This window comes from Eucalyptus grandis, chromosome 7 (genome assembly GCF_016545825.1).
Source record: "Eucalyptus grandis isolate ANBG69807.140 chromosome 7, ASM1654582v1, whole genome shotgun sequence".
Classification (NCBI taxonomy): domain Eukaryota; kingdom Viridiplantae; phylum Streptophyta; class Magnoliopsida; order Myrtales; family Myrtaceae; genus Eucalyptus; species Eucalyptus grandis.
Genome location: NC_052618.1, coordinates 24,141,447 through 24,213,535, shown reverse-complemented (window position 1 = coordinate 24,213,535; position 72,089 = coordinate 24,141,447). Strand labels below are relative to the sequence as shown.

Below are 72,089 nucleotides of genomic sequence, written 5' to 3'. Positions count from 1 at the left end.
ATGCGGCACCGACAGTTCTTGCTGGAGTACTTTCTTGAGTTCCTCGATATCTTTGCCAGAATTTAGAATGGAGAAACAGATCCAAGCATCTGCATCCAACAAGCAAACGCCATTACTACTCCCCTGTCGAAAATCACGTCAAATGAGCAATGCTAGAGATATCGAGATTTGTCTAGTAAGAAATGTGAAAATCTGTCAAAACCTGTATAAGATTATATGACGGGCATAACTAAAAATTTAGCATGTATGTCCATTTGAGCAATTAACTAGAAAAATTATCACATGATTTAGCCAAGCAAATTTACTATGGTTCTCGGGTGCGCTTGGGAGAGATTTTGGAGAAATGTAAAGAATGTTAGGTTAAAGGTTTTTTCAAGTAGTGTTTGGGCAATTGTAATTGAAAAGCATATTAGGAAACAAATTTGGTCAAAGTATTATTTGGAAAAAAAAAAAAACTACAATTGTAAAGGACTTTAGTTATTTGAAAAGAAAAGAAAAAGTGAAGCTCAAAAATCGATGACGTTCGGAGCAAAGGTTTTAGGTGGTGGCCAGATACTAGTGAACCATATCTAGCATTGGCGATCTTACTTGAGGTCACACATGACCTCGGTGAGGGCCGCCTAAGTTCACACGACCCTAGGCAAAAGGTCAAGTGATATTATCAATGGTGGCCTGGGTGCGCCACCCTGGTGACCTCGAGTCAATGTTGCACAACCTTAGCTAGCCCTCACGAGGGCTACTAGAGCAAAATCAAGCTCACTAGTGGTCAGATCGACCTCGTTGTCATCTTGCATGGGTGAGGGTAAAACTAGAATTTTTAAAGTTTAGTGGGGCTAAAGTTGGAAGAAAATAATTCATTACCATTCTTGAAATACTCAAAGCCATTGCTGGGTAGAACATACATTAGGCTAAGGGACTTTGGAAATGCTAGCTTTTACTCAAAGGTCTTTAAAATTTTGTTGCCAAAGGCCTTAACTTTGGCCTAAAGGCCTTTAAAGGTCCAAAACCGGTCTTTATACTTTTTCAAAAATAATAATTTAAATTTTCCAAGTCTAAATTTGAATAAAAATGTAAATTTTGGTGGGTTTGCTTTTATTTAAATTCAAACAAACAGGCCTTTACATTTTTTTCAAAAATTGACTTCCGAGAACAAGTATCTCTGTAATTTGATTACTTTTTTGTCAAATTAGAACTGAATTTTGATTTGTTTTTTCATCGGCCGAAGTCAGACTCCATACCGGGGCAATTAGCCTGCATTGAGTGTATGTAATTGACCATTTGATGTTTGTGTATGAATAAGACTTTGTTTATTTTGCAGGATATAAATAATATAGAAAATATTTTTCTAAAAAAGTTACTTGTATTGCTTGAAATAATTAATTAATGGAAAATGTTTTCATCACCAATAATTATATATGTCTAAATATTTTTGTGAAGGATGTAAATGTTTTTTGTTTCATACATTTTTGTGAGCAATACACACAAATATTTTTAGGAATATGTTTTTTGAATCATTTATCTTTCGCAAAACTAAAAAGGCCTAACAGACATGCCTCTATATATTTTTCAAAGTATTCATTTTAAATCTCTTCTTGCTCCAGGTTAAGTGAATAAATGAATTTTAATTTTGAACAATCTATGATGCTGAACATACTTCTCTTAGATTAAAAGTTGTTTGATAATATATGAATATTATGATGTTCTTACCATACATGGAATTGTGATCGTAATTCATATATTGTAGCGATATAAATGATCAGATTCTACTTGCCATCAATAATTTTTTTCGACAAAATGAATTAATTGGTAACCCTTCCTTACTTAACCCCACGAAGTGATCTTATTACTTAATTGAATCTTTTAAATCATTGTCAGTAATGATTATCGAAACAATCTTATTAAGTTCTGGTGTTTCAACTTTCAACACTTAATTACGTCATCGACAGGCCCTTAGTGCCATAATATAAAATAAAAATCATCTATTGAATAATACATTTGATTTAAATTAAAGGTCTAAGGTATACCGATGGTATATTCCAGATCCTTTCTTCATATTGAGCCTTCGTTTTTTGACAATTCAGTCTTCTTAGACTACATTTATTTCGCAAAAAGTAAATAATATGAAAATTAGTTTCCTAAAAATAATCATTTGTATGACTCATAAAAAAGAACGAACAAAAAATATTTTCATCATGTTCAGACATAAATTGTTACTGATAATAAAAACATTTTTTGTCAACTCGATTATTTCCACCGATACGAGCATCTTTAGGAAAATAATTTTTAGATCATTTATTTTTCACAAAATAAAGGGAGCCTTAGGGAACGAAAGAGGCAAGCCTGTGATGGTGAAAAAATCGATTACTTCTGTTGTCTAGTTAAATTTTTAAGATATAAATTCTACTCTTATTTTTTATTTAACAAATATGTTCATGTGAAACGAGCTTGTGCTTAATTTTACAAATGCTCCATCGATCCTCCTTGTATTCTGGATTTTGGCTTTGTTTTTCAATATTTATGCTCTATTTTGATTTACTTTGTCATGAAGACTATATATTTCTATATTATTTTGAGTAATGAATATTCTACTTTACAATTGATATTTAAAGACATTTTCAAATTTCAACGCTTCCCATCAGAGCTTCAGCAGCCCCAGAGGAGAGTGGGCCCCAACCGCGGGGGCCCCCGGGGGGGCGCTCTCCCTGCATGGGCTTCCTCGGCTTTAAACGGTGGGCCTATTTGTGGGCCCATTTCTTTACCACTGGACCAAGGCCTTCTCTTCATGTGGGCCTTTCTGGCCTTTGCTCTTGTATGTATCATTATTGGCCCTCTATAGCTTTGTGTGTCTATTCTGTTTTTGGGCCTTTGAATATTGTGTAGTTGACCAATTATGAATATAATCTTCTTTTTCGTAGATGACGGGGCAGGCAAGGGCAGTTAGTGTTAGCAACACCCTTCTAAGCGTTACTAGAAGGGCCTCATGTCCTCTACGGAATGTTTGGCTGGAGTCATAAATAATTTGTATAGTTTGCGACCCAAAATTTTGAGGTTGGCGAGTCTGTTTTTGTAAGTTCAACAAGGCGTTAACAATCAATTAGGAAGTCTCTCCACACGATATATGTTAGAACTAAATAACGTGGTATGATCCATTCGGTGATCCACTCAAGACATAAACTTACCACCAAATCAACCACCTAGTGGCCGATGAAATTAAACCTAGATTGTTGAAAAATGACTTAGGACATTTCATTGCAGTGATTTCAAAGCCAATCTCAGCCAACTTCTAGTCAAAACAAGGTTATATAACCGAATTTCCAAGCATTTCCTAATATCTTTCTCGAGATTAAGCTCCTGCCAGCTACTTGAATCGAAATTTCAATGCTTTTGTTTTGGAAAATGAGTAGAGGAAAACCAAAAGGAGGGACAGCGTCTGATAAACCGATTCATTACCTTTGCTTTGCATCAGACAACCCAAGCTATAAATGTCATACAACATCCTCTTTTCACGGATTGGTCTGTGACTGTACAAGAAGGGAGAAACTTTTCAATGCAAATGCTGAGAAGATTTCAATAAGTTTTGCATTTGGGAAATCTCGTCAAACTACGGAAAACGAATTCCATTCGAGGGTTCAGTCTCAGGACACGACATAATGAGAGGCTGCTATAACTCATGATTTGCGTCATGAAACCGATACATCTCCCGAACTCTTATTACCATCTATGAACAGTTTTGTTTTGCGAGTTCTGGCATGCGGCTTAAAATTTACACAAGCAGCATGCCTCGAGAATAATATCGGCCTTTCGGATCAGTCACCACTATTTCCTTTTTGATTTCTTTTCCTAATTTAATGATATGGCTATGTGGACAGAAGAAAAAAATTGATAATTACCTCCTACTCTTATTTTGAGGACTTCTTCCACCACAACCGAAGAAGTTTCCTGCCGTGTCTTGGATGATGCTGATTCCGAAAGCAGGGTTGTTGCATCATCTGTGTCGTCCTGTGGTGATTTCGACCCAACAAAATGACCAACTTGATTATCATCTGAGGGCAATCCTTCTTGTGCTTCAAATCTGACCCATTTCTTATCTCTCACATGAATCAACAAAGAGTATAATAACCCACCAAAATAACAATTCTGTTCACGGATTATGCCTTTGTAGAAGCCATGCACATGACAAGCACGAGCCGCAAGGATGGAGGCACATACCCAAGGGTTTGCAAAGGTGTGTTCGATGAATACCCAACTTTTTAATCCTTAATCTTATGAAATAGGTTTCAATTTAATAAATTTTAAGATTTGATTATGTTTTTTTATAAGTTTAAAATTCAATTACACTTCATAACAACATATCCCGTAATTTTACATATAAACGGTTATGTATTTTGAAAAATATAAAAGAATTTTTTTTTTGTCAGTCCTACTCTATTCCTATTCTATACTTACTCGTACCTTTTGCCCGCGCTCTTGCGGGCGTGAAACAAACCCACTTCGAAACTTACACGTTCTTATCCCATCTCTCATGAGAATGTGGAGATTTGAACATCTCACATTCCATTCCATGTTGGATGGATGGTCACTGGGGCAAATCCTAATGGTTTAAAATATAAAATAATGTACAAATTATGGGAGTTACAAGATTTCGGAAGGAAAAAAGAAAGGAAAGTTAAAAAGTCACGTGGAGAAGGGATAGGTAAAGGGTCGTTATCGCCGACGGCAGCACACCAATCTGACAGCAGAAGGACGAAGGAGGGCCCCACGCGCGTAATCACATTCAACCCAAACCACACGAAGTCACGAAGTCGCCACGTAGAGCCCACCTTTGCCCAACTGACCAACGAAACGTGTGGTTTCGCTCCCCCGACATATAAACACGCCCTTCCACTTCCAGTCTTGGAACCCTGCAAAGACGTAGTTTTCAGGATTTCTCAGGATCTCTCAGGATCTCTCTCTCTCTCTCTCTCCGAGCGTCACTGGCAACGTGGAAGAGATGACGGATGTCCCCAGCTTGACGCATGTTAAGACTTAAGAATAAATTTACATATACATCACCTGCCATGGTGGCTCAGTTGAGTAGACGTTAAACTTCCATCGATGAGGTTTAGTGTTTGAAATGTCTGCAACGCAAGTTGCATGAATGCTGGCTTTGAGATTCTTGACGACTTATTTGGTGGCACGTGTGCGATGGCTAGCACGCATCGCTCCCAGTAGTTTATTTTCAACTGCCGGCCGTACAGAGTTCCCTAGATCACAAATATATATATATATATATATATATATATATATTTTACAAATACTATATATCCCATTTAAATTCACATATCTCTTCGAATTAAATTGTGCACATCCTTAATTAATTGTAATTACTATTATAATATTATATTACTTTTCTTTTTCCCATTATTTTCATCATGGAAGTAGAGCTGGATTTTGTTTGCCCCTCTAGTGTGTACGTCCACCCCGTTATTCAAATTTTACTTGCCGTTCCTATTTCGCCATCACTTGACAAGGGATCACATGCTCATTATATATATGTGTTCTCCCGCCAACTGCAAACGAGATTTTGTGAAACTTCTAAAAGTTTAACATGATAGATTTTAATATTAAATCACGTATTAATTTAATAGTTTAAGCTTTTGAACAATTAACCTGCACTTGAGGAAAAGTGTTGAAGTATTTAAGTATCAAATAATGTTTTTATTTAGCTGCTTAAAATTTTAGAGTAATTAACTGTGATTTCGACTCACTCTCTCCGTGATTGTGTAAACTGCCCACGAACAGCCTAGGATCCAAGTCATAACCATTGATAGACGTTTATCTTACATTTGAAGTAAGATAAAACAATTTAATTTTATGTCTGCCCCTATTTCTTTAATTCCCCGGTTTAATTTTATGTCTTTATTTCCCCACCCTAAGATGTCTCTGAAATATAATCTCAATTTACAATCTTGCCATTTCTACATTTCGGCAAAATTACGGGTTGGAAACCCGGAGGTGATGTCAACGTGCTGCTAAAATTCTTTCGGCGCCAATTATAATTTCTGCTTAAAAGAAAAAATTAATTAATTAGACGATTCACCCATTCGGATTTAACGAAAATGTGCTTTCTGGTGGACCAAAATTTGGACCACCGTCTTCCCCTGTTTTCTTTCTCCTCGTCAGAGTCCTGTCCCAATCCTCTTATGTTTTAACTTTTAACATACGACTGTTGCATGACGCGTATGTTTTGCCACCAGCATCACCCTACATCCAGTCCCCATCCTTATGTTTTAACATACGACTGTCGCATGACGAGCGTGTTTTGCTACCAGCATCACTCGACATCCACCAGTCAAACGTGCAGTTTGTTCATTCATTTATGTGTTTTGGCCCTTTTGGGTTATAGAGCGAAATTCGTGGGAGCATCTGTTACAAGCATACCCAGAAGTATCTTTGCATATGTCGCGGTGAAATAAGGCTGGAGTTCATGGATGTTGTAATTTGAATCTAATATGAGAGAATGAAATTGTGAAAAAATCACCGAGGAATGATAGAGGATGCAGGAGATTTACGTGATTTGGTGCGGATGTTGATACTTTCTTCGCAGGGAGAGCCAGCCATAATGAATTGACTAATTATTGAGGAATGGTAGAGTTACGATTAAACGGCTCGTGAACTACTTTTGTGTGGTTACCAAACAATCAAAAGCAAAACTTACCTCTTGAATTATAAGTATGCCACGAACCCACATTGAGATCGACTTCACCAAGAAATCTTGCACATGAAGTGGAGTTCAATTTGGACTTGGAAATGCCGCAAAGTCCAAGCGTCCTAGAAATCCTGTACTTTCCTATTTGGAATTTCACATGCTTAAATTCAGATCGGATCTTGTAGATCCGGTTACAACCTCGAGATAAATATTAACAGATACTTTGCTTATAAAACTTAAAGCTTTATTTGGGAGAAAGGAGAGGGATATAAATAAAATGGGGCTAGAACTATCACCTAGAGTGGGGTGAATAGATGATTGATTGGAATTTGCAAATTAACGACATTTGAAGATAAATTGTGCAGTGATAAGATCTTACTGTGTGCAATAAACTATCAAATGAAATAAATGAGAGACTAAGGGATAGAGAAAATTGCATGTAACAATTATAGTGGTTCTGCTTATGATAAACTTACGTCCATTCTCCCACTCTGACAACCTATTGATAGCCAGATTCTATTTGCCCCTCTTGCATGTACATCCACCCCATTAGTCAAATTTCACTTGCCATATCTAATTCGCCATCGCTTGACAATAGATTCATATGATCATTATATACATGCGGCCTCCCACCACATGCAAGTGAGAAACTTCTAAAAATTTAACATGATAGACTTTAATATTAAATCACATATTAATTTAATAGTTTAAGTTTTTTGAACAATTAACTTACATTTGAGGAGAAGTGTTAAAGTATACAAACGATGTTTTTATCCAGCAATTTAAAATTTTGGAACAGTTGACAGTGATTTCAACTCACTCTCTTTATGTTTGTGTATATCACCTACTAATAGCCTAGGATCCAAGTCATAACCATCAGGACATTTCGACATTTCGGCAAAATTACGGGACATGGCAGTTTAGAAACCCGGAGCTGACGTCAACGTGCTGCTAATTTCTTCCGGCGCCAATTATAATTTTTGCTTAAAAGAAAAATTAATTAACTAGAGGTTTGACCCGGTCGGATTCAACGAAGGTGTGTTTCTGGTGGACCAAAATTTGGACCGCCTTGTTCCCTTGTTTCTTTCTCCTCATCAGAGTATTGTCCCAATCATCATTGTTTTACCGTACTGACTGTCGCATGACGCCTATATTTTGCCACCAGCGTCACCCGGCATCCAGTCCCAATCCTTATGTTTTTTTTTTTTTAGCGTATCCCTAGAACTTTTACTTACTTTGTGTAAAATCATCTTGCTAATACTAAGGAAAAAAGACATTCGTTGATACCATATAAAACTGAAAGTCTCTTTTTTATTATTGATCTAATAGCAACTTGTCTATTCTTTGTCATTCGTATCTCAAAAGGTCATTCTCTTGCTGAATTTTCTATTAATTTCATCAGTCTACAATATATATCAGGTCTCTTTATTTACTATATCAAAGAATTTATCATTTTCCTTATTAGATTGACAAGATACTTTTATACAAAGTAAGATGTTAGAGAAATATATAGGAATTCAGTAAAGCATTATGCACAACGAGGTGTCTTTATGCAATGTTTTGATTCAATTATATTTGATCCACTTAACAATTTATCTATAAGTATGATCGACAATGTGAAAAGAACTAGATAGTTAGAAATTTCTCTTTTCAACAAAACGATTTTTTTGGAAATAATTGCAACAATAAAAAAAAACGCGCCTTTAATATACATAGAAAGTTTAAAATAAACAAAAACTAAACATATGAAATTTTTTATTATGGTAATTTTATCCTACATAAAAATAGAAAAAAGGAAAGTAAATAAATTTGAGACCACAAATCTATATTGCAATTGAATGATGAAGGGCAATTATGTCTTTTTGATGAAATTTGGGTAGATTTAGCCATATAGGGGGTGAAAACAATGCCACCCCAATTAAATCACAACTTATTCCCTAACAAAGTATTGTACATTTACTAAAATGAATTAGCACTATCCTGATAGGATAAATGTAGGATCCCCATGAGACCGATCATTTTTACTATTCTAGATTCAATTTATCATTTATACAATAATCATGTAATAGTTTCTACAAAATCTCCCCCTCCCTCCATACACGAAATTCCATTAATTCTCATTTGAAACTTAAAATTCAGGTATCATGTTCAACTCAGCATGGATCTTGGTATCCTTTTTGAAAACATAAGCATAATTATCCCATCAGTTACAACAAGTATAACCATCATAATAGATGCTTGTATTACAATTTTAGGGGAAATGATGGATGTCACAGCTTGGAGCATGTTAAAAATATACTTAGAAATTCTGTATGTCTTCCGTGATTCCCATATCTCTTAGAATTAAATTGTGCATATCCTTAATTAATTCTAATTGATTGTAATTGCTGTTGGAATACTCTATTACTTTAAATTGTTATCTCATAAAATATATAAATAGGCTCATGTATTCTTTATTATTGTATATAAAAAAATCACACAATTCTCTCTTCCCCATTATTTTCATCATGGAAGCAAAGCTAGATTTTGTTTGCCCCTCTCACGTGTATGTCCATCCTGTTAGTCAAATTCACTTGCCATTTCTAATCCACCATCACTCGACAAAGGATTTATATGCTTATTATATACATGTAATCTCTCACCATTGAGATTTTGTGAAACTTCTAAAAATTTAAGTTGATAAATTTTATTATTGAATCATGCATTAAATTAACAGTTTAAACTTTTTAAACAATTAGCAATGATCTCAGAAAATCCCATTAAGACAATAAATCGTGAGTTCAAATCTTTATAGGCCTCTATTTGCCTGTCTATTACATATTTCCATGGCTTAGGTAAACAGTCCAAGCTACACTTGAGGATAAGTGTTAAAGCATTTAAGTATCAAATAATATTTTTATGTAATAGCTTAAACTTTTGAAATAATTGACAGTGGTTTCAATTCATTTTCTCTGTGTTTGTGTAAACCGCATACTAATAGCCTGGGATCCAAGTCATAACCATCATGACAGACGTTTATCTTACAGTTTGAAGTAAGATAAGAACAATTTAATTTTATGTCTACCCCTATTTCTTTAATATCCCAATTTAATTTTGTCTTTATTTCCCTACCCTAAGATGTCTCTGAAAAGTAATTTACGATCTTGACATTTCGACGTTTCGGCAAAATTACGGGACACGGCAGTTTGGAAACCCGGAGCTGACGTGGACGTGCCGCTAACATTCTTTCGGCACCAATTACAATTTCGCTTAAAAGAAAAATTAATTAATTAATTCGAGGGAAATTTTTAAAGAAAACTTCATCGCGTGGCGAACGTGCTTATGGCGACAAGCGAGGGGGTTATTAATGACTGGTCCCAATCGCCTTATTTTTGGTCCTCTTGTCTCAGCAAATCTTTATAAAAGTGCACCTGGTAATCACTGAACTTGCTTTTAAATATGTCTTAAGTCAGTCATTAACTTAAAGAGTAGGGAAGTAATTTTCCTGGACGGTTCACTTGCAAAATGAAAATCGCATGCTATAATTGATACGGTCCATGTGAACTCAGATACAACAACATTTTCGTCCTATATTGATTATTAGAACAGAAATTTCTAGCAATTCAGGAAATGCGATATTCCTACATCGTGAGGATGTTTAATGTGATTTTGACAGATTCTGACATAGGGCGGAAATTGTATGCTATAATTGATACAGTCAATATAGACCCAAGTTTAGTTTAAAAAAAAAAAAATATAGACCCAAGTTGCAATAGCATTTTTGTCTTATAGCGATTATTAGAATAGAAATTTCTAGCGATTTAGGAAGTGCGATATTCCCGCACCATTGAGTCATTAAATGCAGATTTTGACAGATGGAGACTGTACGCTATAATTGATACGGTCCATGTGGACTCTAGTGTAATGATATATTCGCCGTTTAGCGATTATTAAAATAGAAATTTCTAGTGATTTAGGATTCTTGCATCGCGGAGTATTGAATGCGCAATTGGACGGATTGCAAGACGGAGTATGTTGGAGGGAAAGGGCCTCTTCTGGTCTCTTTTTCCATACATGACCCACGCACCTTTTAGAACTTTAGACCATCAGCTGTAGATTGACTTTTAGTTGAAGGCAGCGAAGGCAGCAAATGGGCTTCGGTTTATTCCGAGCTCTCTTTCTTTCTGAATGGAAAGTTGCACTCAAATTCATAAAACTTATCCAAAAAAATTATAATTGACTTCTAAAATTTAAAAAAAATATGATTAAATCTTAAAATTTATCAAGAAAGTTTATTTGAGTCATAAAATATAATCAAGTCTGAAAATCTATCAAGTTGATATGATCAAATCTTTTCATTATTTGTGTCCAATTCAAAAGGTGTGTTATCTTGGAACAATTGGCCTGGGCAAAAAGTAAAGGATGGGGCTCCGAAAATGTTGCCGGTGAGCAAATTGTCACAAGAGTGGGATAAATTTATGAAGCTTATTACTGTCTGGATGCTCTAAAATAGTCTTCTCGTAAAATTTTCTTGGAAAGAACCAAAAAAAGAGAGAGGAAAAACTCACTTGTGCAGAATAGTCTATTTCCCTGCACACATGAAATCGACCAGTCCGAGAAACCGGACGGTCTATTTCCCTGCGTGCGTCCTTGCGCGGTATCCATTATAAAATAGGTCAAGGGTGCTTGCATTGGGAATGAACTCAGTATAGCTCTTTCTTTATTTAGATTCTTGGGGGTGCTTGAATGGCTAATTCTAGTAAGATGATGATTCGACTTGGCCAACTCAAGAGCAAGCTTTTCCCTCCATTTTCTCCCCCTACATTGTATCGAAGCCTCCTTAACAAGAAAGCACCACACTTCCTACTGCAATCCCCTCCCATCTATTTGCCCTCTTTGTTTCTGTTCCGCTTCTCTTCTCTCAAACATAGCCTCACAGCCAGACCACAACTCTCCTTGCTCCCTTCCTCAATCCCTCGGTGCACTTATGATGCCTTCATCAGTTATAAACAAGCTGACACGCGCAACTTCGTGAGCCATCTTTGCGTCGCTCTCGAGCAGAACAAGATAATGGCCTTTGTTGACCTCAGTCTGGAAAGAGGACTAGAGATTGGACCAGCAATCAATGAAGCAATCGAGCAGTCGAGGAGTGCCATTGTTGTCATCTCTCAGACCTACGCCTCCTCGCCGTGGTGCCTGGAGGAGCTGGTTAAGATCCTCGAGTGCATGGAAAAGAAAGGCCATCTGGTGTTCCTCATATTTGTGGATGTCAACCCCAGAGAGATGCGTGAGCAATCTGGACCATTCAAGCGGATAGGCCAAAGTGAGAAGGGTTTCGGGCAGGAAAATGCCAATAAGGTCTGGAGGTGGAGAGACGCTCTCCGAAAAGCCGGCAATCTCACCGGTTGGTCTCTCGGGAACAGGTACTGACTCTCTCTTTTCTTCAGTGTTTGCTTGAAAGAATTCCTAAAGGAAGTTGCTTATTTTGTCCCGGAAACAGCCGGACTTGCTTTAAAGCCCCAAAGTTTGGTCTTGGGGCAGTAAAAATAATTGGAAATGTTTTAACCTTTTTATTGGGAATTGAACTTTCCTTAAACGGGACTCCGACTTCATTGGTTGGCTTATCTAAGAGATTTAACATTGACATTCCAGTATTTTTCAGATACATTTTCGATATAACAGCTTGCAAGAAAAAAGAAATGCCGCTTTGTGATTGTTAAAGTGGCACTCCTTGACACCAGTGTATTATATTCTATAAAGAAACCTTTTCTTTTAGCGTTTATCATATTTTACCCTCGAAGCATATGATTCAGCATATGCAGGTTTCCTTCAGAGCAAATTAGAAGTGTTCAACTGAATAAAACGATAGATAACCTTCTGTGAAACGTTAAAGGAGAAGAGAGAAAAAACAAATGATGGATGTCTCTTTTTCCTTGTTTTAACCCTCGTTTCATATTGTATATTTTATAACTAAATAAGCAAGTTTACTCTCCTCACTTCTTGCCTCAAGCTTAAAGAAATCTCTAGCGAACAACGATTTTTGCCATTGACAATTTCCTTCATGCATCATATCCCTCACTTATTCTTTTTCTATAGGGGTTATCAGAAGTCCCATGCTTGCTTTTCGTTAAAATTAAGGAAAATGAAAATGGGCAAGTCCAGCCGCACGGCCAACGCAGGGTAAACCCTAGTAGTGATGCAACCCTTCCTTTCACCACCTAAATTTTCCAATATGGAATGATATATCTGTCAAACGAAAAACGAAAAGAAAAAGAACTTCTTGACAATCTTTGTATTGTTTGGACTGTGGTACCCAGCTAGGGTTTGAAAGAAAGTTCAGCCTCCACTCTCTCTCTCTCTCTCTCTCTCTCTCTCCCCCTCCCTCAACTTTCTATATCATTTCCTTTTTGGTCAAGAAACTTTCTACAGTTCTTTTTCGATAAGCATAAAGAATGCTTTTCATGGACTTATTTCTATCCCTATATTTTTAATCTGTTGCGTAAACAATTAGCCAAAATATTTTCTCTTGTTTGTTACATATACATAACATTTTGTACAAACATGCATAACCAAAAATTGCTGACTTTGGAATGTTGACCTCAAATTTAGCACAGTTTTTTTCAAGGGCAATACATGCAAATTTTTCCCTTGTATATCGATATGATTATGCGCTGTGAAGATTTAACTTATCAAAAACTTTATTCCTTTTCCAAAACTAATCCGGACATAATGAATAAAAAAATAAAATGCGTTTCATGAAACTTTTCATAATCATGTCAATTGCTAGTGCTTCGTCCATCACTACTTGTTTTTTTTTTTTTGGTAAGGTCTATCACTACTTGTTCAAACCGCACAAAAAGTAGAAATTCTGCTGCTTCCATTTTCAGATCATTCTGCTGATTATAATACGAGAGTAGAAGCCTAATCCATCCATCATATGCACGGAGAAAAGGCTCATGATGTAGATTAATGGAAATAACTGGGAGTATAGTTGATTGTTACATATTACATATTCACCTATACAGAATTTAGTTAAGCATAAAGATGAAATTCGCATTGGTGTATGGTTCTCAGATGTCCAGCCATTGCATTTTTTTTCCACAGTGGCTATACTAAATCTCACGAAAAGTGGTTATCATTTAGTGTTTCATATATTGACATATTTTAGAATTATGAAGTAGTCATTGGAGAGTTTCCTCATGAAGAGTTACAATTAATGGAAAAACATTGGATTTGCGTAACTTTCAAATAGTTATAGGATGATCTTCAATATATAAAATAATTCAACAGATAAAATCTTGACACTTAAGTCGAATTTTAACTGACGTTAACATAACATTGAACTAAAACTTTTCATCAACCACGTGGGTCGTGATTAAAGCTCTTAATTTCGAATGGCATATTTTTATTGTCGACCCTTGTAAAAATGGCTGTCTGATTAATATGCTTTATTCTAAAAGTCGAGGGAGGAATGTTTAAATATTTTAGTCTCATAATTAACATGAATTTTTCTCGAAGTGTATAGCAAAAATTTTGAAAAAAAAGCGTGACACTTGCAAACTAGAGATATGTATAATTTCCAATCAACTGAAAAGTAGCAGAAAAGGGTTTTCTTTCACCCGAAAATAACAAGAAGAAAGAAAAAAAGGAAATCAAAACATGAAAGAGACGGAGAAGTGCCACTATTTGGAGAGCACATGTCAACCTCTCACATGCCACTATTTTCTGTTATGCCAGATTGGATACTGGATAGTAATTAGATTAGATGGACGATACACTAGTTCGACAATATAATCTTATTGATATCTTCATTTTTTACGAGCATAAATAACCAGTCACACCTTTAGTTGTTAACAATTTGCAGACTTGAAGCTGACTTCATCCAATTCATTGTGAAGCAAATCTCAATAAGACTAAGCTGCTCACACAAAGACCTACTTGCTTTCCATCCAGTTGGGTTAGATTCTCAAGTACAAGCCTTGTGCTCCTTACTCCAATTAACAGTTGAGGAGGTCCGAATCGTGGGGATTTCCGGCGCTAGGGGAATAGGAAGGACTACACTTGTGAGAGCTCTATACTACCGAATTGCAAATCAATTTGATCGAAGTTGCTTTCTCGCAAATGTGAAGGATATATCGAGCCAAGAGGGCCTCCTCAAAATGCAGGAGACTCTTTTTGGTGACCTTCTCAGCAATGGAGATTCGGAGATTGGCAACGATATATATGAAGTAATGAACTTGATGAGGAGTAAACTTCACAACAAGAGGCTTCTATTGGTATTTGATGATGTTGAAGGGTTGTTAGAGCCACTGAGACACCTGATCGAGTCAATGAACTTTGCCTTGGGGAGTAGAGTCATTTTGATCCCTCGACATGAAGAAACCTTAATTGGTCTATGCAGAGATATCTATGAGGTAAGAGCGCTGAATGATGATCAAGCTCTTGAGCTTTTTAGTTGGAATGCATTCCAAGAAATGTATCCGAAAATTGACTATAGGATGCTCTCAAATTGCTTCGCGAGTTTTTCTAAAGGCCTTCCTTTGGTGCTAACTGTGATGGGTTCTTTCTTTAGTGGCAAAAGCATCACAGAATGGCAAAGAGCTTTTGATCGATTGAAAGAAATCCCTCATGGAAAGGTTCATGACATACTGAGGATTGTTATCGATGGCTTAGAGGCTAATGAGAGAACGATTTTTCTTGACGTCGCATGTTTTCTAAATGGATATGACAAAGAAGTGATCATCAAGTCTCTAGACCAATGCAATGTCTATGCCACTAGTGGGATTGATATTCTAGCTCAAAATTCACTCATATACATTGATGAAAATAACAAGATATGGATGCATGATTTGCTTCAAGAAATGGGCAGACGAATCGTGATTCAAGAGTGCCCTGAAAACCCCAGCAAGCGAAGCCGAATTTGGCATCATGAGGATGCTCTACGAGTGGTTAGTCAAAATTCGGTAAGAGTTTATGCATGTTTCGAAAACAAAAGTTGATTTGAGCACCCACATGTATCTTCTTCTTGTGGACTCAATTTACATGTGGTGTAAAAAACTTTAGATTGCATAATTAGGTGAGACAAAAATGCAATTTTTATTTTTTCCTATTAGGACTCTCGTTACTCCGTGCTTTGCTAATTTTCTTCTTAAACTAACGGTGTTTATTATTGAACTGATTATTGAATAACCTAACATAAAACCCTCTCATTAATTATTTCATCATGAGAGGAATGTATCTTCATTTAGAAACCGCTAGCGTTATAATGGTTTTTGACTAGCACGATTTTAAAACAAATTCATACATTATGCTTAAAGTTAAGACTTGTTATTTCCTGGAAGGGTTTAGATTTCTGCTTATTTTCAAGTGCTTCCAATGCATGACACTTATTATCTTGCTCAAACAGGGAACAAATGCCATTGAATGTATTAAACTAGACAAGGTTGATGTAGAAGACTTGATCTCGAATGCAGACTCATTCAAAAAGATGAAGAAACTCAGGCTATTCATGATGGCTGATCTTACTCCTCATTGTGGACCGGCCGGACATCTATCGGAAAAATTGTGGAAGTGTTTCGCACGGAACAACAATAATATGTCGGCGTGGTGGGAGGCTCTGGGGAAGCAAGTTTCAAAGTTTTGGTTTCGCGGAGCCTGAAGAGCAAGATCAACGGATGCGCGAGGGGCAAGGTAGGACTAACCTCTAAGCAAAACAGACTCTCCCCCAACGGATCTTTGTTGGACTATCTCGCTAAAAGTTTTGCACATCTACTTTATTAATAATACCCCTCCCCCCTCCCCCCCCTCTCTCTCTCTCTCTCTCTCTCTCTCTCTCTCTCTCTCTCATATTATACTTTTCAACTTTATAATTTCATTACTGTTGGACATGAAATCCGACATGAAATCCGCCCAAATCCAGTATTGAAAGATAGTCGAAGCATGACATAAATTACATATTGTTGTGAACCTCATGAGGTGAAATTCTGAGAGTTTGACAGATTGCTAAGCGGATACAAACAATTCCCCTTGCGTAGCATGTGTCCTACCAAGTTCTACTAATTGCAACTTGATTTTTCTTATTTAATCATTCCTAATATTGAACTTAAGAGTCGCCACTAATCTATTATAGGTTGATTAAGAGATAAGAGAACATAATTATAAGGTGTGATTTTCTATATGTAGAGATGAACACAATCGAAATGCAAATATGAATAATAAAAATGTAAAATTATAAGGTGGGATTTCCTATATGCAGAATCCCTAATTAATTTAAACATCTGATTTACTAACCATGTGTTGACGCCTTAATTTTAATTAAGTTTATTTTATTAATTAATTTTTTATTTATTTTGTCTTTTTCGAAATAATAAACAAATAACAAAAAAGAACAAAAAAAAAGAGAAGCAGCCCTCGAATGGGCCCTTACGGCCCATTTCCCCTTTCAGCCCGGCCCCACCGGTCATCTCCTTCCTCGCGCCTGCGCAGCACACGCGCAGGGACGCGACGCCGGAGAGGCGGGCGGACGGCGACCCACGTGGGAGGGCAGGGCGGCGTCGGATAGGACGCCGGTTCGGCCGGCGAAGGTCGCTTGGCGCATGGGGACCGATGGTTGAAGCTCCATCGACCGGCTGCCCCCTTGCCTATAAATAGGCCCCCGTTTCCGTCGTCGGAGAGGCACAGGGAGAGAGAGAGAGAGAGAGAGGAGGCCAGCAAGCTTAGAGAGGTCCCTGAGAGACTTCGGGGAGCCCAAAGAGCGAGCACGGCCGAAGGATCGAAGCGGCAAACTTTGAAGAACTTCCCTCGAGAGACTTCGGGAGGTTCGAGAGCGAGCTGGCCGAGATCTGAGGGAGATCGGCCGGAGGGAGAGGGTCGATCAAGGTCCGAATCTAGGCGCGAAAGCTCACTACTGTCCCTCTGACGCCACTGCCTTGACCGAGTTCCGATGCCATCGCCTCTAAGACACATTACTATTCCCCCCCGACATCGTCACTGTAACCAAGCATCAGCCTTGACACCTTGTCGAGCCGTGCCCTAACGCCGTCCAGATCTGAATGAGTGGAGGGCAGAAGAAGAAAGGTCGAAATCTGGGCGTAGATCTGGAAATCCGTGTGAGAGTTGCCGTCGTTTGCCGTTGTTGCCACGCCAAGGCACGCCGTCGATTGTCGCTGTGCTGTCCACACCTCGATGCCATCGCCGTGACCTACCCCCAAGCCAGCAGACTTGAAGTAGTTGACGCCGTCTCGCCGACCAGCAACGCCGCCTCGACGCCGTCCAGATTTAAAGGCCGCCGTTGTCGCCACAAGCCGTGCCGCCGTACCGAGTCAACGTCGAGAACAGGTGACGATGGTCCCTGCCCACGCCATCCCCGTTTCCGCCCGAAGCTTTGATCGCCATCGCCCTATCCATTGTCGTCGCCGCTGTTGCTACCTTCACTGTCAGACGCTTCGACTTTCCCCCCCGATGCCGCGGATTCGCAAACCCTAGGGTTAGCGATTCGCCGAGTCGCGAGTTGAACCCAGATTCAGCTTGGGTTGGGTAGGGTTTGCGTTCGGGTCGGCGCCAGAGGCCGGGTCGGGATCGAGCCGGGTCGGTTAGGTTTTTGCTAAAATCGAGGTCACGGCGGAGGTCGGGTCGCGAGTTGGGTCGAAACCGGGTAGGGTTGGCCAGGGAGTCGGGTCGCCGAGCCGGTTGTCGGGTCGGGCCGGGCATATCCAAACGCCCAGCCACGGCGTCGTTTTGTAAAAAAAAGAGTCGGGCCCGCGTAGCGTTTCAAGCCGACCAGTCGGACCCAACCCGCCGATCCAACCCGGGTCGGTTTTATTTTTTAATATAAAATAATATTCTAATAAATAAAAAATAATTTATTTTCAAAAAAATAAAAAATGTTTTATTTTCAAAAAAATATTTTATTTAAAAAAATCAAGAAAAATAAAAAATAATTTATTTTCCTTGAATATTGAAAAATATTAAAAAATATTTTATTTTTCAAAAAATAAAAAAAAAAAAAATATGCCATATTGTCCAAAAAATGCCAAAAATCCAAAAAAGCCAAAAATTCATGAAAAAACCAAAAAATTCAGAAAAAAAGCCAAAAAGACTTGTATTTTTCCAAAAAATACCAAAAAATCCAAGAAATCCCTTTATGTCCAAAAAAAATTAGAAAAAGACTCAAAAAATGTTTTTCCTCCAAAAAATGCATGGAAAATCCTCAAACATCCAAAAAACCTCAAGGTTTAAACAAGATTAGGTACCGAAAGGGTATTAGTGATTAACTAGTGTAATCAAGTCCCCGATCTTAATTTCTCTAGTTGCACAGAGTGAGTATTTCTCCCAATACTTCGCTTGGATTTCTAATCAACCCACCCCAAATCGATTAGTGGCGACTCCATTTTAAAAAATGATTTACGGGTTAAAAACTTGAACCATTAAGTCGTGAATTGGTGGACTTGGGAGAGTCCGGGCTTAATAAGTTTAGCCGAGCCATTAGCCTCCTTAGGTGCTCCTACCCGATTACGGGCGCCGAAAAAAAGAGGTCACGACACCATGCAAATTACGAATGTAAATCTAGCTTGTCAATCCAAAATTTAAATTCATATGAAATTGCATGGTAACATGACATGAAATATGATAACAAATTGAAACATGAATATATGACTAACTTCAATTTCAGATGAAAATTGCAAGACATAATTACGATCATGCAAAGTGAAATCTATCCAAACTAATTTTAATCAAGACAGAATTTAAACTAACTATCCACATCGAAATAAATCGAAACAATGCAAGTTTTTACAATAGTTGCAACATCTTCGCAATAAAACATTAAACCTGTTAGATATATTGAGATTATATTCCAAAATCAATTGTAAAGGGGATGGGTTCGAAGTTAATCATATTCGAGACAAGTCGCTCTGTGTTCTCGGTTCAGGGTTATGAATGCACCCGAACAAAATCAAAGAACATTGGTAGGCTCACATAATTGGGAATAAGAACGCTTCAAGTGCCAAAAGTTGGCACAAAGGGACACTTAAGTGCCAAAAGTTACGAAAGGTACACTTAAGTGCCACATTCGAAAAAAAACGGATCACTTAAGTGCCACTCCGGCCAAAAGCCGGCCAAAAGGCTGACGTGGCATTTTTCCGACGAATTTCCGGCGAAATGAACCCAAAACGACGCCGTTTTGCATGCGACGTGGCAAATAATGCAAAACGGCGTCGTTTTTGCCGACGTGGTAAAAAAATAAAAAAAAATTAAAAAAATTAAATTTAAAATTAGATTTAGTTAAAATATTAAAAAATAAAAATTTTAAAATTAGATTTAGTTAAAATATTTAAAAAATAATAAATTTAAAATTAAATTTAGTTAAAATATTAAAAAATAATAATTTTAAAATTAAAAAAATATTAAAATAATTCAAATAATAATTAATTTAAAATTACATTTAGTTAAAATATTGAAAAAATAATAATTTTAAAATTAAATTTAGTTAAATATTAAAAAATAATAATTTTAAAATTAAAAAATTTAAATAATTAAAAAAATAATTTTCAAATGAGATTTAGTTAAAAATTTTAAAAAATTAAAATTAAATTTAGTTAAAATTTTTAAAAATAAAATTTTAAAAAATAAAATTTATAAAAATAAAAAAATAATTTTAAAATTATTTTTAGTTAAAATATTTTTAAAAAATAATTTTAAAATTAAATTTAGCTAAAATATTAAAAAATAATAATTTTAAAATTAAAAAATTTAAAAAGGGGGGGCGATGGCTAAGGCTCCTCAACCACCGGCCCCCTTTTATTAATTTTATTAATTTTATTAATTTTTGTTAATTTTTTAATTTTTAAATTATAATTTTAATATTTTGCTAAATTTAATTTAAAATTATTATTTTTTAATATTTTAACTAAATCTAATTTAAAATTATTATTTTTTATTTTAAAAAAAAAATTATTTTAAAATTTTTAATTTTTAGTATTTTAACTAAATTAAATTTTAAATTATTTTTTAAAATTTTTATCTAAATCTAATTTTAATTTTTTAAAATTTTTAAAATTTTTAATTTTAAAATTATTATTTTTTAATATTTTAACTAAATTTAATTTTAAAATTATTATTTTTTCAATATTTTAACTAAATATAATTTTAAATTAATTATTTTTGAATTATTTTTAAAATTTTTAATTTTTAAGTATTTTAAATAAATTTAATTTTAAAATTATTATTTTATAAATATTTTGACTAAATCTAATTTTAGAATTATCATTTTTTAATATTTTAACTAAATCTAATTTTAAATTTAATTTATTTAATTTATTTATTATTTTTTTATCCTATGAGTCAAAACGACGCCGTTTTTTTTGCATTATTTGGCCATGTCGATACAAAACGGCGTCGTTTTTGGCTCGATTCGCCGGAAAAGGCCACGTCGGCATTTTGGCCGGATTTTGGCCGGATTGGCACTCAAGTGATCCATTTTGCTCCGATTTTGGCACTTAAGTGTACGCTTTCAGAATCTTTTGCACTTAAGTGTCCTTTTGTGCCAACTTTTGGCACTCCAAGGTCCTTGTCCCCACATAATTGAATTGATCAAAAGATTGAAAACAAAATATGTAACTTCTACCTTGAAACCCCGTAAAATGCCGGACTCCTCCATTTGCTTTTCTAACTTTGCTAAGCTCCTTATTCGGCTTCGTATGTCTTTGAGTACCCACCACTGTTCGGGTACTCCCCTTTATTGACACTTGACCTATTTGAGTTGTCTCCAGAGTTTGGATGCTTGTAATTATTCAGGTATCCCATCATCTTTGAGTACCGACCATTGCTCGAATACTTTGTCTACTTGACACTTAACCTGTTCGAGTTGCCCTTCGAGTATAGACACCTACGGTTGCCCAGTACCTGCCACCACCCAGGTATTCCCATTCCATAATACTCGACTTGCCCGAGTTGTCCCCAAATGATATCATTGCGTACTAGTAGCTATTCAAGTATTCCACAGCCTTGTGTGCTTACGGTTACTTAGGTATGCTCTCTTGTCATCATGGTGCTTGGACCTGCTTAAGCGGTCCCAGATTGTATCAATATATACTTGTGTTTATCCAAGTATTACACTACTTTGTACACCCGTTGGCTACCTAGGTGTTCCAACCCTTTTCAATGCCAGCAGCTATCCAGGTAAGCCTTGTGCTATATTCAAGTTTATGTTACCAGGAGGTGAAAAGCCTTCACGAATATGCGAGGCGCGTCCTCGATATTCCCATTACCAGGAGGTGAGAAGCCTTCACAAATATGCGAAGCGCGTCCTTGATATTCCACATACGAGGAGGTGAGAGACCTTCACAAATATCCTAGGTACGTCATCGATATTCCCAATTACCAGAAGGTGGGAGACCTTCACGAATATGTGAGGTGCGTCCTTGATATTCCACATACCAGGAGGTGAGAGACCTTCACAAATATCCCAGGTACGTCCTTGATACTCCAAATTGCCAGAAGGTGGGAAACCTTCATGAATATGCGAGATGTATCCACGATATTCCAACTACTAGGAGGTGTGAGACCTTCACGAATATGTGAGGCGCGTCCTCGATATTCCACATATTAGGAGGTGAGAGACCTTTACGAATATCCCAGGTACGTCCTTGATATTTCCAATTACGAGGAGGTGAGAGACCTTAATGAATATTGCAGGTACGTCGTCCTCAATATTTCCAATTACCAGGAGATGAGAGACCTTAACGAATATCCTAGGTACATCCTTGATATTTTCAATCACTAGGAGGTGAAAGACATTCACAAATATGCGAGATGCGTCCTCAATATTTCAATTACCAGGAGGTGGGAGACATTCACGAATATGTGAGGCGTGTCCTCAATATTCCACATACTAGGAGGTGAAAGACCTTCACGAATATCCTAAGTACGTCCTTGATATTCCAACTGTCAGGAGGTGGGAGACCTTCACGAATATGTGAGGTACGTCATCGATATTCCATCTATTAGAAAACCTTCACAAATATCCTAGATATTCTCTAGAGTTTAGTACTTGTGATCATCTAGGTACTCCTTCAATGCCTGCGAATGTCCAGGCACTCTTTAAAGTTTGTACTTGTGATTATCCAAGTACCTCTTAGACACCTACAAGGGTCTAGATATCCTCCAATTTAGTACTTGTGAATGTCCATGTACACTTTCAATGCTTGTGAATGTTCAGGTTTCTTCCGAAAGAAATGCCCTGAGAAAGGTTGTCGCATCCCTCGAGAAAGGTTGGGTAACCATCCGGTGTTCTTGACAGAGATCAGACACCAACAAACAGATGCCTTGAGAAAGGTCGGTGCATCCCCCGAGAAAAGTCGGGTAACCATCTGGTGTCCTCGACAGAGATTAGGCACCAACAAACAGATGCCCTGAGAAAGGTTGGCGCATCCCCTGAGAAAGGTCGGGTAACCATTTAGTATCCTTGACAGAAATTAGGCACCAACAAATAGATGCCTTGAGAAAGGTCAGTGCATCCCCCGAGAAAGGTCGGGTAGCCAACCGGTGTCCTTAATAGAGATCAGGCACCAATAAACAGATACCTTGAGAAAGGTCGGTGCATCCCCCGAGAAAGGTTGGGTAACTAATCGGTATACTTGACATTATCAAACGCCCCACAAACAGATGACCTGAGAAAATTCGGCGCATCTCCTAAGAAAAGTCAGGTAACAAACTGGTGTCTTTAACAAAGGATCAGGCACCCCACAAATAGATGCCTTGAGAAAGGTCGACGCATTCCCCAAAAAAGGTTGGGTACCATCCGGTGTCCTTGATTAAAATTAGGCACCCACAAACAGATGCCCTAAGAAAGGTTGGCACATCTCCTAAGATAGGTCGGGCCACAAACAGATAACCTGAGAAAGGTCAGGTACAAACCAATATCCTTGATAAAAAATTAGGCACCCACAAACAGATGTCTCGAGAAAGGTCGATACATCCCTGAGAAAGGTCGAATAAACAACTTATTGCTCTAACAAGCGACCGAAGAATGGCTTGGTCCTGGAAAGACAATTTCCCATTAAGGTGACCGAAGATAGGTTCGGGTCTTGGAAAATCAACCTCCTCACGTCATCGAGTAAGATGATGCCTTAATACTTGCCAAACTCGGGGTTTGCACCCTATCTCACTCATTCCCGGTAAATAATTACAAGTATCTTCTTATCTGTCTTAATATGTGTAATGTTATATTGCTCTTTTTCTGCATAAGACAATAGGTCCCAAATAAGATATAGTCTACTGCATGTGCATGGAGCATAGACAAAATTTAGGTATAAGTTTATCTTTGAATGCAACCTCTGTGAGCTCACCGTAAAAAAGGGACAGTTGTTGACACCTAAATTTTGACTAGGTTTTTTTTATTAGGCCTTTATTTCTTTCTTTAATTTTTATTCTCTTTTTCGGATAATAAATAATAAATAATAAATAAAACAACAAACAAACAAAAAAAAGGAAAAGCAAAATCATAAAGGCAAGTAGCCCCTGGGTTGGGCCTTCGCGCTCGGCCCCCCTTTCTTCCCCTTCTCCTTCACACAAGCCCTAAGGCCCGAGTTTCACGACCCGGCCCAGCCCTCTTCTCCTTCTTCCTCCTTCCCCTTTCTTCTTCCTCAGCATTGCACCTCACGCGCATAGGCTAGCGACACGCACAAGGATAGCGATATCTACGTTTGGTGCAGGCAATAGGAGCATGCCTTCAATGCAAAGTGTAGCACGCAAATGGAAAGCTGAGATGACATTGGTTCAGCCGCACCAAGGGCGGTTGGAACGTTGAAAAACTGTAGGTTGAACCACCACCCCTTGCCTATAAATAGAGGGCACCACCTCCGTCGATGGTAGGAAGCAAGCTCGGAAACCTTCCTCGGAGAGACTTTAAGGGAAGATCGAAGAGTGAGCTAGGGAGGAGACAGGTCGCAAGCTCAAACAACCTCCCTGCGAGAGACATCGGGGGAAGACCTCCCCCAATATCTCTCGGAGGGAGGTCGGTGGCGAGAGAGCCCAAGAAGGAGAGATGTCGAGTGAGCCCAAATTTGATCGTTTCTTATCAGATCTGAGAGATAACATTGCTTCGCCGATGCCTGCCATTGCCATTTCGCCATCCTCGATGACTATAGCCATGTCTGGGTTCGTGCCGTGCCGAGTCAACCTCGTCGTAGCACCAGCCTTGAGCCACCGCGGGATCCCAACACTATCACTGCACCAAGCCACTACTTCCTCGTCGCCACTGCTCACCGCCTGATGAGGCCGTTTCCCACGCTGCCGCGCCGCACCTACGGACAGGTAATAGCACGGCTCACAACGTCGTTACCGTCGCTCCCCCCTCTCTAAACCCTAGCCGCTGGCACTACTTGTCTTGTCACTGCCGTCACCCCTTTCCACAAAGCCCTAATCTCAGTCTCGATTGGCCTACTAGATCCATGTTGCTACTGCCGCATCATGCCTTCTAATCCAACGAACGACTGGCCACCGCTGTCCTCTGCGTCGTCGTCGTCGTCGACACCAAGCCACTGCCCCAACCCCTCCATCGGTTCCGCGAATAGAGAGAGAGGGAGGAAGTGTTGCGCCAAATCAACCTTGGGTCGGACTCGAGTCGTCATTCGGGTAGGGCTCGGCGAACTAGAGGTAGTCAGAAACTGGGTTAGAGCCGAGTCAAGTGCATCTCGCTCAAGTAGGGTTCCAGCCTGCCTGGACCATCACGAGTGGGCTGGTTATTTGTTAGGGTTGAGTGTTTCTAGGTCCAACTATTTCGAGCCTGGTAAAAAAGGAGAAGAAAACTCTAGGCTGAGCCAACGTGGTAGGCCCATTCGGTGAGTGACTTGGGTCGGGTCCAACTTGAGATCCGACCTGGGCCGCTGGTTTTGACCAATCGGGTCGACCTAACCCGAGGATCCAACTCGGGTCGATTAATATAATAATAATAATAATAATAATAATAATAATAATAATAATAATAATAATAATAATAATAATAATAATAATAATAATTTTATTTTCCAAAAATTAGAAAAATCATAAATATCCCGTATTTTTCCAAAAAAGCCAAAAAAAAAAAGCCAAAAATGATTTATATTTTTAGAAAAAGATCAAAAAATCAACAAATGCTTTTATGTCCAAAAAAAAAAATGAGAAAAAGGACCCAAAGAAAAAAATGTGTTTCCCACAAATTGCATGGAAAACCCCTCAAAAATCCAAAAAGTCTTAGGGTTTAAACAAGATTAGGTATCGGAAGGGCATTAGTAATTAACTAGTATAATCAAGTCTCTAAACCTAGTTTCTCTAGTGGTGCGGGAGCGAGTATTTCTCCCAACACTTTGCTTGGGTTTCTAATCGACCCACTCCAAATTGATTAGTGGCGACTCCTTAACATATAGATAAAAAAAATATCAAATTATTAAGTCGTGAATTGGTGGATTTGGGAAAGCCCGGCTAAGCCTAATTGACCTAGCCGAACTATTAGCCTCCGCAGGTGCCCGTCCCTAATCGAGCACCGAAAAAAGAGGTCGCGACATGTCCAATGATCTCACCAACCTCAGGGAGCCTCATCGACCCTCGGAAACTCTTGACCTCGTCATGGCTAGATGAGGCTCGACCTCATGAGATCTAGGCGAGGTCTAGCGAGGTCCAGCTTCACCAGGAGGCCCCCCTAGGGCGACAAGTCACTAACTCCCTTGTCTAGATGGTCATTGGCCATTGCTAAGGCTCCACCATCGGCTAGAGGAGAAAGAAGAGGGGAGGAAAAAAAGAAAAAGAAAAACAAATTTCAAAAGAATTAGAGAAATCTCAAAAAAGTATCAAAAAGCTAAAATGAATTATACATATGTTGAGAGTGTTTTGGAGAAGTACGGTATCCTAGCGAAGGACCTTTTTTTAAAGTATGTGCTAGAACCGCCTTCCATCCCTAGTCATAAAAAATTCAAGGGTTGCAGTGAATACATTCTTCTTCTTTTCTCTTCCTCGAGAATAGAATTTTTGTATAGTAAACAAATGTGTTTGGATACTTAGAAACTCATCCAATGAATAGAAATAATAAAAAGAAATTATTTCAGAAATAGAAATTGTTCTTATGAACAAAAATATTACCAAACGCACTCTTAAGGACTCGATTGAATAAATTGCAAAAGTTTAGAGATTAGTAATGGCTATATTAAACAAAATTCTAATGAAAACTTGTATATTATACATTATTTCATACTTTTCCCATCTTCTCATGTTTCCAAATGATGCAGCCCGACATTGTTTCAAAATATTAAATGTTAATTCTCTTGAAGCAACCACATTTCAAAAACGAGTAGGAATTGATAGAAACTTGTCTTCATTTTTGGTTTTACATAAAGTAAAATTTGAAATTAAAAGGAAAATTATCAAAGAAGTGCTAAATTTATTTCAATTTATTTCAATTGAGTCCTAAACCTTTTAATGGTATCAATTGGATCCTAAATATTTTCACATTTTATCAATTGAATCTATTAAGCCAAATTTCACGGGAAATTGCCGATATAGATGAACCATCCTATGTGGCACAACCGCTACTAACATGGACATTTTAAAGTAATATTTAGATAATTTTGAATTTTTTTATATATTTTTTCATTTTCTTTAATTTTTTTCTTTTATTTTTGGAGTGAAGGCATTTAGCCATCATTGGTATTGCGTGAGGGCTCGTGTGCCCTTGCATTGCTTGGCGAGGGTGTTGTGACCCTTGCCCAAGCCCTCAATGGCCATATTGAAAGTGCCACAGCCCTTTGGGTGAGGGCCATGATGCCTCGATTTGGTAGTTATGGCATCTAGCAAGGGTTGCCAAGCCCTTGCTAGCCACGGGAGGGTGTTGTGGTCCTCACCTACAGCCAGTGATGGTTACCGGCCTTAGTCTAAAAAAAAAAAAAAGTAAAGAAAAGAAAAAAAAAGAAACCATAAAAATTATAAAAATTCAAAAAATCATTATGATATTATTAAAGATATCCATGTTAGCGTTAGCTTTGACATGTAGGATAATCGGCGTCTATGTCAATAATTTCCAATTAAAATTGTTCTAATAGACTGAATTGGTAAAATGTAAAAAAGTTCAAAATTTAATTACCAAAATATAAAAATGTTTATGACTGAATTGACAATAGTGCAATAGGTTTATAACTTTTTTGGCACTTTTCCTTGAAATGAAACATTTCAAAAGATAAGGTACAATGCCTCTTTATTTGCAACTTTATTCAATTGGAAGGAAGGAATACTAGCGATTGCAAATAACAAAAAGAAAAAGAAAAAGAAAAAGCAAAAGTAGAGAATAATACAATGTAAATCAACTATTGGCGCGAAGCCCAGTCCATCGACACATACAAATGCTGAGCATGGTCTTGCAATTTGGGCTCTTAATAGAACCTCAATTAATAGAGTTGAGTGTGACTGGTAAGCAAGAGACATGGCATGGCTTATGAAAACCAAAATGGGCTTGTAGAACCAACATCCCAATTTCAAAAGGACGAGCTTCAGAACCGCAACATCAAATCAAAAAGAGATAACATTAACCACACGGGTCAATTACTCTCAGAAGAATTACCTGGATTAGTGAGCTTTAATTATCTTTTAATATCTGCTGCTAACATGAGATCCTCACAAATTTGTAAAATTGGGTTATTGAGAGAGGCCACTTTACCAAAACATATTGGTCAGGCACTTAAAACCAACTTAAAAAAGATCAATCTATCGCTGAACGTTGTATGAATGATCATTTATTGAACTTTAGGATGTAGTTTAGTGGGAAAATCATAACACTTAAATTAGCAAAGAGAAAATGGGTTAGGGTTTACATGGAAAAAAAGTTGAAGGAACAAACTGTTAAATAGAATGATACTTGTACCGGCCAAGGAAAGAAAAGTTGAGGACACCTGCATGACTTTGTTGCTTGCTTTGTGCCGCAAACATGAGCAAATTAATCACTGAATTCCGTTGTGTGAGACGGAGTTATGGCATGGTGGGTACCCTTGTCCTTGTTGGAGTATTAATATGTAATTGGTATGTATTATATGTTCTTTCTATAATTACATCTCTATTTGTTCTCTGATTAACCGCTCTTTTATATACAAAGCAAGCCAACCTGTTTAGGGTTAAACCACCATAGATATTCCATCTTTATTCTCTCTCTTACTCTAAAGATTAACAGTACAGAGGTGGAAGTCTATCACAGATTATGCATGTTCTCTTTTCTTATAAGTCTAAATTGTTTTGTGTTCTGTTTGCATGTAAAGTGAAAAACTTTGTTCAACGTGACGTAGATGTTGGAAATTTAATTTTCTATTTTAAATAATTAGGTTAATGGATATTCCAATATTTGTTGAACCCTACAGTGATCTTATTGAATTGGGTATTAGCATTTATTGATAACGAGCCTAGTTGAGCAGCAAAGTGTAGGTAATTGTTTTTAACTTAAGCTCATAATGGGAAGGGCCTAGTTGACACGTTGTTAATTAGGGTTTGCTAGGTCATTTTTAGCCTATAAAAGGGTAGGTTATACCTATCAGTTGCTTTAATCGCATTGAAAGCTACTATATCGAAATAGGTCATAGAGAGAAAAATCTGGCATTCTGATAGATCTCTAATTATCATAGTGATATATTTTTCTTCAAGTGAAGTAATGACTCAAACAGATACGCTTTAATTATGTTGTGCTTATTGATCTCGGTACTTTACAGTCATATACGAATCCGTTTCTTTCTGATTGATTAGTTATTTATGTGCATAATTTTCTACATGTGGTATCAGAGCTAATCATATATGATTGTAGAACCCAAAAAAATTTCATGAACAAAATTCATAATTTTTCTCTTTGAGCTAAATATGGGTGTTATTTTTTTTTTTCATGTGGATTTTTGCTCAATTAATTTTGAAACCATAGGGTTTTTGTTTTACATGTCGAGATCTTTCCAACTATATATAATTTGTAAAATTTTGTTAAGAATTGAGTGAGAATTTGAAATTTGAAATTTTAGGGTTTATACTTGAAAAAGAAGAAGAAGAAAGTTCTAGAATTTGAAGTTACATTCTGCCTTCTCTTCCTCCCGCCTCGTGCCTCAGTGCGATTGGGTGTACGGGGTTTATGTGCATTCGCATTAGGTTCTTGCGCCTCCTTCCTTTTCCTGGATTGCCGCTTTGCCTCTTTACTTGGTGGACCGAGATTATGCATCAACTGATCCACGTACACAATGGGAGACGCTTATGGGGCGCTTTTCAAGGTTTTTGTTGTTATAGAGTCGAGATTTGTGCCCTATTTTTGTTGATTTTGGTTATTTCTATATTAAGTAGTTAGTGAGCCACTGAAGCTTTGGGGCTATGGCTCCCACTTGTAGAATTGAGTCCGTCTCATTTCGATGCATGAAAGAAGATGAAGGAAAACGGAAAAGAAAGAGAACGAAGGGGAAATTTTTCTTTGTATTTCTATATCTCTAAACACAATGTATAGAGCGAGTATTACAAATTGTATGTAAAGAAAAGGCAACAATATGATATACAAAATCAGATATGATATTAATTGATCTCGACTTATCCAATAATATCCGAAGGATTCTTGTAAATATTCTTGCATATCTTCAACACTCCCCCTCAAGCTGGTGGCTTGTAGATATCCAAGACGCCTAGCTTGGTCAAAATATACGCATGCTGTCTTTGACATAAAGGCTTGGTGAAGACATCCGCCGATTGTTCTTCTGTTCCAATCCCCCATGTCTCGATCATTCCTTATTGGATCTTTTCTCGAGTGAAGTGACAGTCCACTTCTATGTGCTTTGTTCTCTCATGTACAATAGGGTTTGACGCAAGTTTGAGGGCTGCATCATTGTCACAAAATAATCTGGTTGGTCCTCTAACATGTACCCCAAGATCCCGAAGTAATCCTTGTAACCACACTATTTCACAAGTGATTTTGGCCATGGCACGATATTCTGCCTTTGCTGAGGATAATGAAACGGTCAGTTGCTTCTTTGTCTTCCGGGAAAGTTAAAAATGCCCCCAATTTAATACAGAAACCGGTTATGGATCTTCTACTCATTGGACAGGTCGCATAATCTGCATCACAATACGTAGTCATCCTCATATCGCACTTCCTGGAAAGGAGAATCCCGAGTTCTGGACAACTCTTTAAGTATTTCACCACTTTAAGTGCAGCATTCATATGAGATTTATTTGGTTTGTGCATAAACTGACTAAGCGTCTAGACTACAAAACTTATGTCTGGCCTGGTCATGGTCAAATATATAAGCTTCCCAACAAGTTTCTAATATCCCAATGGATTTGTGAGTATAGGATCAGTCTTTTGAGATAGACTAGCATCATAATTTGCCATAGTCAGCTTGATATTTTGCTCAATTAGAATTACAGCTGGCTTACATCCCGATAGACTTGCTTCTGATATAATCTCCAGAGCAAATTTTCTCTGACTAAGAGAAATCCCTTGGTCCGTCGTGCAATTTTGATTCCAAGGAAATACTTTGGCGATCCTAGATCTTTAATATGGAATGTAGAATGAAAATAGTTCTTGAAACCTTTGATAGCTACTTCATCATTGCCCATAATAAGTATATATATATATATATATATATATATATATATATATTATAAGGTAGATAGATAATGTACCTTTAGTCCATGTAAAAACAACATAATCAAACCTGGACTGTTGAAAACCGGCAGCTATCAATGACTCAACAAACTTTGCATACCACTGTCTTGAAGCTTGCTTAAGCCCATACAAGGATTTGCGGAGACAACGTACTTTATTCTCCCCCTGTCTCCGTAAACCTTGTGGCACTTCCATATAAATTTCCTCATCCAAATCGCCATGCAATAAGGCTTTGTTGACATCCATCTGATGCAACGACTAGTCTTAAAATGCTGCTGCCGAAAGAAATGAGCGGACGGTAACACCTTTGGCTACGGGAGAAAAGGTTTCATGATAGTCAAAACCTTTCCATTGTGTGAAACCCTTAGCCACTAATCGGACTTTGTATCTCTTAATGGATCCATTTGCACGATATTTGATTTTGTATACCCATTTGCATCCAATGGCTTTGTGATGCGGAGGTAGTGTGACAAGATCACATGTCTGATTATCCATTAAGGCCTTTAACTCCGCCTCCATAGCCTTCTACTAGCGTGGATTAGTGCTTGCCTCATCAAAATTTGATGGTTCTCGCCCATCGGAGATGCAGGTAATGCAACACCTATGTTCCAGAGAAAATCTATCAAAGGAAACATAGGAGGCAATTGAAAATAGAATACCTAGTGAATTCCTAACCCCACATATGTAGTCTCTGGTCCAAGTAGGTGGACGTGTGGTACGTCCGGATCGCCTTGGCGCATCATTCTCTAATGGTGAGTGAGTATTTGAATTGTCGACAATACTTGAATCTTGGGGAGCAACTTCTTCCGAACATTGATCTGTCACTTCCATCAAGGGTGTCATGTCTGCAGCTGATGTAGAAGAGGTCCTTATAGCTGAGAAGTATGGGAATGCCCATCTCTACTTGTCCCTGATTCCGAAGCAACAAAAGGAAAAATGTTTTCCTGGAATGAAACGTCCCTGCTAACTGAAAATTCTCCAATGGAAGGATCAAATACCTTGTATCCCTTTTGTAGACTAGGATATCCCATAAAGATGCAGCGACGAGCATGATGACCCATTTTATTTTTAGGTCCCACTATTGTGGCGTAGCATAGACATCCAAAAATATTCAAATGACCCAAATCTAGTTTCTTTCCAAAAAGCATCTCGTAGGGGGTTCGCCCATCGAGGATCTTAGTGGGCATACAGTTTATCAAATAAGTGGCAGTTAAGACACAATCTCCCCAAAAATTGTCTGGAACAGAAGCTTGAAATTTCAAGGCCTATGCAACTTCTAACAGGTAACGGTGCTTCTGTTCCACCACCCCATTTTGTTGTGGTGTATAGGTACATGTACTCTCATGTAATATTCCTTGTGATGAGAATAAAGCAGCACATTCATGATTGAAGAATTCACTTCCATTGTATGTCCGTATTTTTTGGACAGTTTTCCCAAATGGGGTTCTTGACAAGGAAAGGAAAGTCTTTAAATGAGACAGAACTTGACCTTTAGTTTGCATGAGAAAAATCCATGTGGCTTTGGAATAATCATCCACAATGGTAAGAAAGAATCGAGATCCATCATGATTTAATGTATGGTATGGCCTCGAGACATCAATATGCAGCAAGGAAAAAATATTACCTGAACGATTTTGACTTAATGGGAAAGGAGTTCACGATTGTTTCGCAAGTGGACAAATAGGACATTGAGGATAGGGAAAGGAAGAACTGTGACCCAATTTAGAATGCAAAAGGAAATTCTTATCATTGGTAGTCAAATTACACAATGATTGTTTATTACAAGAGAATAAATCAAGATTTTTTGGTGGACTTTTCCAGAAAAAATAATCTTTCAGAGAGATTACCCCAGCCCATCAGTTTCCCAGTCGAAAAGGCCTGAAATAGACAGATATCACCATTGAAAAATACTTGGCATGAATTTTCCTTACAAGCTCAAGACACAGAGATAAAATTAAATTGGAAATCTGGAATATAAAGGACATTTGTGAGAATAATTTGTGGGCTAAGAGTGACTGTCCCAGTTAAAGACGAGCAATATTGCCATTTGGCAGTTGCACAATACCATGATTATCTAGATCCTCATGAATATCATAAAATAATCCTTATTGCATGCAATATGGTCACTTGCTCTTGAGTCAATAATCCATGCATTTTTTGATATAGTATTTATCAGACAATGAGAAATACCTGTAAAGCCGCTTCCTCTTTTAGGAGCCTCCAATTTCTATAAAGCTTGCATCAATTGCTGATACTCTCCATGTGTGATGGGTTGATTTATATTTGCTGATGCTTTGTAAGTTGGTAAGTAGTTGAAATTTCCTTTCCCTTCCTTTTAGGTTTGCCATGTAGTTTCTAACAATTGTCAACGTGTGGTGGGGCCGTTTGCAAAAATCACAAAATAACTTCCCTTTATTTTTAAAATTTAGCCCATAAGTTTTCGGGAAATTAGGACCATTGGATGCCTTTGATCCGAGAGCATCTCCACCATCCAAATCAGCCGGATCCCGAGCGCCTTTCAAACTGTCAGATCGCTGGGCTCGATCTTGACTGTCCATAGTAGAACCTTTAAAAGGTCCCTTCGGCTCCGCAAACCCAAGCGCCCCCTTTGGCTTCCCGAACCCTAGCGACATTGATTCTCTTAGTTTCTCTAGGGCTTTTTGCCCTTTCTCGATTCTTGCCGCCAATGCTAGGGTTTTGAAGGTTTTGCCATCGGTCGCGATGAGTTGCTGATTTTCTTCCTGCACCGGAAGTTGAAAAATCCAACTAAGGGGAGGAGCTGGTTCCATGGCCAGAATTTGTGATTTGAAATGGAGGTAAGATTCATTGAGAATCAACAGAAAACGAGTAGCTTTCTCTCTGTCTTTCATTGCCTTGTATTGTTAGAGGGTCGCCTTAGGTCCTTCGAGTCTCTCTTCTACTGCTTCCAACTCGTTCCAAAGGGCTGAAAGTTTATTGAAGCATGTCGTTACATACATGTTTCTTTGCTTCAGTTTGTTGAGAGCTTGGTGTAACTAAAAAATCTTCGCCCGATCAAGTTTCTCGTACATCTCTATAAGATTCTCCCAAATTGTTTTCGAGTCTTCTATGAGAGGTAAACTGGCTGCAATTTCTGGACTGATGCAATTGCCTATCCATGTTCTCACCAATTGATTGCATTTTTTCCACTATTGGCCCATTTTCTCATTGGTCGGAATCAAAATAGTTCCGTCAATAAAACCTTCTTTATCCTTCATGACAAGAGCTCGCTGAAACTCCTGCGCCCAGCTCGAGTAATTTTCTGGTTTTGTGAGAGGGTGGATGATGAGCCGCAACTCCGGCTCGTCAAAATTGGAGACATACAGTGCATCGCCGGGTTCTGGGCAACCTATGGTGGCTGCCATGGAGATCGGTTAGAAACTGGGTGGAAATCACGGATAGGGATTTGCTTGTTGACCCGGATTGAAACTGCCCCGAGTCCCTACATTAAAATCACTTGACCCATTAGGGTTTTCGCCCACATTGGAAGACCCGATTGTTTCTGAATGGCCCGCGCTGCTTGCGGCTGGTGGGCCGTCTTGAATTTGTCCTTCGGAAAAAGAAATATTTGGTCTTGGCCCATAATACATAGGTATCGGTACCCACCGGTAGGAAGCCCTGGAAGTGGGCTGCCCCAGATTGGGTTGCCATGGAAAAAATTGTCCCATTGTGGGTTGATCAGTTCGACCTGTGATGATTTGCACAAGATCTTGTGCTTCTGAGGTCATTGTATCCACAGGTATATAAATATCCGAAGGATTCCTGTAAATATTCTTGCGTATCTTCAACAATGCATACATGGAGGAGGCTCCGTAGGATGAATTGCAGACTCGTGAAGTTTGTGTTTTTTTTGTTATTATTATTATTATTCAAGATTGGATTTTAGAGCTATTTTGAGCTGTCAAATCCTAAAACTTTATGATATATATCAAGCAAGCAAAGTATCCGTATGTTTCGGGCAAAGAAGCATCAATTCTCATGTCTTGATTCTGACTCTTGATTTTGGTTCCTTGGACCTTCGATAGCAGCAATATTTTGACCTTCTCGTGGATAAGCACTGTCGCTCACAGTCCATTTTGCTTATCCAAGGCCGCAAAATGACCCATATTAGACACCAGAAAGGATAAACCGGCACTAAACCTTATATAAATTTGTATGCTTTCAGATGAGAAGCATACGAATAAAAAAAATAGTGTAAAACTCAGCCAATGAAAATTGATAGATCTTTGGGACTACGTAGTTCTCATCAACCTAAGTCTAGGCTAGGCTCGTCACTAATAGCAAATAGAAATCCATAGTTTAAGTTTGCATAAGTAAAAACCCGATGCGAAAATCCTCCGTTGAGCTGCCTCTGGTCTATTTTAGATAGAACGGCAGAGTTAATGTAGATATTGCAGCAGCAACGGTTGATATATTATTGCAATTGCCCATTACATATGGAGGCTGAACGATGCTTCGGCATTACTATGTAAATGACTGATTTCTTCCGGACTAAACTTTTGCTCGAGGAGGAAATGCTTGTTTGATGATGGTTTTTTTTTTTTTTTTAAGTCTAGCTTGGTTAGGGTTTTTTTTTTGGTGCCTAGATGATGTCGCTCAATGCGAGATACGTCGTGCTCAAGTATCCCCGGTCTTTTAGCGTGATGTGTAGCTACCTGGCTCATCGTAACTACGGTTCAACAAGAACTGATCGTCATACATTTTTGAAGCAGTTGGTTCGGGCTCATTTACTACTAGCGGTAGGTGGGTGGTGTCTCTTTATATAGGCTTTGTCTAGAAACTACATATGGAGTAGAATATTGGCTGGAGTGCTCGAATAAGAATCACTCAAATTGTGTGTGGTTGTTTTTTTTCTTTTAGGAGTGTACAAGGTTAAATTAGATTAGAAATATATGATGGATAAAGAATGAGCCAGCACCAAAAATTTCTGTAAATCCCTTTCGTGGTAAATAGTATTATCTAAAGTGCTTTGTCAAACTTCATTATCTGATTGCAATATTTGGTCAACTCAAGGAATTATATGCCTTGGAGTATATATATGTTACACTTTGGAGTTGCTTGGCACCACCTACATCCTCCTCTAGGGCATTTGTGTTGCCATTCAGTGTTGTTTGTGGGAAGTTAGAGAATGATCTTGAATTTGCAACCTTTGCTGAAGGAAATACTAGAAGTGTGAGTTAGAATTGGTGGGATCACTTAATTCACCCTCGAGTGTTCATCTTAATACATTATTTCTTTCGGTTCTAGCCAAAGATGGCGGCCAAATGATTGGAAGTTCTTGCAACTTGTGCGTTTTGATTTTTGGTTTGGATTCTAACAATTGTTCCATCAACAACTGCAAATAGAATTCATGAAAAATGCTTTGGTCAATAATTCAATCTGTACACAACAAATTTCTTCCCAAATTCCTCGATGGTCAATAACATGCGGGGATTCTTCCAGTGCATTTATCTCTCATCTTTGTACTATCAATGTCATTTCTTTTGAGTTCTAAGATTCTTCTGTATAGATATGACCAATGAAGGACATTAATTCTTAATCATAAAAGACAAATTCTCTTAAATAAGAAAAAAATTGTGGCAAAAATTGTTGATTGATAAACGCAATATGTTCTTGGGAAGCACATATTGTAAAGTGCTTCATATTGTTAGATGAATTTTGGGCATTGATTAAATGGAACATTATTTATAAATTTTATTAGAGTTTCCTATTGATAAAAATTAGTATATATAATTACTCGCCCAAAGGGGGTTATTGTGTATATTAATTTGGCAAAAAACATGAAGATTAACTCTCATATTTAAAAGATGGGGATGTATAATTGAAAAATATTTATCTGTCCAAAGGGGATAAATGTTTTAAAAATTCTATGTAATTCCCCTCTAAATTGATAATGGAGATGTATCATTTAAAGGATTTGTCTGCCTAAAGGAAATTGATCTTTGACAATTATATGTAATTCTCCTTGTCGTTACTTTATAAACTTCATACTGTAGAAAATAATGGTGCATTATACACTTTGCCCAAAAGGGAGTTTATAATGTACTAAATTATTTTTGTTGAATTGCTTATTGCCATAATTGATCTTATTGTATTATGTGTGACAAACAGTTACTTTTACTGTAAACAACAATAATGCCACGGTTAAAATATTTACTTGATCAAATATTATATTGTTAAGGACTTGGTCAAAAAGGGAGACATTGTGATTGAGAATATTATAACTGAGTCCATGTTGGCTGATCATTTAATAAAAGACTTACGATTCATTTTGTTTAAAGAATATGTAAAGAATATGAATGTTTTAGATTTTTTTTGATTTCTTTTGTTAGTGAGAGTTATATAATTTGTATTTCTTGATATTATAGTTATATGCAAACTGTTAATGCTTTTATGATGTCTATTAAGGCATTTATTTTCAATGATTGTTGTTATTGATTCTATTGTTATCATTTATCCTGTTGACTGAGAAATGAAAGTATAAAATAGTATCTTTAAACAAATTTATTTTAAAGATGACTGGATGTCACTGATTATGAGATCTCATATTGGATTGTGACATAATCATGCAATTTCATGTCGTTGAGAGATTGCATTGAGGACCAATAAGAAATAGCGTATATTTTGATCACATGTTGACACTATTTTTTACTACACCACTAGGGCCATGATCCATGAAAATATAATGCTTATTATATGTGATAATGAAATGCCATATAGTCTTATACTGAGGTTATATAGGATTTGATTGGTTTTGAGATACCGTTATTGGAATATTTTTTTTAAAGTTGTGACCACATAAAAGAAAATTTTCAGTTATTAACCCGATAGTGTCATTTTCAATATAAATATTTTTCAAAATAAAAATAAGTAATTAATGTAGCCCAAGTGGAAGAATGTTGGAAATTTCTATAATATGGGTTCACATTAATTAATTAATTTTCTAGTTTAAATAATCAAGTTAATGGATTTTCCAATATTTGTCGAACGATCTTCTTAAATTGGGTATTGGTGTTTATTGATAACGGGCCTAGTTGAGCAGCAAATTTTAGGCAATTGTGTTAACTGAAGCCCGTAATGAAAATAACCTAATTGACATGCTGTTGATTAGGATTTGCTAGGTCCCTCTCTAGCCTATAAAATGGTAAGTTATACCTATCAGTTGCTTTAATCCCATTGAAAGCTATATCAAAATAAGTAATAGATAGGAAGATTTAGCATTCCGATAAATCTCTAATTATCAAAGTGATCTATTTCTCTTCAAGTAAAGTAATGGCTCAAATAGGTATGCTTTAATTTCGTTGTGCATATTGATATCGGTGTTTTACGTCATATATGAATCTAATTCTTCCTAATTTATTAATTGTTTATGTGCATAATTTTCTACAGTAGAACCTAATACTATTAATCAGTTTAGTGTTCTTGTCCAAATGGCAACACAATACGAAGATGAAAATACCTTACCGTAATCTTTTGGTGTCACCGCAGCAGCAGCACGATGACTTAATACGAGCATCAACTTGACAAAATCTTTCCATTTACATCACAACTTTTAAGGTTAGACGAAGCTGCTGGGGATTAGGTTAGATGATCCGTGAATGTGTTATATTAACATCCCTGGATGTCTTCATTTAAGTTCTAAATAAAAGGAGAATACGAACAAATATTCATTTTTCTTGTATGAACATTATTCTATACTATCTTTAAAGGGGAATACATGATAGTCTTTCACACTAAACCTAGAAACCCTCCTTAATTTCTTTTAAGTGGAATTCATATATCTTTTTATTTCTGTAATTTTTGGGAGTTCAACGTTGGTCCTTAGCTATTGCACTAAATAACCATATAAAGCTAAGAGACAATGCTGAAAACCCAAACTCACGATAATTAGTGATAAATACATGACGACTCAAAGAAATTGTGTATAATCATTATAAGAGGATCGTCGTCAACGAACATTTTTTTTTTTTTTTGTATAAACGTTACTCTATTATAAATTGTTTGTGCTTGTGTGGTTTCGTCGTGGGAGGCTGACCTTTTTTAAGGATCAAACCCTAGCTAGGAGCAGCAGATACACTCGTGATCGTCAAATTGACTCTTTTCTTTATATTTTCCCCTCGAACGGGGATAACATTAAAATTAAGAGAATCAATACAAAACATGAAACAATAGAAATCCTGTGGGGGAAAGATGTCCTCGGATAATTCTTTACAACCTTTATTAATCGACAAGGAAAGAAAGTTGCACCGAAATCTCTTTAGTTTTGTTAAGATAAAGGACACCGCTGCTGCTTCCTCTGTACAATGGTAAGCTACAATTAAGGTTTATGTAATTTCATGAATCATAATCAAGATATATGGTATTTTATTTCCAGAATATGAAGGCGTGTTTATATTTGGCTGGAAATATCAACGCACTGGTTCATGATTCCCTTTGCGGTAGGAACGGATGGTCCTGTTAAGTTGTTTCTCAAGTTTAAACCGTGTAAGGAACCTGACCCATTGAAAGATTTTATAAAAAAATATATTTCTTCCTCGCACGAGCCCGAGGCCCATTCCCTTTTGTTCTTATTTGGCCTGGCCCCTTCCCCTTTCTTCTTCCTCTTTCTCCTTCCTCTACCGCTCACGCGCGCCCTACCAAGGCAGAGCAGGATAGGCCGGTGATGGAGGGGAGCAGGCCTCTGTGGAAAAGGTGGGAGCTAACACCAACTCAATCGACGGGGAGAGGCTGGTCGGTGCACCAAAGATCGACAGTCGAGGCTCCTCCGTCGACCGACCTCTCGCCTATAAAAGGAGGGGGAGGCCGAAGATAGAAAGACACGAAGAGAGAGAGATCGGAGGAGCAAGCTTGACGACTTCCCTGAGAGACATCTGGGGAGGTCTAAGAGTGAGCAAATCCGAGATCTAAGAGGGAAAGGAAAAGGGGAAGGAGATCCGAGGAAGACTAGATCTGAGGGTGTTTGATCAGATTTGGGCGAGACTTGAGAGAGAGAGAGAGAGAGAGAGAGAGAGAGAGAGAGAGAGAGAGATCCAAGGTGATCAAACCTCACGTCGCCAACCTGCCACCAACGGCCGCCCCGCCATCGCGTCTGTTGGTCCCTCGACGACGAGCTGCTGCCCATCTCGACGCCGTCCCCGTCGAGCTGCTGTTCGTCATCGCCGCCCCTCTCACAGATCAGAGCCGAGTCGACGGCTGTGAACTGAGCTTCGCGGCGCCTGTTCTCTGTCGACCCTGCCGCTGCTGCCCACCACCCGCACGTCAAGCACTAGTAAGCCAGGGCTCTGGTTTAGCTTTGTTTGACCATGTCACGCCGGAGCTCGTGGCTGTCCAACTCGTGCGAGCTCTGACCCCGGGCGTTCTCCATTAGGCTACTCCAGTCGAGGCTCGATGCTTGCCTTGAGTCCCGTTGTGATTTTGAGCCTTGGTGGGTTTGTTTTTGTTCCTTTTAGCTGGCCAACTGTTCAATGAATTGCCCCCACAGAGTTGCTTTTCGAATCCCTTCGTTCAATGGGCTCGATTGGAGTTGTAGTGATCTGCGACGATGGTCAGTGGCGGTGGCTGGTTGAGTGGTGGCTGAGTTTAACCCGAGCATGTGAAACGGCGCTGCGGCTTACGCGTGGCCGGGCAACGCCGTTCATCTCGGTCCTCGCAGCCGCACCCAAATGAGGGCAAATCCAGAGTCGGGTCGGTCAGGTCAAGCGCGTGACCCGGCTGAGTCTAAGGTTTGTATCTCGGGATGGGCTCACATTACTTATAATGGGGCGGTTTGTTTGTTTAAAAAAAAATAAAAATCGTGGGCTAGGCTTGGCTTATTTTAAAATGGGCATACAGTTTTTTTTTTAAAAAGGGTTCCAGGCCAAGCTCGCAATTCAGACCTATTTGGGTTGGGGGCTAGCGACCGGCTCGGTCCCAACCCGGGAATCCGACCTAGGTCGTTTTTATAATAATATTATTTTATAAAAAATCCTTTTTTATTTTCAAAAAAATAGAAAAGACCAAAAAATGTGATTTTTGATTAGTTTTCTCCGTAAATGCATTAGAAAACCCAAAAAAAGAAATCGTGTTTAACCTCTTGGAAGCAAATATTGACTTTTTTCCTGCATTCCAATTTTGTCTTTGTAATGCATGGATTTCTATTTCCTCAGTCTGAATAGGAATTGAATCCTAGAATTCGTTATTGGTATAAAATGCTGCATAAATGCTTTACTTGATGTTTAAACAAGATTAGGCACTGAAAGGGCATTAGTGATTAACTAGTGTAATCAAATCATTGATCCTAATTTTTCTGGTTGTATAGGAGTGAAGTATTTCTCCCGATATTTCACTTGGATTTCTAATCGACCCACCTAAAATCAATTAGTGGTGACTCATATTTGAAATTAACTTACGGGTTAAAAACTTGGACCATAAGTCGTGAATTGGTGGGTTTAGGAGAGTCCGGGCTAAACCTAATACTTAGCGAGCCATTAGCCTCCACACACGCCTGCACATATGTGGGAGCCGAAAAGGGAGGTCACGATAGCTTGGCGACTTCGTTAGGAACATATTTTTGTGGACTTAGGCCTTTTTGTCTTGTTTAAATGTTTCACTAACTTGTTTTTTTTAGGTTGATGGGTTAGAGGTAAGCATTGATTTTGTTAAAGTAAATTTTCTATATAAATTGTCGTGCATGCTTTAATGTTTTAGCACTACACGTGGCACACACAACCCGTCCGCCGGACCTAGGCCGCCACATGATACTTTAGAATGGTGTTAAGAAAGATGCAACCTTGAACGTGAGACCGTAATGTAGAGGTTGCCTTTTTTTTTTCTCAAAATTCTTTAGGTAGAGTTGAGGTTAGGAGGACCTAACGCTGATGTGAGACTATGACAGTCAAATCACCTCTTAACTTCACCAAGCCTTTTTTAGTTAGAAATCGAATTGCACATATTATGCGCATGTCTGTGTAATTGTCATCAATTTTCTCTCGTGAAGTAATCTATCATTGCACTTTGCAATTTACTTACCTTCCTGTATGTATTGACCGTTCCATGATTAGTCTAAATTAGTTATGGATTTAATACTATGGTCATATAAATTTGGAAGTAATTGTTATAGAGTTTTTTTTTGGGGAAAAAAATGAAGAAAAAACTTTTGAAAAAAATTAATTAATTAATTACTTTCAGTTGATGCCTTTGTTTCCTCAAGCATGTTATAAATTTCTTTTTTTCCCAAGGAATTTCTTGTTGCTTCCAAAAAAAAAAAAGAAAAGAAAAATGGTGTATAAAAAAGGATGGAAGATTTTTGAAAATTTATTTTCAATTCATGCTTTTGTCGTCTTTCAAATTGGATATATTTTTAGTTTATGCTAACATGTCTCGTGTCTTTATTTTTCCAATCCATGCTTAGGAAATCCCCTCCATGTACAATTTTTTTTGTGAATAAACAAAAAGAGTAGAATTAGGTCGTCATCATGGACTGACTCCCTATTTATGCCTTATGTTTACACATGCTTATTTATTCATGACTAGGTAATTATGGAACGTCAACGTTTGCCAATCCAAACTTGCTCAAAAGCGAGAGTAAGAATGGTCAAAGAGAATGTACCAAGCCATGTTGCGGTCATGAAAAGTGAAACGAAGCAAGTCTTTAGTGTGCTTTAACAACTCTCGAAGCATATACACTCAATCCAGGGCAAACTTACACCCTCCCCAACCTCAATCGAAGTATTGTTACCACAATCATCCATCAAGGGTGATCAAGGTAGAGATACCGATGATAACATGCTCGAATTAGAGGATGATCCACACCAAATCACGATTGAGAGAGCTAAGCCTGACAACTTGTCTAAGATTGAGCATGACAAACGCCTTGAGAAGCTTGAGGAGAGGCTGAAATAACTACAAGACCTCCAAGATCCAACTCCGACGGACCTATCAGTCTATTCCAAAGTCAAAATGTCGAAAAAATTCAAAATGCCTAAGTTTGATAAGTATGATGGCACGACTTGCCCGAGAGCTCATTTGTAAATGTACTTGGTTCGGATGGCCCAATACATCAATAATGCACCCTTGATGATCTAGTTATTCCAATCAAGTCTAGTAGGCCTTGCCTTAAGATGGTACATCACAAAGAACATGAACCTCCTCAAAACATGGAGCGAGGTAAGCAGGGCATTCCTCATACAGTACAAATTCGTAATGGACATTACCCTTTCTTATGAGGATCTTGAGCGCACTGAGAAGAAAAAGTCCGAGTCATTCAAGGAATATGCCATTAGATGGAGGAATCTAACTGCCCAAATCAATCCTGAACCAATTGATTTTGAGTTGAGAAAAATGTTTATCAAAACTCTTCCCTATGAGTATAGTAATCGAATGGTAACCACAATTACCGAATCATTTAATCAACTCATTCCGGTAGGGAAGTAGAGTCAGATTGGTTTGAGGGATGGTTAGTTTACCAAGCCTACTCTTGCTAGTAGGAGGCTTAGCATGAATAAAGATAAGGAACTCCCGTAGACATCAGTGCAACCTACACTGCAAACATCTGTCATCCCCCAACAATTCATATAGGTACGAGACAACAATAGACTACTAGTCGTCAGCCGTCCCAATGTCACAACAACAAGAGATAGTTCACTCCTCTCCTTGGGTCACCATCGCAAGTGCTAGAAATCCTCCAAAAAAAGAACTTACTTTCATCCAAGCCAAAGCGACCAAATGTTGAAAACTTTTCCAACTATGACCCATCGAAGATGTGCGATTACCATATGGGCAAAGTAGGGTACTCGACTGATGAGTGCTTTTCCCTTAAGAGTCAAATCCATAACCTATTGGACACTAAAACTTTCTCATTCCAAACCACCAAGTCGAATGTCTAGAGCAATCCGCTCTTTGATCATGCGAGACAAAGTAAACATAGTGTTCAGCTTTGACACTTTGTCGGATTAGGAATGTCAAAGCACACACCGTCGATATCTATCGGGGGCTAATGAAGGCTGGGCATTATTCAGGTGACAATGTACTGTCCTTGGTGACAATGAAAGAAAGGGCACAAGAAGGCATGACCAGTGATTGGTTCGAAGATTTCTTCATGGGCACTGTTGACGAAGGACCATTAGAGGGAATGAGTGCAGGCCCACTCGAATAGAACCCTTTTTAATTTTCTTGCATATTCCCCTACGTGGGAACCTATCCGTCTTTCTTAAGTCTGCTTGTTTATTTTTTATTTTTGTTTTTGAACATCATTCCCACTTCCAACCATGAAAATAGAATATCATCTAGGGAAAATTCTGAGGACTAGGCTTCCTTATGCTTTCTCCCCCCCAAAACACATCTTTTTTAAAACAAAAATATTTCATTAATACTTTTTTTCAAAGCAAGATGTTAAATTTAACCTTGTTTATTTTTCTGACTTACTTACTTCGTGTCTCGAACATCATCTCCTTGACTTAGCGTGATAGGGGCCATTTAAAAATGGCATGTCATGTGGACTCGTCGAGACTCTAAAACACTCTTTTAAGAAAGTAGGGGCAAACAAAAAAGATCACCCAATTTTTAAAAACAAAAAAAAAAAAAATGATACGTTTTGTTCCCTGAACATAATTTTGGGAATGACACTCTCTATCTTCTATTTACAGGAGATGAAATATAGGACATAATAGGCATAGACACATGGTTGAACTTGAAGCATACATATCATGATAGCTTAGGACAAGGTAACTTGGGAATCCTCCTCTATGTTGCTCTTAGCCTCATTTCTTTGGTTGCACAAGATTGAAGTATTTCTCCCGATATTTCACTTGGGTTTCTAATCGATTCACCCAAAATCAATTAATGGCAACTCATATTTGAAATTAACTTGCAAATTAAAAACTCAGACTATAAGTCATGAATTTGTGGGCTTGGGAGAGCTCGGGCTATGCCAAATACTTAGCAAGACATTAGCCTTTGCATGTGCCCATGCATATGTAGGTGCCGAAAAGGGAGGTTGCAACATTGACCCCTATAGAAGAGAGGATTAAGGTGTCGGTTCCCAAGAGAAAGCACCACAGCCGCCAATGGGTTCCTCCGTGCTCCTTCATTACATAGAGAAGACAAAGAATAATTAACTTCTGCCTTAATGTTACAACATATCCGAATCTTGTATTGTTGGGAGAAACAGCCTGCAATCATTCATGAGTACCAAGTTTGGGTGTGACCTTGTAGATTGTGTAGGACTGCGTTTAATGAGAAATTGCAATGAACAATTCAAGTTTTGGTTGTTGGAGGAATTACCATTGGAGTTTTGCTAAGCATGCGAGATTCCGAAACTTAAGAAATTTTAAGACATAAACATCTGTTGTTTGGGCAAAGCTACCGAATCCTGATTAAGCAATTGGAATTTATTTTCTCATTAATATCTCCCCCACACAAAATTTTTATTTGGTTAGTTGCAAACTTTCTTGGTAATTTAGGTTATTCGCATGGCAATGAACGAACTATAATTTTTACTTAGTGGAGGCAAGACCTGGTAATTGATCGTTCCGCTAGTAATGTAATGATCTTACGCTTAAAAATACGATTACTCATTAATTGTATATTTTGTTTGTCTATTAAATCACATATTTAGGATTTTAGAATTGTTTATTAAAATTAAACAACATGAAGGGCCAAATTATTTGACAGTGACTTGTCAGAGAGTGGTGGACATCATGTAAGGTGTTAATAACGCATAGTAGAAACCCGATATCTTCATCCAAGAAGATCACTAAGAGGGAGTTCAAGTACAATCCCATCAACATATCTAGTTGTACCCATATTTATTTAAAAGTTTAAACTAATGAGTTATGAGCCAACTATTTTACATTAATTACTTCACACCACACTAATTATCCAATGTTAGACTTTTTTTGACATAAGTCACTTGTATCTCAATAATCTAACTTTCACGTGTGAGCTTAGTGTTAAATCTGTTCACCCTTAATTCAGGTATCCTTCTGCACCAATATATCTCAACTTAAATCTACATCAATGCATACTTCATCCATTGTCTCTTCCTCCATACCAAAACATGAAATGTGCCAAAGAGATCGCATTACTACACTACAACGCTTTACTCGAAACAACGTTGATCACGATATTCTTTAATTGAGATATTAACCAAACACCGAAACAAATTGGGAGTAGAAAACCCATCAACCATCTGCTCTGATATCTAAAGTAAACACATGTGGCATCCCAAAATTTCATAATAACCCCTAGATATACCATGAACCATGAATAGGTGATGGAAGTGTTATTGATTTATGTTATGGCCTTTAGACCAAAGAATTGTAATAGATTAAGGCCGAGCATTTTAATGGACAATTATTTAGTTGAAAATATATCCTATGCCCATGAGTGATTAAGGATTTGTATTAAAGGATAAATTGATAGGGAAATTTTTTATTCTTGGCCATGTACTTTATAAGTTGGATTTTTATCAATTAATGTTGCAAAATTTTAGGGCCATGTGAATAATTGAAATTAAGTTATTATAAGTGGAGATTAAGGTGGATTATTAAGAAAAGGTGTGGGCTGATTTCTTAAGGCCCAAAAACCCCCAAAAAACCAGCCCACCATTTCCCCATTTGGTCGACCAAAGGCCTAGCCCAAGCCCGGCCCATTGAAGCCCCATCATGTGCATGGCAAAAATGCCATGTGGCAAGAAAAGCTTGCCAAGTGTTGCCCCTTTGTAACCATGTGTCCCTCCATGCAAAAATGGGAGCATGCAAGGGTTTTATTCAACCCAAAAGGAAAAGGGGAAGTGGGCGGATAGAGAGAAAGGGAGGTGAGCCGAGGGAGAGAGAGGGAAATCGAGAGAGGGAGAGCGAGCATGCGAGAGAAGAAGAGGAAGAAGGAAGAGCTCGTTCGCCGCCATTCCTTCCCCGCTTTGCCCGCTGTTTGTCGCTGTTTTGTGCTTAAATTCGAGGCAAGTGAAGTCCTAAAACCTACCTTTTGCATTGCTGTGTGTATGTGTAGTAGATGGCAAGTCTTGATTGTGGTAGATGGGATGAAATTTCAGAGCTTTGGAGAGAAATTCGTTGGCCATGCATGCTGTTTCTGGAAAGACCAGTCCGACCATCCATGAGTTTGTGTGCTGCATGTGACTTTTTAGTTGGAATCTTTCTTCAATTTCTTGATGAAAGTTGGAGAGAACACCTTTAATAACAACATACTAAAATTTGAGGCAAAACGAACAAGAAATGGTCAGTGAAATGATTTTTCTTTGGAGAGACTAAATCTGGAATTCGTTGTGCCGACCTTCAGTGGTTTCATGGTCTGTAAAGTAACCTTCTTGTAAAAATCTCACTTTGGTCTCTTAACGAAAGTTATAGTATACTTCTTGAGGTAGAACATATCAAAAATATAGAGGAAATGAACAATATAGGTCGGTGAAATCGTTGTCTTTTGAAGAAACTAGATCTGGGAAAAACGCTGCTTCGACCTAGTATGATTTCGGGATTTTTATAAAATCATACAGTTAAAATTTGATCATGTTTTCCTAATAAAAGTTACAGGTAATATTCTGAGGAACAACATACTGCAATTTCAGAGTAAATGGACCAGTAATGACCAAGGAAACGATTTTTTCTTCAACACGGGTAGATCTGGAAAACGATACCGAGAATAGGAAAAGTAAATTGATTTTATCTTTTAATCCAAAACGAATTGGACTACGATTTCTTCATGAAACTTGTACCTCTAGGTCTTAAATACAGCGTCCAAATTTCAGAATTTTCTGAGTTTATTTAAGGGTTTAATCGAAATTGTTTTCAAAACTGTGCATGGATGATATTAAAATCCTTTTTCGGTGATGTATGGACCTATACGTATTCTGCAAAGCCTTGTTTGATATGGCGTTCTTCACGAAATGTGTTTTCTTAGATCTTATATACAATGTGTTAAATTTTCAGAATTAATTTCCATCGTTTACTATTTTCCAGAATTTTTCATAAACAGCATGCATTTTGTTTAAGATGAAAAACTGTTCTATTTACAGGTTATTGATTTACTAGATAAATTGTGATATCTTGGATTATCATTTGTGCAATGATGTGGTGACATTCATGCATATCATATGACATCAAAATATTTATGGATTTTCATGAATTCAATGAAGTTTCTCAAAACCATTGCATCAAATAATATTTTTCCCAATGTATATTATATGATTTTGAAAAGGCTAATTCCAATCATTGGCATTATTACATCAAACGTGAAATTGAAAAAAGAAGAAGAGATATATGAGAATATGCATTGTAATGATAAGAAGGCCATCGGAGGTGTGAGCCAATAATGCCCTAGGAGTGTCAAGATGCCCGGAATGGTTGGGTGCCCGAAGCCTCGGAGGTTTGTGCTTGGGGGATGGCTCGTGATGCCAGTTGAGATATGAGATGCCCGGAATGTGGGGGTGCCGGATGCCCGGTTGTATTACAATACATGCCCGGATGTCCTTGGGAGTTTTGAGATGCTCGGTGGTATATGGTACATAATTCCAAGGGGGATGCCTGGTGGTATGGCGGTACGTAATTCCGGAAGCCCTGGAGGTGTGTGCCCGGGGGGATTCTTCGTGATGCTAGTTGGGATATGAGATGCCTGGTTTTATTTTGAATACATGCCCGGAGGTTCCTCGCGATGCCTAGTTGGATGCGAGCGATAAATTGTGGGATGCAAACATTGGTCCCTAGAAAGAAAAACTAATGAGATCCTTGTGAAAGATAAGAATTGAAAATGAATCATGTGCATGGCTGTATGCATATGGCATGATGCATGATCTGCTTATGAAAGTAAATTGATGCTATTTGATATTGCAAATGTCATCATGAAGGCATGAATGGATCTCATGGTGATGTATGCTTGATAGCATGGATGATATGAATCATGGTGGTATATGCACATATGGCATGGATATGCATGAATGCTTGATGATGAGTGCCTGGTGGTATATGCACATATGACATGGTGATATATGCACGAATGCTTGATGATGAGTGCATTGTGGTATATGCACATATAGCATAGTGATATATGTATGGCTGCAAGGTAAGTTATGCTTGAATGCATGAATGATATGTGCTTTCTTATGATGCATTGATTGTTCTGTTTGACGCAATGAGTAGTTTGGTGGATCTTTACTACTGAGTGGTTTTACTCACCCCTTTTGGGGATAAACATTTCAGACTAGATAAGATTCATTTACTGCCACTGTCACCAGTAGATGGATCAAGTGGTTGGATATGACCGCGAGGAAGAGGATAGCAAAGGAAGGAACTTTTGGACGCCGACACTGATCGATGGATTTTAAGTATACGACTGTTGGAGGAGATGACGATAATCTTTTGAAGTATAACCAAGTATAGAAAACCATGGCATTTTGATGTACCGATGAATGATGTCCATCTGGTTTAAGTAAATAAAAGTATTCAGCTTTTCATCTATAAATGTTTAGTTTGTGTGCATCGTTTTTTGAATATAGGGAAGAGAGTTGATAGATGTGCTTCTACTATATGAATTGCGCAAGGGACCGATAAAAAAAAAAATGTAAACCCCCATGTTGTATGAACCCGCTGCAATTGAAATGGTATCAGAGTGACATGTTATTAGGGAAAGTGAAAGGTAAGCGAACTGTGGCGACTCTAACGGATCGGGGGCCGTCGAGGGGTGCCACAACACAACTATCCATTTGACTTTTCTAATGATTTCAACTAACTATGAAAGCATCAAAACATTTATACCATTGCTTAGGAGATTGTCTCAACCCATACAAAAATCTTTAATAAAAAGCATGGTCTTCATTACCCAAAATCGCAAATCCCTTAGGCTGTCTCATGTGAATCCGCTTCTTCAACTAACCATGAAGAAAAACCATTTTCACATCTAGCTACTCCTACTCAAGATCCCTTATAGCAACTAAGGCGAGTAATGCATGAATGGAAGTATGTCTTACTATAGGAGAGAGCACCTTATTATAGGTAAAGCCCTCCTGTTGTATATATCCCTTTGTCACAATTCTTGCCTTATACCTTATTGCCTTAACAACAGGAATGCCCTCTTTCATTTGTAGACCCACGTGCTTCTAATAATCATTTGGCACTTTAGTGCTTTGACTAGCTCCCATGTCTTATTTCAATAGAGTGATTCCATCTCTTCACATATAACCCATAGCCACTACAATAACCCATAACTAGCCATCGCCTCAAAATACGATGAAAGCTCATCCATCTCCATCTCGTCACTAACAATCAATGCATAAATAATATTTATGGGATTAATATCATGAAAAACCTCAAACTGATGCATTTATAACAAATCTATCATCCATTTCAGTTAAATTGTATTAATATCATGGAAAACATAAATCGGTATATTTGCGACAAATGGAATGTAAAATTCAAAACCGGTAAAATTAAAAACCGGTACACTCATTAACTATGATGTATTATCCAATTCAATAATTTAATGGTAAAATTTAACGAAAACTAACAGTAAGTACATTTATCATAAGTGTACTAGTTTTGGGTTTTTAATGATAAAAAAATTAGTTTCGAGATAATTTTTTTGTAGGTGTATTAGTTTAGAATTTTTCGATATTAACCCATATTTATATAACTATAATGTACCGTGGTTTGATTTGCCTTCTTTATTGGCTTGCGGCTATAGTTTGTTGCGACTCTGGTAGTTATTCAAGAGCATTGACTTTTGGAACTACTACCTCATATGTAGCCTCAACCTTTATTGCTTCTAAGGTATCTGAAATCTCCACTTGAAACTCCACCTCACTATTAACACCATGATAAGTTTGCTCTATTGATTGTGTCTTATGACTCATCTATTGAAGCATTGCGATCTTGTCGAAGATCATATCTCTTCATATTAAAAAGTCAGGTGATCTAGGATTAGTGCACCACATCCGATAACCCTTCACCTCATATGCATAGCCCACAAATATGCACTTATTTTCCCTCAACTCAAGCTTACTATCACCTACATGAGCATATGCAAGGTATTCGAATACTAGTAATTCAAAGTGATTAAAAGGTTTTCCCAATCGTATTTTCTCAAAAGTTTTCCTCCCTATAATCAACTATGGAGATCAATTAACTAAATAACATGCAATGTTCATTGTATTATCATAGAATAAAACACTTTAGTATAATCAATGCCCTCTCATTGTGTATGCCCCTTCGCTCCAAGTTTCACCTTATACCTCGCTGCTTTGACATCAATAATGTCCTTGTTTCATTTGTAGACCCATTTGCTTCCAATAATTTTTTGGCTTTTTGGTACTTTGACCAACCCCCATGTTTGATTTTGATGAAGTGTCCATCTCTTCACTCATAACCCATAGCTCTACTGGTTGTTCACTAGCTTTGACTTCATGATTTGTGGCCTCATCTACAGTCTCAACCTCCGTTACCTCTAACATCTTTGAAGTCTCCACATCACTACTAACACCGTGATTTTTTTTATTTTGCCGGTTATGTCTTAGGAGTCATCTGTTGAAGCATTGCAATCTCGTTGAAGATCACCTATCTACTTATTGGATAATCATGTAATCTAAGATTAGTCTACCATTGTTAATAGCCTTTCATCCTAAGTGTATAACCTAGAAATATGCAATTTTTCGTCATCAACTCAAGTTTACCATCATTGGCATGAACATACGTAAGACATTCGAATACTTGTAATCTAATGCAATTAACAGCTTCTCCCTTAGCCTAAAATTACTCACCTAGCATGCATCAAGCTCGGTCAAATAAGGTTCCATTCTTCCATTTTGTAATGCCATTCTATCGTGGTGTCCCGCCATATGCAGTGTTTCACAATCTCTTTTTTCTTGCAAAACTCATTAATAACTCTACCACAGAATTCCATGCCAATATCAGTTATTATGCACTTGTTTTGTTTATCTAAATGCTTCTTAATCAATGCCTTACACTTCTTGAACCAATTAAACACATCGGATTTATGTTTCAGAAAATATATCCACACCTTTCTCGAATAATCATTAATGAATGTTAGCATATCAAGCACCTCCTTTCGAAGGAACCTAAGATAAGCCCTAGACATTTGAATGAATGTATTCAACTAGTTGCTTGGTCAAATGAATAGATATACCTAATTTTATCTAACATTGCTTCTCAAAGATTTAGTCCTCACGCAAGTCTAGTTTCTTTATCTTTTGACCCTTCAACGATCCCTTCTCACTCGCCTAACATGCCTCATAATGTGCCTCAATCGCATATGTTATAATTGATTTAAGTGAGGGTTTGACTCACCGATGAAATTGTAGAAGCTTCGGTCACGGTCTCTCTCAAGAGATGTTATAGATTTCTTCCCCTCCATCATAAACATAGAACCTCAAGAGATCTTCAACATTTCACTTTCAGTGATATAATTACATCCAAAGTTATCGAGTGTCCCTAGAGAAATTAGGTTCTTATTGAGTTTTGATATATGACTCACATTTGTTAGTGTGCACACCATACCATCATGCATTTGAATGTGACACTCCAAGTATGTCAAGTGCTACACACATCATATTTCTTTCTTTCTTATTAGTTTATTCACAAGCAGAAGCACAACAATTGAATTAAACAAATCATAACGTTATTTCACATTCTTAATAATGTACATAGGCAACACTTACATCACAATACAACATTACAATACAAAACACTTGGGTAGGGTTCGATAACTCCTATCTCTGCTATTATACCCCCAACTTTCAAAAACTTGCCTGTACAACATTGATCCTACACTTAAGGATCGAATAACTTCCCCCGATGTTGGCTCCTCCACAATGTAACCAAGGAAGCCATCAAAGCTTCTAAGCGGTCCTAGCAAGTCACCATCGAAGATCATGTATAAGGTTACATATGATGAGGAATCCACTCAATAAGTCCTATGTCAACCTATACTGTAAAAATCATATTAGGCAACACAACCTCCTCATACCCATACTCTACATGTATCGGGTCTCTAAAAAGCAACGGCGGCGGAAGGGCCTTACTATATGTTTGAAAAATAAAGGAATGAGTTGAAACCCAGCATGTAAAAAATCTCTAAGTCTAAAGTAGGAGTTCACCTTCGCACCTACCCTGGCATAACAATCACAACATTCGAAACGACATAATTAATGCATGAGCACACATCTTACTTTCTTTATAAGTGCCTCACACAAGTGCCTCACATGATTTCTTAATGCATCAGTATCATTTGATGCCTTATCAACATGCATATATGTATATTCATGAGCTTGCATCATCTTATTTACTTCACCTCTCGAACACTCTTGGGGTATCCTGATACAATAGGCATCTCAACTTCGAGGCATCCTGTAACATACCTATAGTATATCTCGCTATACTTATACATAATCTTTTTTTTTTTTTAACGTGGGGCATCTTTATTCTCGAGGCATTCTGACACATACGGCAATGTCGTTACTTTCATGTGGCCACCCTTCCAACATGGAAGGAGGAGATGGGAATTTCAAATCCCCACCTTCTCAGGGAGGGTTGAGGTGGGGATGATTTAGTTTCAAGTGTAGGTTTCGACTCTCACGCCTTGCAAGGAAGTAAGGCAAAAGTTTGAAAGTGAGAGTTAGACTAATAGAGTAGGACCAACAATATATATATATAGACACACACACACACACACACACAATATTAACAAGCAACATTAATGCACATGAAGATGATTGACATCAATATTCAATGCACAACAACAATTCACTTAACCATGACCGATTGAACATATTCCACATAAACATTTATGCAATAGCATCCTTTTACATAATCATCATCAAATGAACATATTCAACATCAACATTCAATGCACACTTTTCCAAATATAACGAATATAAATTTGTTAAAATATTGATGCTAAAAATAAAATGAAAGACTAAGGTATCCATAGAATAGAAAGCATGGACAAAAGAAAAGAAATATTTTTTTTTTGTATAGATTTTTTCTTGTTATCGGTAACTTTCTCGATTCGATAATTGTTGTACTTAGTAATCTACCATAATTGGTAATAGGTGGCTACTATATTCAGTACTTGCCATAATCGGTAAGTGATATTGTCATATTCAATGCTTGCCATAATTCACAATCGGTACCGCTATATTCAATAACCCACTATATTCAAAAATTAGTACCACCATATTCAGTAACATTTTTTTTTTTAACACTCTTTTCACCAAAACATCACTAATCACCAAAGAATTTACTCATGCTTCTTATTAAAACAAATAAAATCATCAATGCAAAACTCAATATGTCATCATCAAGATTCATGTAAGTGAAGAACCCAACGTGCTATCACCAAACTTATTCACCCATGTTCATAAAACTAAAGTAAACACCCATCAAGTAACCAAGTTATTACTATTTGGAATAACCTAACTTAGCGCCTAGAGTTTCCACTTAAATAACTTGCACAAAAGACCAAAGCTTTAACTTCCTTAAATGAAAAAGAACAAAATAGATGATCAATAATCCTACTTTCGAAAATGATAAAACTCATTTATTGAGAGTAGTTGGAAATTTAATAGTTGCCTCGTTCAAATCCAGAAACGAACTTGAGACTTTAATAAAAATGCACGTGAGATATTTTTCTTTTACTCTTAGAATTGAAAGCAAAAGTTGAAAGGAGAGTGGAGAGTGATTGGTGAAGTGTAAAGTGGGGCCTTCTCTTGAAATTCTCTTAACTCGAGACTTTAATAAAAATGCATGTCAGATATTTTTCTTTTACTCTTGGAATTGAAAGCAAAAGTTGAAAGGAGAGTGGAGAGTGATTGATGAAGTATGAAGTGGGGGCCTTCTCTTGGAAATTCTCTAACTCGAGACTTTAATAAAAATGCATGTGAAATATTTTTCTTTTACTCTTAGAATTGAAAGCAAAAGTTGAAATGAGAGTGGAGAGTGATTGGTGAAGTGTGAAGTGGGGCATTCTCTTGGAAATTCTCTGAACTCGAGACTTCAATAAAAATGCACGTGAGATATTTTTCTTTTACTCTTATAATTGAAAGCAAAAGTTGAAAGGAGAGTGGAGAGTGATTGGTGAAGTGTGAAGTGGGGCATTCTCTTGGAAATTCTCTGAACTCGAGACTTTAATAAAAATGCACGTGAGATATTTTTCTTTTACTCTTAGAATTGAAGGCAAAAGTTGAAAGGGGAGTGGAGAGTGATTGGTGAAGTGTGAAGTGGGGCCTTCTCTTGGAAATTCTCTCTCTCTCTCTCTCTCTCTCTCTCTCTCTCTCTCTCTCTCTCGAAATTTGAGCACTTTCCCTTTGGTAGGTCAGTATTTAAGAGTGAATTGATAAAGTGCTCAATTAACCAAGGCTAAAATTATGAGATCTAAGAGTAGAGGTTTATTGCTCCAATTGAAAGAGTTCATGTAACCCTAAATGAATAGTTCAGGCATGTAGCACAATCTCATAAGCTAAGAGAAAAGATATCTAGGAGGTATTCATCTCATTTGACCAAGTAAAGAGGTGAGTCACCCCTTGTCTTAATGAAATAGAAGTTATTATATATGAAGTAGGCATGACATCAACAAAGCCAAGTTCAATGTCTCACTTGCCAATGGAAGAAAACTAGAATGTAAGGTCCAAAGTGAGACCTGTCGATGGAAGAAGAGCCAAAAGGACAACTTTTTAAAGTAGCCTTTGGTTGAAATACTAAGGAATTAGGGAAATCGGTACATATACAAAATCCAGTGTCTGTGGTAAATGTTGATAAATCCGAAAAATATTTTGAACTTGTCAAAACTTTTAGCAAAACTTTCAAAACATAAGTTAATAATTAACTTTTGAACTCATAATAACTTTTGGTAAAACTTTCTAAACATAAGCAAATAATTAACTTAGTAAATTTCTAACCCATTGCGCAAGCGTAACAGTTATCTTAGTCAATGACATAAAATTCCTAGCACGTGACATCAATCGCAACCAAATTCCTACATATTAATATAGGAATTTTCTAGATGTTACAATCCAAATGTGAACTATCCATATCCCCACAACCTATTATTTTTCATCAAATTATTTTTCATCAAAATTCTGCCTTTATTTGTGCTACTCAAAAGCTTAGTCCAATGGGTTATAAGTGAACTAAAAAATATAAATTGTTTCACACCATACCAATTATCCTATGTGAGACTTTTCTATCATAAATGATATTTGTATCTCAACAATCATCCCCTTACGTGCGAGCTTAGTGTTAAGTCTACTCCTTTTTAATTCAAAAATCTTTATACACTAACATATCTCAACTTGAATCTCCATCAATGGCCACTTCCTCCTTGGTCACTTTTTCCCAACCGAAAGATGAAGTTTGCCATCGAGACCGCATTTCTACATCATAATGGCCACCATTCGAAAATCGCGTTAGTCTTGAGATTCCTTCCTTGAGATATTTATCAAATGCTAGCACATATTACAAGTGAAGCATTAATCAACTCTAGTACCAATTGTTGGGAGGACGTAGCAAAAGCCCGATACCTTTACATAAAGGATCGCCAAGAGAGAGCTCAAGTCTAAGCCCATGAACATATCCAATTGGATCCACTTTCACTCAAAAGATTAAGTTAATGAATGAGTTGTGAGTCAACTAAAATATATTAACTGCTTCACACCACATCAATTATCCAATGTAGGACTTTTCTGACACAATTCTCAAGTGTATTTTAAGGAAGTTGTCAATAGCTTGTGCATTCTCGAATCTACTTCTCTTTCGGTATTGCTAGCTCCTGGATTTCTCCAAATAGGTCTTTCTACGAGATGATGACAATGTAATTTTATTTGTGGTATTGTTATAATACATGATCATTGCTTAAAGTAAAGAAAGAGTTACGAGGGTTGGTTTTGGCAATCACTTTAATAAATACCTTTAGGCCTTTAAAGGACCTTACGAAAAAGTCAAGCCATTTCGCAATTTTTTTTGGAAAGTTTTAGGGAATGTATTATGCTTCCAAAGTTCCCAAAAATCTCTTAGCCCAAGATAGGGTCGGACTAATTTTGAGTTTTAACATTTCCAAAATGTTAATACATTTTTCTTACAACTTTGACCTCACCAAACTTTTGTAATTCTAGAAAGGTCCTTACCTTACAAAAGATTGCCAATAAAGGGCTCAGGCAGCCCATGAGCCAAATTTGGCTATATCTAGCACTGGTAACCCTTACCCTAGGTGGTAGGGTAAGGACCGCCGATGCTAGATCTGGCTTGTTGGTTTGAGTTCTTTTATTTTTATTTTTATTTTTATTTTTATTTTTTTAAAAAAGCAAGAGTCCTTTGTATATTGTGCATTTTCCTAACACTAGTTAAATCAAAGTTGTTTTGCAATGCGCTTTAAAACCACACTTTGGCAATACTATTTAAATTTTAAAAAACCCTATTAAAGCAAAGTTCTTTATAATTTTTCAAAGACTCTTCCAAAAAGCTCAACCAAATGCAGCTGAAGTGGTTTATAGCAAATGTGACTCTATATTAAAAGAATTGATAGAGTACAAGAGTCTCACGAGTATCGACGATCCAAAAAATTGGACCGATGATTGCATGATCTAAGTGAGTCTCCACGGCATCCAAATCATGCAATTTGTAAACGATGGGACTAATGATTGCTGCACTCGGGAAGACTCGGGCTCCAAATGGAGCGTGCTAGTTTCATGACCACTAATAAGAATCCAAGTGTCAGTGATCAACTGCACCACATGTGTTGTGAAAATTGGCGCGATGCAGAAGAGGATTGATGGTGCAATTAAGTTAAACGTCAGCAAACGTAATTAAAAGAGAAATTGGCAAAGAATAAATGACACAAGAAATTTACGTGATGCTAAGCTTCATGGAAAGAGCCAACCGCAAATCAATTGATAAAGTTGCTCACATATTCGAGCATTTCCCAATTTTAGAGTTACATCCAAGCTCATATAATCTAGCCTCACACAATCATCCAATAAAACAAATCACAAAAAATTATTTTATCAGCATTAAGCACTCACGTTTTCACAAAGGAAACAAGAGATTTGGCATGCCTCATGGAACTGGAATAAACTTATAGAACCGAAGATCCCAATTTCAAAAGGAAGAGTTCTAGAACTGCAGAATCAAAAAAAAAAAAAAAAACATAACGTTAACCACAACGGGCAATTTACTCACAGAATAGGGTCACTGAAAGAATCACAAGATGGTAAAATAGGGTTATTGAGAGAGCCCACTTGAGCGAAACAGATAGCTCTAGCACTTAACATCAACTTCAAAGAAGGCCAAATTTTTACTGAACGTTGTATAAATGGTCATTCATTAAACTTTAAAATATAGTTTATCGGGAAAATCGTAACCCTACAACTTAGCGAAGAGGAAATGGGATTAGGATTAAAATTTAAATAAAAATAGTTGAAGGTACACTCTGTTATAGAAAATAATACTTGTACTGGCCAAGAAGAGAAAATTTGAGGACACTTACTTAGACTTTATTGCTTGTTTTGTACCTGAAACTGGTATAAATCATTCGTAATGTCTTGAGATGGAGTTGTGACCATATCGGTATCCTTTTCTTTGTCGTATTAATATATAATGGGATTTTTTAATAATTAAGTTATTATCTATAATTAATCACTCTTATAATTACATATCACACAACTCTAATTAGGATTAGGTCATCATAAATACTATGTTGTCATTCTCTTATCTAACTCTAAATATCAACAAACAAGAAGTAATGGTTAGATATAGATTGTTTATGTATACATTTAATTATGTCTTGAATTTGATCTCGTGCACAGAATTTGACACAATGAAAGGATGTAAGTCCATTAAATCAAATCTATTAGGAAAGAAATTCCAGTATCTCACCTTTTTATTTGAATTAGAAATTATCTTGCAGGAATATTCACGTTCAGAGAGAGAGAGAAAAGAGAGAGAGAGAGAGAGAGAGAGAGAGAGATGCTTTTTGTCTTTAGTAAGTCTTTGGGAAGTCTTTGTTTTTTGTTTTTTTTTTTTTTTTTGATCAATTTGGGAAGTCTTTGTTCGTCGTTCAAGAAAAGTGCAAATCTATTATATCCATGGTTAACCGTGCGAGATTGGACTTAAAAAGAGAGAGAGAGAGAGAGAGAGAGAGATATGCTTTTTGTCTTTAGTAAGTCTTTGGGAAGTCTTTGTTCGTTGTTCAAGAAAAGTGCAAATCTATTATATCCATGGTTAACCGTGCGAGAATGGACTTAAAAGGCGCCCGATGTAGTGAGTGGACGTGCCCTATTTACTTTTATATATTCAGCCACTTCAATCATGATGCCCCAGCGTGCGACTCAAGAAATTCAGCCGCACATGCGATCGTCATTTGAGGAGTCGCACAAAGAGGGACCGGTCCACACTCGAACTTTGTGTCGCTAGTTATACGTCCAATCGAGTTGTCCTATTTATAAATATTATAAATTTGAGTATAATTTAAGTAGGGAAAGCACTCGTTTGCATGGCCAATATCAAGTCTTCATTTCTTTAAGTGAACTAATTATTGTTGACTCTCCCCGTACAGTGACTATCGGCACTTGCGCCGAATTTCGTTTATTTTTTCAGAGAACCCACCTTGATTTAATTGCAAGACTCGATATTTTGTGCATTATTTTATGACATATCAGTTTTCTTATAACCTTAAAGTGCTTGTATTCCGTGTGCATGGAAAGCGAATGTCATATTAAGAATTTATATTATTGCATGAAAAATAAATAATATAAAAAATTTATATATTTTAAAACGGTTGGTTATATTGTTCAGATAATTAGCAAAAGAAAAATAGTTATTATCAACAATAATTTAAGTCTAAATATTTTCATTGACAATGAAAATATCTTTTTTTTATATATTTTTGTAAGTGATACAAATAGTCATTTTTTTAATAAATTAAAATTTCAGAAGGGGTTTTTTTGTGAAATAAATAGATTCTTTATTTAATGTTCTAACCCAAATTCGAATACAAACTAAAGGATGACAAATGGGCACGACATGAGAATAAAAATACTAAATATATTCTTTTCTTTTCACCCTAGCAAGGCGATGACTCAAACTGAGCGTTTGATTATCATCATCATCCACTTCATCTGAAATCTTAAAATTAGCCGAAACTACCGGGGGATTAGACCGTACATCACTAGTAGTAACATAAATCTTTGTAAGATTCTGTTTGTCTGGCGAACTTTATCGATTTGCAGGCCCGGAGTCAAATGAGGAGTGAAACGCAAGTGTCGACAGCATGAGCACACTCCAAGTCAACTCCCTTTTTCTGAACTCCCCTCCCGCCCCCCCCACAAAAAAAAAAAAAGAGAAGGAAAGTCAACTCCTTCCTGTTATGTAGCTGGCCCAAACGAAGTCGTCACGACTCACAAAGCACTGAGCTTTCGTGGCTATTTAATTTGATTGGCGAAAAGATATACAGGTCAACGATAATATCCAAATAAACATGCACCGCTAAATTTAAAGGGGAGGAGTAATGATTGCACGATCTAGGTGACGAGGCAAAACCATTTAGACCATGCAAATTTTATTGAGTTAATATTATGAAAAGTTTTAAATTGATATAAATGCAGAGAATTTACTTTAAATTAATTTTTGTTATGAAAAATCCATAAATTAATATATTGTGATAAATTTACTTCACGTGAATTTCCGTTAAATTTTTTTTTTTTTTTTTTTGATGACTCCGAACCCCGTATCAATGACAGCCGACGAGGTAAACCCGGGGTGACGCTAGCGAGGACCCACCACCCCGACGTCACACTTAAGATCCCGTGCAGTCAACAATTCCGAACTCTTCTCCTCCTCGCAAAGGATCATGGGAGTCTTATCCAACTAGGCCACCACAGACGGTGGTTCCGTTAAATTTTATTAATATCATAAAAACCACAAATCAATACACCTATGATACATGGAGAATGAAAGTTTAAATTGATACACCAATCAATTGCCACATGTCATCTATTTTAATAATTTAACGGTAAAATTTAATAAAAATTAAAAGATGTTAAATTTATGACACTTGTACCCCTTTGGAATTTCTTATAGTGAAAAAAATTGTTTAGGTATATTTATCGTATAGGTAAAAATTTAAGGTTTTTCATGATATTAACTCAATTTTATTTTGTAAATGACGTGAACAATGATTACACTAATTGGATGGACTGGTCACTTCAATTTATTCATCTACATTAGACTTTTTTTACCGCAATGACAATGAATGATGGTGTTATTTACTTTTCCAAGAAAATTTTAAAACTCCTCTTTATTAAATCGCAATCCTCAATTTTGTAAATATGTTATTTGCGTCTTCTCGCAAAAACTCCAAATTATAAGGATCAAAACATCCAACCATCCCTCTTCCCCCAAACCAATGGTCGCACATTGTCTCTCTCTCCGGTTCACTCTTGACTGCACCCTCAACCACCTCCATCCTTGACTAGTGCCGCCGCTGATCCCCCATTACAGCCACCGCAACCCTCGATCAACGCCACTGATGCTCCTAGGTAGGCCCCTGCATCTCCATCTTCCCTTTCGCTTCGTCTCTTGATCTCCCTCCTTATCAGCCATGACTGACACCTCCAAGGTCTAATCAAGCTTGCTAGATCAAATTTCAGTCGTTACTAACTTCGGGTTGAGAGCTAGAAAAATTGAGAAATGAGGAGAGAGAGACAGGTATTGTGACTCAAAGAACGATGGGGATAGAGGAAGTAATGAGCTCAATCAAGTGTGAATAATAGTGACAAGGTAGCAGATTGTAAGTAGGTAGTGATTTCCATTCAAATGTAAAATGGCATACCAGAAATCCAACGGCATCACTAGACAAAAACTTGACAAGATCAGATTTTGGTACAGACTAAAAGTTGAGACCAAAAAAAAAAAAGTTAAGGTTTGAATTGGAACTCAATTTAAAGTTGACAAGTACCGACGAGACGTTTCCACCTATAGTGCGTACGATTAGATCTCCTAAATGAATAAGTTACACCTATTGAAAATATTGAAAATTGAAGAGCGCAACATGGTGGGCTGTTTCCACAGATGGTTCTTTCTCACGACAAAACGTTGCCCCATTTAAGATAGTCATTACTTTATGAACTGAAAACTATTTCAGTCTAAAGAAACAAATGCAAATTGCACAATATTTGCAGGGGATGATGATTCGGTTTGGAAATTAAAAGCTTTCTGGCTTAACATTTGGTAGAAAATAGAAAGAAGTCCATATGCTACCAATATACTTCAATATTAACAACTTTATTGAAAATAAACCGGACGAGCACATGTGTGACAATAGAATGAAAAAGGGTGTTAATTAAGGTTGCGCCATAGATAGAGTAGTGACATAATTTTCTTTGCACAGCTAATATTAATTACCTCATCATTGTCCAACCCTTAGGCACATAACTTTTTTTGTATAATTTTTTTTTAAAGCATAGGTGACTTTTATGTTATTTTACTAATTTTCATTCTTATCATTGTATAATGTCCATTTATTTGTGAAATATCTGTCATTAATATACTTTAAATGCGGAATAACTTTTTTATTGATAGTTTAGTATCATTTATTTGTGGAGTTTATTTTGAGAATTTCTTCAAGACTAACTAAATTCCATTGTAATATTGAAACTTCTTCAAAATCTGATTTCATAAATTTAGTATAATCCTCTATTCAAAGCTATTCTCACTAACTATAAAGAGATATTAATTATCACCATGAATTATAAAGTAATAGGATTTATTTTTACATTTTACATGAATTTTGACGGTTAATATTCAGATATGATATTGGAATATTATTGTTAGAGTTATCTTTAGTTATGCATTTAATCACAGGGGTCATCAAATAATTGTGCATTCGGTCATATTTATTTATGAAACAAGGGAATTATAATACATTAAAATCTACTATTATTCAAGAAACATAAGGTTTTGATTTTTTTGGTTAAATTTATTTTAATTAATTTTCTTATATTTATATTATTTGCAAATACCACCATGTAAGTTTTTTTTTTTTTTTTAATGATCCACTAATATTATATAATCATCAAATACGTGCTATCATATCGTGTAGTTTTTCAATGATCAACAAACATATTGTTATATCATGTATCAATATATTAACCAATTCTTCCAAAATATCTAAATTGCAAAATGCTAGAAGTTATCTATGATTATGCATTTAATCGTAAGGGTCATCATTGATTATATTCTTAGTCATAATTATTCATTTAATACCCATTAAAGATATACTGTAAAAGTTATATAATGGCGGTTCTTTTATTTATTTGACCATACTTATTTTACTGATTTTATAATATTCATTAAATTCCCAGAGATGAGCTATAATATTGTAGTGTTGAACTTAACAACTGATCATCAATGTCATTTGTTTGTCAGATTTCTTTTAACGATCCTTTAACATCATATATCTATATAATCTGCACTATCATGTAATAGCGCCTGTTTGAAGTAACTGTTTTCTTCAATAAATGGTTTGTGTTGATGGTTAACTTGCTTTTAATTTGGCAATGTTCGTTTGTACGTAAAATAAGTGTTATTATCTTATTAAAGTCATATTTACATCGTTCATTTGTCAGATATGGACTACCGTGCTATGTGATTTGTCATTAATATATTAATATTATTTACTGAAAGTTCAAGAAGTTGCTCCATCAACTTAAAGTTCCAACCTTATTTCCAGGAAAAAAAATATCAAACTTATCCTTAGTGATACGGATCATCATCTAATGTAACTTAGATCCAAGTCTTTGTTCTCATCAATTTGAAAAATTATTATAATTTTAACGCTACACTATTTTTAGTATTAAAACTTTTAGATGGAGAATGTGCACAACCGTGAAATCTAGCTTTTTAAACCTTTAATTTTTCTTTTTATAACTTAGATGCAGTGATTTGTTCCATCAACTTAAAAATTTAGTTTTTTGATATTTCAAAATAAAATCTTTATATACACAGATAATATATGCATAACTTGGCCCAAGCTAATACCAAAATTTATAGCCCCACGATCTCCGCGCCAAAGCACTTCTCCTAAATGTCTCAAAATAACTCTTAGCAAATGACGCAAAATACACATTAATCTATAAATAATATATAAATCTGTCGAGAATTATTGCAAAATCGCAATGGCATATTTGTGAATTTTCAGCCATATATATTTTTTTTTTCAACTCGAAATGTGTGTCTGTATATATATATATTTTAGCTCTAGTCCTAGTCCTAATCTATAAACATCAAACTCCCAATTAAATACTGTATGCCTATATCTGACGTTTATGGGGTCATCCGTCAAAGAAATATTTTTGTATTAGAAATACCGTGTTTATTTATTATGTCAGCTATTCAGTAAATAATCTTGACGATCGACTTTAGCATAATGAGTTATTCAAATCCACGTGTTTTTGAAAAGAATGTCCACAGGACCGACAGATTTCAAACATTACACTTCTCTGATCGCTCTATCACTTGTCAGAATAGTCATAATATCCTATAAGGGAATAAAAAAGAGTATTTTAAGATGAACGACCTCTTAATATAGATGTGCAGTGCACTGAAACAAGAAGATGAACGAAGTTCTTAGTGGTAATGAGGATCATGCGGCTTACTCTTGATCAACGCCATAGACTCACATTAGTCGAACCATGAAAAGGGAACAAAATTCATCTGAGAAAGCATGTTAAAGAAGTATAAGGGATATATATGCTGAATTTAAGTGTGAATATCATTTTATTTGCAATTAGTCGTCCGACCGTGTAATGGGCAAACAATTTAAAGTATATATTGTAAAATGCACTATAAGCAAATTTCATGTACCCGAAACTATTTCGGTGCTATGAAGGAAAATAACTGCATTATGTCAACATAAAGAAAATATACTACCCTTATTTTATGCCAAGGAAAAGGGGAAAAAAAACTCCAAATAATGTTGATGAAAGTTGATTTTAGTATTTTATGGGGACATTAAGATGGGAACGAAATCCTTGCAAAACTAAAAATATATACACTTTTGAAATGAACATAATTGTTCTTCAACCTTTTGTAACTCTCATAAAATGATATTCTTTTTATATTGGCCACATGGCATTTCACTTTATCTCTATCATTACAATATGACAAGACTGTCATGTGACAAGACCTGTGATGCAATTTTGCCACTAGGCCCATATTCAATCAATCGTCTTTTACTTTGTCATTTCCAAACTTCTATCTATTATTGAGTTTAAATTGTGCAAAATGATAAAAAGAAAGTATACATCCATATATTATCTCTTATTGAGTTCAAACTATACATAATAATGCATAAATTAAATAAATTATATTATAATATACTCTTAACAGATATGATTAATTTTAAATAAAATTTCTTACCACTAAATATATCCATCGATGATATAATTAACTAAATTGATTAATTATTGATACAGTGAAATCTCTTTATCCAAGAAAAGAAAAAAATAAATTAAAAATTTTAATCTAATAAAGAAAGTCGCTCCATAAAAACTAGCCGAAAGTGGAACAAAGTAAAAACAACACTCGTGAAATTTTTAAGTTTTGTTCAAATGATTTGATTCGGTGGATTAAAAAATAATAGAGTGAATACAGAAATGCATTTATCAAATATTTCAATAAAATGGATAAGGACAAGCTCATACTTTATGTTTCGAAACACATCTTTTGTCTTTTTTAACGTCTACTTAAATACATGAGTATAACCTAGAAACAATAGATAAAGAAAATACCTTCATATATATTTTTAAACAACCCCGCTAGGATAACGGCACCCTCACTTCCAATTAGTGACCGTGCAACTGGGACCACAAATTACTCTGCTTATAATGGTGATATTATTCGAGAATAGAAAACTTCATGGGAAATTAACCAACTTTATTGACAGGTCAGTATTGCTCCAAAATAATACATAGTACTTAATAATTTGAAAAAAAAAAAAAAAAAAAGAGAGGAAAGGAATACATAGGTGATATACATGCTCACATTCCTTTGAATTGGTAAATTTGACTAATGACAATTGAGTTTTGACAGATTTCACGTTCAAGCAATTGAATTTCAATTTTTTAATTACCAAGTGCTTTTTTCCTTACATAAGTGACGCACTGTGATTTTGACCAGTATTTGACGTACTTCTTTAGTATATTACTGATGCAATGGTTTGAGAATGGTTTTAGAAAATGTATTGTGAAAGGATATATATATAATGAACTCGTTTATGAAATGAGTTTGGAAATGATTTGAGAAATACTTTACGAAAAGTATTTTTGGCGAATGAGCTATGTTGTGAAAAGGTTATTTATTTTGATTTGTGAAACCAATTTGTGATATATAATATGGATTGGTTTGTGAATTATTGGAGTTGATGGATTAATGTTCATGACCGCTAGGAACCCAATGAAGAGTTGCAAGTATGCACATCATACTAAGGCTAAGTGTTACACAGGGATGCGAGCCTCTTTAGATCCACCTCTAGGGCCTTATAGTTAAGGATTAAGTACTACATGGCAATGCGAGTCTCATGATGTAAGTCTCTTGGGAGCTACCTCCAGCACCTCAAACTATTGATAATGCGAGTCGCGCGAGAGCCATCTTTAGAGCCTTGTATTAGTGATATACGTAATCAAGGTCTAAGTGCTACACACTATCATTTTGACCATTATTTGACATACTTCTTTAGTAAAATACTGATGCAATGGCCACATAACAAGGACATCAACTTAGAAGAACTAGCCACATATCAATCGCATTGATATTCATAAAAAAAAAAATTATTATTATATTCGACTAAAGTGAACATATTGAAAAATAAAATGAACATGCAGTGAATCTAAACGATTCATCAAAATTTGGTGATACGGGGAATGGTAACTTCTAACATGGATTGACGAGTCTAGGAATATTGATATTGATAAAATCAAGAATGATAAAAAAAAAAATTAGAATAGATTATTCTTGACCGTGTCAAATATAAGTAAAAGATTTTGTACTCACATTTGAATTCTACACATGAAAATGTATTACCAATCTTCTAATCATTACGTCCAATAATCAGTTAATTCTTGTAGATGGTATGCACGTTTCCGTTCTTTTTATCTTTCTAATTACATTGATAATCTCGTTTAGTGCTAAAGCAGACGGTAAAGGAGCTTCCATAAGTAGAGGCCAAATGGGAATTCCTCTCTCACATGACCCAATTTCTTTATTTGCGCGGGAAATAAAGCTCCGCTGGATCCAAGAAATCCTTCATAGAAAGAAGCAAAAGGCGAAAAGCTGTCAAAGCGGATCTCTAATATCCCACCGTGGGATCGAATCCTATATAAAAGGCGGCGGAGTAGCCTCATAGTTCTCCACAGTTCAATCAACGCACTGCGGAAAAATTCATATCATAGTGAGCCGAGAGAGAGAGAGAGAGAGAGAGAGAGAGAGAGAGGGCTCAGGTATTAAATTTCCATTATAAATACGTAAAGCGAGCTTGCATTGGGGATGAACACGGTGCAGTTCTTTCTTTACTTTGCTTTTGGGGTGTTTCAATGGCAAACTCTAGTAAGATGATGATCCAACTCAACAGAAAGCTTTTCTTCCGTTTTTCTTCTCCTCCATTGTATCCAAGCCTCAGAAACAAGAGAGCATCGCAATTCCAACTGCAATTTCCTCCCATCTCTTTGCCCTCTTTCTTTCCCCTCCACTTCTCTTCTCTCAAACATAGCCTAACAACCACGCCACAACTCTTCTTTCCCCCCTCCTCCATCCCTCGGTGGATTCATGATGCATTCATCTGTTATAGACAGGTTGACACGCGCAACTTCGTGAACCATCTCCACAATGCTCTCGAGCAAAACAAGATAAGGTCGTTCCTTGACCAAAGTCTGGAAAGAGGACTAGAGATTGCACCAGCAATCAACGAAGTAATAGAGCAGTCGAGGAGCGCCATTGTGGTCATCTCTCAGACCTTTGCCTCCTCGCCGTGGTGCCTGGACGAACTGGATAAGATCCTTGATTGCAAGGAAAAGAAAGGCCAGCTGGTGTTCCTCATTTTCATGGACGTCGACCCCAGAGAAATGCGTGAGCAGTCCGGATCTTTCACGTGGATTGGCCAAAGCGAGAAGGGTTTTGGGCAGGAGAATGCCGACAAGGTCCGGAGGTGGAGAGACGCTCTCCGAAAAGCCGGCAACCTCACTGGTTGGTCTCTTGAAACAGGTAAGGGAACTTTCTTATTTTATCCATTAAACAACAGAACTTGCTCTTAAGGCCCAATCTTTTTTTTTTTGGTAAAGCTTAAGGCCCAATCTTTTCGTCTATGGGTGGTGGGAAAAATTGGAATGTTTGGAATCCTTTTACTAGGAATCGGACTTTCCTAAAACAACAATCCCATTCTATTGTTTGGCTCGTCAAAGACATTTAACATTGATGCTGCAGCATATTTTCAGATACATTTTCGATATTTACAGCTTGCAGGAAAACAAAGAAAAACGACATTTTGGAAAAACTTTGATTGTTGAAGTTACACTCTTTGACACCATCTGTCATTTTCTATAAACAACCTTTTTTCTTGCATTTATTAGGTTTTACCCCAGAAGCATATGTTTCAGCATATGCCGATTTCCTCCATATATAGCAAATTTTAGATGTGTTCAGCTAAATAAAACGATAGATAACCTTCTGTTGAGAGTTCAAGGAAGATAAAAAAGAATTGATGGTTATCCCGTTTCTTCCAGTTGTAACCCTCATCCCATATTTTATATTTCATAACTAAACAAACAAGCAAATGAGTTTATTCTCCTCACTTCATCCCTCAAGCATGAAGAAATCTCTAGAGAACAATGATTATTGCCGTTGCCAATCTCCTTCATGCATCATTTCCCTCACTTACTCCGAGTCCCATTGTTGAAATCATACAAGTGAGTGAATTCCGAAGCACGTGAGCTTCTTTTTCTATAGGAGGTTCTCAGGAGTTCAGACATCCTCCACAGTCCAATCTTCTTTTTGTTAAAGACAACGAAAGTTGGCAAGTCCAGACATCCTCCACAGCCAATACAGGGTAAACCCTAACTTTAATGCAGCCCTTCCCTTCACCACCAAAACTCTCCACTATGGAATGACCTATCTGTCAAAAGCAAAAAAAAAAACAAAAAAAGAAGTTGTCAGTCTTTGTATTGTTTGGAATATGGTACCTTGCTAGGGTTTAAAAGAAAGTTGAGCCTCTAGTTTGTTTTTCTTCTATCTATGATTGCCCGCTGTTAAAGCTCTCTCTCTCTCTCTCTCTCAACTTTCAATATGATTTCCTTTTTCGGCGAGCTTAGGGAATTTTTTCATATACTTATAACTATCCCTCTTCTTCTAATTTCTTGCTTAATGGATTAGCCAAAAGCTTTTCTCTTGTTTGTTTCAGAAATGTATCATTTCCAATCAACTGAAGAGTAGCGGAAACATGAGAGGGAGATGTGCCACTATTATGAGAGCACATGTCAAACTCTCACGTGCCACTAATTTCTATTATATCAGATAGTAAATTAGATTAGATAGATGATTTCTAAGTTCTAGAATATAGCTTTTTTTTTAATCCTTTTTCATCTTTTACGAGGACGAATAACGGAGTCACACCTTTTATTTGTTGGAATTTACAGACTTGAAGCGGAATTCATCCAATATGTCGTGGAGAAAATCTCGAGAAGACTAAGTTGCTCATACACGAGCCTATTTGCTTTCCATTCAGTTGCGTTAGATTCTCAGGTACAAGCGTTGTCCTCCTTACTCCGATTAGAGGTTGAGGAGGTCCAAATCCTGGGAATTTCCGGCACAAGGGGGATAGGTAGGACTACAATAGTGAGAGCTCTGTACCAACAAATTGCAGATCAATTTGATAGGAGTTACTTTCTTGCGAATGTGAAGGATATAATGAGCGAAGATGGACTCATCAAATTGCAGGAGACCCTTTTTGCTAACATTCTCAGCGATGGAGTTTCAGAGTTCAGCAATGATATTCATGTAGTAACAAATTTCATGAGGAGTAAGCTTCACAACAAGAGGGTTTTGTTGGTGTTTGATGATGTTGAAGGATTGTTGGATCCATTGTGCTGCCTCATCAAGGCAATAAACTTAGGCTTGGGAAGTAGAGTTATTTTGATCCCCCAACAGGAAGAAACCTTAAGCGGTTTAAGGGGGGAAATCTTTAAGGTAAGATCATTGAATGATGATCAAGCTCTCGAGCTTTTCAGTTGGAATGCATTCTGCGAAAAATATCCCAAAAGTGATTATAAAATGCTCTCAAATTGTTTCACTAGTTTTTCTAAAGGGCTTCCTTTGGTACTCACCTTGATGGGTTCTTTCTTGAATGGCAAAAGCATCAAGGAATGGCAAAGAGCTTTTGATCAATTGAAAGAAATCCCTCAGGGAAAGGTTCATGAAATACCGAGGATTGTTATCAATGGCTTAGAGGCCAACGAGAGGATGATTTTTCTTGACATTGCGTGTTTTCTCAATGGATATGACAAAGAAGAGATCATCAAATCCCTAAACCAATGCGGGGTCCTTGCGAATAGTGGGATTGAGATTCTGGCTCAAAAGTCACTTGTATACATTGATGAAAATAACAAAATATGGATGCATGATTTGATTCAAGAAATGGGTAGACGGATCGTGATTCAAGAGTGCCCTAATAACCCTAGTAAGCGAAGTAGAATATGGCATCATGAGGATGCTCTACAAGTGGTTAGGCAAAACTCGGTAAGTTTAAGCATGCACTAAAGAAAAGCTAATTTGAACACATATATATACATCTTCTTCTTCTTCTTCTTTTTTCGTGAACTCTGCATCTACACGTGGTTTAAAAAACTTTAGATTGCATAATTAGGAGAGACACAAAGACAATTTTTATTATTGCTACTTAGGATTTAAGCATTACATTAGGGTTTCAGACACTTATTTCATACTCTGTTACTCTTATCTTTAAACGGACAGTGTTCATGGTCAAATTGACGGTTACATGACCTATTATAAACCCTCATATTTGCCCTTTCATCATAAGATGTATATATCTTCATTTAGGAACTGCCTGTGTTATAATGGTTTTTAGACCAGCATGGTTTTAAAACAAATTCAAACATTATCCTTAGAGTTAGAGTTGTTTTTTTTTTTTCCTGAACAAGCTAGATAACTGTTTATTTTCAAGTGCTTGCAACATGTATAAATATCTCTGTTGTGCTCTAACAGGGAACAAAGGCTATTGAAGGCATTAAATTAGACAAGATAGATGTACAAGACTTGATCTTGCATGCAAACTCATTCAAAAAGATGAAGAAGCTTAGGCTATTTATGATGGCCGATCACGTCCTTGACTGTGGACCGGCCGGACATCTATCAGAAAAGTTGCAGGCACATTTCGCACGGAACGGTGGTATTATGCTTGCGTTTTGGGAGGTGCTGGTGAAGAGAATTTCCAAGTTCTGGTCTCGTGGAGCTTGAAGATCAAGATCAACGGATGCTAGGGGTGGCATGTACATAAACTCCTAAGAAAATAAAGACCTAGAAACAAAAGGGGTTGACCTTCGTGTAGATAAGACTTCCCCTCACCCCCATAATTCTATCCACGTGGGTTCAATAGACTTCAGTTTACTTTGACTTTTGCCCATTAGACCAAATTAGATTTCTGGTCAAAAGCTTTACGCGTTTACTCTCTCCCTCTGTCGCCCTCTCTCTCTCTCACTTTCTTTTGCAAAAGACACCA

The 72,089-nt window shown here is 36.9% G+C and overlaps 2 protein-coding genes across 2 annotated transcripts; both read left to right on the top strand.

The window, feature by feature from the left end:
- The first annotated feature begins 11,737 nt into the window (after positions 1-11,737).
- LOC104455258 (disease resistance protein RUN1-like) lies at positions 11,738-23,080 on the top strand. Its single transcript, XM_010070076.2, has 5 exons — positions 11,738-12,090; positions 14,532-15,630; positions 16,074-16,309; positions 21,461-21,582; positions 22,884-23,080. Exons 1-5 carry the CDS (start codon positions 11,738-11,740, stop codon positions 23,078-23,080), a joined length of 2,007 nt encoding a protein of 668 aa, XP_010068378.2.
- Positions 23,081-31,887: 8,807 nt separating this feature from the next.
- Positions 31,888-71,827, top strand: LOC104455257 (disease resistance protein RUN1-like). The gene is made up of 4 exons (XM_039317635.1): positions 31,888-31,893; positions 68,155-68,563; positions 70,080-71,089; positions 71,576-71,827. Exons 1-4 carry the CDS (start codon positions 31,888-31,890, stop codon positions 71,825-71,827), a joined length of 1,677 nt encoding a protein of 558 aa, XP_039173569.1.
- Positions 71,828-72,089: the final 262 nt, after the last annotated feature.

Bases quoted from the DNA above. Each gene is read 5' to 3' on its own strand.
- LOC104455258 (XM_010070076.2), top strand. From the start codon at position 11,738: ATGGCCTTTGTTGACCTCAGTCTGGAAAGAGGACTAGAGATTGGACCA. The intron at 12,091-14,531 runs GTACTGACTCTC...AACAATTTGCAG, and splicing joins GGTTGGTCTCTCGGGAACAG to ACTTGAAGCTGACTTCATCC. The intron at 21,583-22,883 runs GTATTCCCATTC...GTGAATGTTCAG, and splicing joins CAGTACCTGCCACCACCCAG to GTTTCTTCCGAAAGAAATGC.
- LOC104455257 (XM_039317635.1), top strand. The intron at 68,564-70,079 runs GTAAGGGAACTT...CTTTCCATTCAG, and splicing joins TGGTTGGTCTCTTGAAACAG to TTGCGTTAGATTCTCAGGTA. The intron at 71,090-71,575 runs GTAAGTTTAAGC...GTGCTCTAACAG, and splicing joins AAGTGGTTAGGCAAAACTCG to GGAACAAAGGCTATTGAAGG.